This window comes from Dama dama, chromosome 8 (assembly GCF_033118175.1).
Source record: "Dama dama isolate Ldn47 chromosome 8, ASM3311817v1, whole genome shotgun sequence".
NCBI lineage: Eukaryota > Metazoa > Chordata > Mammalia > Artiodactyla > Cervidae > Dama > Dama dama.
Genome location: NC_083688.1, coordinates 63,591,893 through 63,663,755, shown reverse-complemented (window position 1 = coordinate 63,663,755; position 71,863 = coordinate 63,591,893).

Here is a 71,863-nt window from a genome sequence, read left to right as displayed (position 1 = left end):
AAGGTGTGAAAAATATGAGGAGCATGAAACGGTCTGAAAATTAGGAGGAGCATGAAGCTTTGTTGAAAAACAGGAAGAGCATGAAAAGGTGGGAAATATATGAAGAGCTTCAAAAGGTGTCAAAAGTATGAGGAGCATGAAACGGTCTGAAAAATAGGAGGAGCATGAAGTGGTGTTGAAAAACATGAAGAGCCAGAAAAGGTGTGAAATATATGAAGAGCTTCAAAAGGTGTCAACAATATGAGGAGCATGAAACGGTCTGAAAAATAGGAGGAGCATGAAACGGTGTTCAAAAACATGAAGAGCCTGAAAAGGTGTGAAATATATGAACAGCTTCAAAAGGTATCACAAATAGGAGGAGCATGAAGCGGTGTTGAAAAACATGAAGACCCTGAAAAGGTGTGAAATATATGAAGAGCTTCAAAAGGTGTCAAATATAGAGGGGGCATGAAACTATCTGAAAAATAGGAGGAGCATGAAGCGGTGTTGAAAAACATTAGGAACCTGAAAAGGTTTGAAAAATATGAAGAGCTTCAAAAGGTGTCATAAATAAGAGGAGCATGAAACGGTCTGAAAAAAAGGAGGAGCATGAAGTGGTGTTGAAAAACATAAAGAGCGTGAAGGTTGTGCAAAATATGAAGAGCTTCAAAAGGTGTCAAAAATATGAGGAGCATGGAACGATCTGAAAAAAAGGAAGAGCAGGAAGCGGTGCGGAAAAACATGAAGAGCCTGAAAAGGTGTGAAAAATATGAAGACCTTCAAAAGGTGTTAAAAAGAGGAGGCACATGAAACTGTCTGAAAAATACGAGGAGCATGAAGCGGTGTGGAAAAACATGAAGAGCCTGAAAAAGTGTGTAAAATATGAAGAGCTTCAAAAGGTGTCAAAAATATGAAGAGCTTCAAAAGGTGTCAAAAATATGAGGAGCATGTAACGGTCTGAATAATAGGAGGAGCATCAAGCGGTGTTCAAAATCATGAAGAGCATTAAAAGGTGTGAAAAATATGAAGAGCTTCAAAAGGTGTCAAAAATATGAGGAGCATGAAACGATCTGAAAAATAGGAGCAGCATGAATCGGTGCGCAAAAACATGAAGAGCCTGAAAAGGTGTGAACAATATGAAGAGCTTCAAAATGTTTCAAAAATATGAGGAGCATGAAACGGTCTGAAAAATAGGAGGAGCAAGAAGCGGTGTTGAAAAACATGAAGAGCCTGAAAACGTTTGAAAAATATGAAGAGCTTCAAAAGGTGTGGAAAATATGAAGCGCTTCAAAATGTGTCAAAAATAAGAGGAGCATGAAACGGTCTGAAAAGTAGGAGGAGCATGAAGTGGTGATGAAAAACATGAAGAGCCTGAAAATGTGTGAAATATATGAAGAGCTTCAAAAGGTGTCAGAAATGAGAGGAGCATGAAACGGTCTGAAAAATAGGATGAGCAAGAAGGGGTGTTGAAAAACATGAAGAGCCTGAAAACGTTTGAGAAATATGAAGAGATTCAAAAGGTGTGAAATATATGAAGAGCTTCAAAAGGTGTGAAATGCATGAGGAGCATGAAACGGTCTGAAAATTAGGAGGAGCATGAAGCTTTGTTGAAAAACAGGAAGAGCATGAAAAGGTGGGAAATATATGAAGAGCTTCGAAAGGTGTCAAAAGTATGAGGAGCATGAAACGGTCTGAAAAATAGGAGGAGCATGAAGTGGTGTTGAAAAACATGAAGAGCCAGAAAAGGTGTGAAATATATGAAGAGCTTCAAAAGGTGTCAACAATATGAGGAGCATGAAACGGTCTGAAAAATAGGAGGAGCATGAAGTGCTGTTGAAAAACATGAAGAGCCTGAAAAGGTGTGAAAAATAGGAAGAGCTTCAAAAGGTGTCAAAAAGATGAAGAGCATGAAACGGTCTGGAAAATAGGAGGAGCATGAAACCGTGTTCAAAAACATGAAGAGCCTGAAAATGTGTAAGAAATATTAAGAGCTTCAAAAGATGTGAAATACATGAGGAGCATGAAAAGGTCTGAAAAATAGGAGGAGCATGAAGCGGTGTTGAAAAACATGAAGAGCCTGAAAAGGTGTGAAAAATATGAAGAGCTTCAAAAGGTGTCAAATATATGAGGAGAATGTTAAGATCTGAAAAATAGGAGGAGCATGAAGGGGTGTTGAAAAACATGAAGAGCCTGAAAAGGTGTGAAAAAATATGAAGAGCTTCAAAAGGTGTGAAAAATATGAGGAGCATGAAACGGTCTGAAAAATAGGAGCATGAAGTGGTGTTGAAAACCATGAAGAGCCTGAAAAGCTGTAAAAAATATGAAGAGCATCAAAAACTGTCAAAATATGAGGAGCATGAAACGGTGTTCAAAAACATGAAACGTCTGAAAAGGTGTGAAATATATGAACAGCTTCAAAATGTATCAAAAATAAGAGGAGCATGAAGCGGTGTTGAAAAACATGAAGAGCCTGAAAAGGTGTGAAAAATATGAAGAGCTTCAAAAGGTGTGAAAAATATGAGGAGCATGAAACGGTCTGAAAAATAGGAGAAGCATGAAGCGGTGTTGAAAAACATGAAGAGCCTGAAAAGGTGTGAAAAATATGAAGAGCTTCAAAAGGTGTGAAAAATATGAGGAGCATGAAACGGTCTGAAAATTAGGAGGAGCATGAAGCTTTGTTGAAAAACAGGAAGAGCATGAAAAGGTGGGAAATATATGAAGAGCTTCAAAAGGTGTCAAAAGTATGAGGAGCATGAAACGGTCTGAAAAATAGGAGGAGCATGAAGTGGTGTTGAAAAACATGAAGAGCCAGAAAAGGTGTGAAATATATGAAGAGCTTCAAAAGGTGTCAACAATATGAGGAGCATGAAACGGTCTGAAAAATAGGAGGAGCATGAAACGGTGTTCAAAAACATGAAGAGCCTGAAAAGGTGTGAAATATATGAACAGCTTCAAAAGGTATCACAAATAGGAGGAGCATGAAGCGGTGTTGAAAAACATGAAGACCCTGAAAAGGTGTGAAATATATGAAGAGCTTCAAAAGGTGTCAAATATAGAGCGGGCATGAAACTATCTGAAAAATAGGAGGAGCATGAAGTGGTGTTGAAAAACATGAAGAGCCAGAAAAGGTGTGAAATATATGAAGAGCTTCAAAAGGTGTCAACAATATGAGGAGCATGAAACGGTCTGAAAAATAGGAGGAGCATGAAACGGTGTTCAAAAACATGAAGAGCCTGAAAAGGTGTGCAAAATATGAAGAGCTTCAAAAGGTGTCAAAAATATGAGGAGCATGGAACGATCGGAAAAAAAGGAAGAGCAGGAAGCGGTGCGGAAAAACATGAAGAGCCTGAAAAGGTGTGAAAAATATGAAGACCTTCAAAAGGTGTTAAAAAGAGGAGGCACATGAAACTGTCTGAAAAATACGAGGAGCATGAAGCGGTGTGGAAAAACATGAAGAGCCTGAAAAAGTGTGTAAAATATGAAGAGCTTCAAAAGGTGTCAAAAATATGAAGAGCTTCAAAAGGTGTCAAAAATATGAGGAGCATGTAACGGTCTGAATAATAGGAGGAGCATCAAGCGGTGTTCAAAATCATGAAGAGCATTAAAAGGTGTGAAAAATATGAAGAGCTTCAAAAGGTGTCAAAAATATGAGGAGCATGAAACGATCTGAAAAATAGGAGCAGCATGAAACGGTGCGCAAAAACATGAAGAGCCTGAAAAGGTGTGAACAATATGAAGAGCTTCAAAATGTTTCAAAAATATGAGGAGCATGAAATGTTCTGAAAAATAGGAGGAGCAAGAAGCGGTGTTGAAAAACATGAAGAGCCTGAAAACGTTTGAAAAATATGAAGAGCTTCAAAAGGTGTGGAAAATATGAAGCGCTTCAAAATGTGTCAAAAATAAGAGGAGCATGAAACGGTCTGAAAAGTAGGAGGAGCATGAAGTGGTGATGAAAAACATGAAGAGCCTGAAAATGTGTGAAATATATGAAGAGCTTCAAAAGGTGTCAGAAATGAGAGGAGCATGAAACGGTCTGAAAAATAGGAGGAGCATGAAGTGGTGTTGAAAAACATGAAGAGCCTGAAAAGGTGTGAAAAATATGAAGAGCTTCAAAAGTTGTCAGAAATGATAGAAACATGAAACGGTCTGAAAAATAGGATGAGCAAGAAGGGGTGTTGAAAAACATGAAGAGCCTGAAAACGTTTGAGAAATATGAAGAGATTCAAAAGGTGTGAAATATATGAAGAGCTTCAAAAGGTGTGAAATGCATGAGGAGCAGGAATCAGTCTGAAAAATAGGAGGAGCCTGAAGCGGTGTTGAAAAACATGAAGAGCCTGAAAAGCTGTGAAAAATATTAAGAGCTTCAAAAGGTGTCAAAAATATGAGGAGCATGAAACGGTCTGGAAAATAGGAGGAGCATGAAACCGTGTTCAAAAACATGAAGAGCCTGAAAATGTGTAAGAAATATTAAGAGCTTCAAAAGATGTGAAATACATGAGGAGCATGAAAAGGTGTGAAAAATAGGAGGAGCATGAAGCGGTGTTGAAAAACATGAAGAGCCTGAAAAGGTGTGAAAAATATGAAGAGATTCAAAAGGTGTCAAATATATGAGGAGAATGTTAAGATCTGAAAAATAGGAGGAGCATGAAGGGGTGTTGAAAAACATGAAGAGCCTGAAAAGGTGTGAAAAATATGAAGAGCTTCAAAAGGTGTCAAATATATGAGGAGAATGTTAAGATCTGAAAAATAGGAGGAGCATGAAACCGTGTTCAAAAACATGAAGAGCCTGAAGATGTGTAAGAAATATTAAGAGCTTCAAAAGATGTGAAATACATGAGGAGCATGAAAAGGTCTGAAAAATAGGAGGAGCATGAAGCGGTGTTGAAAAACATGAAGAGCCTGAAAAGGTGTGAAAAATATGAAGAGCTTCAAAAGGTGTCAAATATATGAGGAGAATGTTAAGATCTGAAAAATAGGAGGAGCATGAAGGGGTGTTGAAAAACATAAGAGCCTGAAAAGGTGTGAAAAATATGAAGAGCTTCAAAAGGTGTGAAAAATATGAGGAGCATGAAACGGTCTGAAAAATAGGAGCATGAAGTGGTGTTGAAAACCATGAAGAGCCTGAAAAGCTGTAAAAAATATGAAGAGCATCAAAAACTGTCAAAATATGAGGAGCATGAAACGGTGTTCAAAAACATGAAACGTCTGAAAAGGTGTGAAATATATGAACAGCTTCAAAATGTATCAAAAATAAGAGGAGCATGAAGCGGTGTTGAAAAACATGAGGAGCCTGAAAAGGTGTGAAAAATATGAAGAGCTTCAAAAGGTGTGAAAAATATGAGGAGCATGAAACGGTCTGAAAAATAGGGGAAGCATGAAGCGGTGTTGAAAAACATGAAGAGCCTGAAAAGGTGTGAAAAATATAAAGAGCTTCAAAAGGTGTGAAAAATATGAGGAGCATGAAACGGTCTGAAAATTAGGAGGAGCATGAAGCTTTGTTGAAAAACAGGAAGAGCATGAAAAGGTGGGAAATATATGAAGAGCTTCAAAAGGTGTCAAAAGTATGAGGAGCATGAAACGGTCTGAAAAATAGGAGGAGCATGAAGTGGTGTTGAAAAACATGAAGAGCCAGAAAAGGTGTGAAATATATGAAGAGCTTCAAAAGGTGTCAACAATATGAGGAGCATGAAACGGTCTGAAAAATAGGAGGAGCATGAAACGGTGTTCAAAACATGAAGAGCCTGAAAAGGTGTGAAATATATGAACAGCTTCAAAAGGTATCAAAAATATGAGGAGCATGAAACGCTCTGAAAAAAAGGAGGATCATGAAGCAGTGTTGAAAAACATGAAGAACCTGAAAAGGTGTGAAAAATTTGAAGAGCTTCAAAAGGTGTCAAAATTATGAAGAGCTTCAAAGGTGTCAAAAATATGAGGAGGATGAAACGTTCTGAAAAATAGGAGGAGCATGAAGTGGCATTGAAAAACATGAAGAGACTGAAAAGGTGTGAAATATATGAAGAGCATCAAAAGGTGTCAAAATTTTGAAGAGCTTCAAAATTGTCAAAAATATGAGGAGCATGAAACGGTGTTCAAAAATATGGAAAGCAAGAAAAGGTGTGAAAAATATGAAGAGCTTCAAAAGGTGTCAAAAATATGAGGAGCATGAAACGGTCTGAAAAATAGGAGGAAAATGAAGCGGTGTTGAAAAACATGAAGAGCTTGAAAAGGTTTGAAAAATATGAAGAGCTTCAAAAGGTGTCAAAAATAGGAGGAGCAGGAAGCGGTGTTGAAAAAGATGAAGAGCCTGAAAAGGTGTGTAATATATGAAGAGTTTGAAACTGTGTCAAAAATATGAGGAGCAGGAAACGGTCTGAAAAATAGGAGCATGAAGTGGTGTTGAAAACCATGAAGAGCCTGAAAAGCTGTGAAAAATATGAAGAGCATCAAAAACTGTCAAAATATGAGGAGCATGAAACGGTGTTCAAAACCATGAAACGTCTGAAAAGGTGTGAAATATATGAACAGCTTCAAAATGTATCAAAAATAAGAGGAGCATGAAGCGGTGTTGAAAAACATGAAGACCCTGAAAAGGTGTGAAAAATATGAAGAGCTTCAAATCGTGTCAAAAATATGAGGAGCATGAAACGGTCGGAAAAATTGGAGGAGCATGAAGCAGTGTTGAAAAACATGAAGAGCCTGAAAAGGTGTGAAATATATGAAGAGCTTCAAAAGGTGTCAAAAATATGAGGAGCATGAAACGGTTTGAAAAATAGGAGGCGCATGAAGCGGTGTTGAAAAACATGAAGAGCCTGAAAATGGTGTGAAAAATATGAAGAGCTTCAAAAGGTGTCAAATATATGAGGAGCATGAAACGATCTGAAAAATAGGAAGAGCATGAAGTGGTATTCAAAAACATGAAGAGCCTGAAAAGTTGTGAAAAATATGAAGAGCTTCAAATGGTGTGAAAAATATGAGGAGCATGAAACGGTCTGAAAAATAGGAGGAGCAAGAAGCGGTGTTGAAAAACATAAAGAGCCTGAAAACGTTTGAAAAATATGAAGAGCTTCAAAAGGCGTGGAAAATATGAAGAGCTTCAAAATGTGTCAAAAATAAGAGGAGCATGAAACGATCTGAAAAATAGGAGGAGCATGAAGTGGTGTTGAAAAACATGAAGAGCCTGAAAATGTGTGAAATATATGAAGAGCTTCAAAAGGTGTCAGAAATGAGAGGAGCATGAAACGGTCTGAAATATAGGAGGAGCATGAAGTGATGTTGAAAAACATGAAGAGCCTGAAAAGGTGTGAAAAATATGAAGAGCTTCAAAACGTGTCAAATATATGAGAAGCATGAACCGGTCTGAAAAAAGGAGGAGCATGAAGCGGTGTTCAAAAACATGAAGAGCATGAAAAGGTGTGAAAAATATGAAGAGTTTAAAGTTGTGAGAAATATGAAGAGCTTCAAAAGGTGTCAAAAATGAGACGAGCATGAAACGGTCTGGAAAATAGGACGAGCATGAAGCGGTGTTGAAATCATGAAGAGCCAGAAAAGGTGTGAAAAATATGAAGAGCTTCAAAAGTGTCAAAAATATGAGGAGCATGAAACGGTCTGAAAAACAGTAGGATCATGAAGCCGTGTTGAAAAACATGGGGAGCCTGAAAAGGTGTGAAAATATGAAGAGCTTCAAAATGTATCAAAAATATGAGCAGCATGAAACAGTCTGAAAAATAGGAGGAGAATGAAACGGTTTTCAAAAACATGAAGAGCCTGAAAAGTTGTGAAAAATATGAAGGGCTTTAAACGGTGTGAAATACATGAGGAGCATGAAACGGTCTGAAAAGTAGGAGGAGCATGAAACCGTGTTCAAAAACATGAAGAGCCTGAAAAGTTGTGAAAAATATGAAGAGCTTCAAACGGTTGGAAATACATGAGGAGCATGAAACGGTGTTGAAAAACATGAAGAGCGTGAAAAGGTGGGTAAAATATGAAGAGCTTCAAAAGGTGTCAAAAATATGAGGAGCATGAAACGGTCTGAAAAATAGGAGGAGCATTAAACGGTGTTCAAAAACATGAGAGCCTAAAATGGTGTGAAATATGAAGAGCTTCAAAAGGTGTCAAAAATAGGAGGAGCATGAAACAGTCTGAAAAATAGGAGGAGCATGAAGCGGTGTAAAAAACATGAAGACCCTGAAAAGGTGTGAAAAATATAAAGAGCTTCAAAAGGTGTCAAAAATAGGAGGAGCATGAAACGGTCTGAAAAATAGGAGGAGCATGAAACGGTGTTCAAAAACATGAAAAGTCTGAAAAGGTGTGAAAAATATGAAGAGCTTCAAAAGGTGTCAAAAATAGGAGGAGCATAAAACGGTCTGAAAAATAGGAGCAGCATGAAGCGGTGTAAAAAACATGAAGAGCCTGAAAAGGTGTGAAAGATATGAAGACCTTCAAAAGGTGTCAAAAATATGAGGAGCATGAAACGGTCTGAAAAATAGGAGCAGCATGAAGCGGTGCAATAAACATGAAGAGCCTGAAAAGGTGTGAAAAATATGAAGAGCTTCAAAAGGTGTCAAAAAAATGAAGAGCTTCAGAATGTGTCAAAAATATGAGAAGCATGAAAAGATCTGAAAAATAGGAGCAGCATGAAACGGTGTTCAAAGACATGAAGAGCCTGAAAAGGTGTGAAAAATATGAAGAGCTTCAAAACGTGTCAAAAATATGAGGAGCATGATACGATCTGAAAAATAGGAGGAGCAAGAAGCGGTGTTGAAAAACATGAAGAGCCTGAAAAGGTGTGAAATATATGAAGAGCTTCAAAAGGTGTCAAAAATATGAGGAGCATGAAACGGTTTGAAAAATAGGAGGCGCATGAAGCGTTGTTGAAAAACATGAAGAGCCTGAAAATGGTGTGAAAAATATGAAGAGCTTCAAAAGGTGTCAAATATATGAGGAGCATGAAACGGTCTGAAAAATAGGAAGAGCATGAAGTGGTATTCAAAAACATGAAGAGCCTGAAAAGTTGTGAAAAATATGAAGAGCGTCAAATGGTGTGAAAAATATGAGGAGCATGAAACGGTTTAAAAAATAGGAGGAGCATGAAATGGTGTTGAAAAACATAAAGAGCCTGAAAACGTTTGTAAAATATGAAGAGCTTCAAAAGGTGTGGAAAATATGAAGAGCTTCAAAATGTGTCAAAAATAAGAGGAGCATGAAACGGTCTGAAAAATAGGAGGAGCATGAAGTGGTGTTGAACAACATGAAGAGCCTGAAAATGTGTGAAATATATGAAGAGCTTCAAAAGGTGTCAGAAATGAGAGGAGCATGAAACGGTCTGAAATATAGGAGGAGCATGAAGTGATGTTGAAAAACATGAAGAGCCTGAAAAGGTGTGAAAAATATGAAGGGCTTTAAAAGGTGTGAAATACATGAGGAGCATGAAACGGTCTGAAAAATAGGAGGAGCATGAAGCTATTTTCAAAAACATGAAGAGCGTGAAAGGTGTGAAAAATATGAAGAGCTTTAAAAGGTGTGAAAAATATGAGGAGCAGGAAACGGTCTGAAAATTAGGAGGAGCATGAAGTGGTGTTCAAAAACATGAAGAGCCTGAAAAGGTGTGAAAAATATGAAGAGCTTAAAAAGGTATCAAATATATGAGGAGCATGAAACAGTCTGCAAAATAGGAGGAGCATGAAACGTTGTTCAAAAACATGAATAGCTTGAAAAGGTGTAACAAATATGAAGAGCTTCAAAAGGTGTGAAATACATGAGGAGGATTAAACGGTCTCAAAAATAGGAGGAGCATGAAGCGTTGTTGAAAAACATGAACAGCCTGAAAAGGTGTGAAAAATATGAAGAGCTTCTAAAGGTGTCCAAAATATGAGGAGCATGAAACGGTCTGAAAAATAGGAGGAGCATGAAGCGGTGTTGAAAAACATGAAGAGCCTGAAAAGGTGTGAAAAATATGAAGAGCTTCAAAATTGTCCAAAATATGAGGAGCATGAATCGGTCTGCAAAATAGGAGGAGCAAGAAACGGTGTTCAAAACATGAAGAGCCTGAAAATGTGTGAAAAATATGAAGAGCTTCAAAAGGTGTGAAATACATAAGGAGGATTAAACGGTCTCAAAATAGGAGGAGCATGAAGCGGTGTTGAAAAACATGAAGAGCCTGAAAGGTGTGAAAAATATGAAGAGCTTCTAAGGTGTCAAAAATATCAGGAGCATAAAACGGTCTTAAAAACGCGAGGAGCATGAAGTAGTGTTGAAAAACATTAATAGCCTGAAAAGTTGTGAAATGTATGAAGAGCTTCAAAAGGTGTCAAATATATGAGGAGTATGAAACGGTTGAAAAATAGGAGGATCATGAAATGGTGTTGAAAAATATGAAGAGCCTGAAAAGGTGTGAAAAATATGAAGAGCTTCTAAAGGTGTCAAAAATATGAGGAGCATGAAACGGTCTGAAAAATAGGAGGAGCATGAAGCTATTTTCAAAAACATGAAGAGCGTGAAAGGTGTGAAAAATATGAAGAGCTTCAAAAGGTGTGAAAAATATGAGGAGCATGAAACGGTCTGAAAATTAGGAGGAGCATGAATTGGTGTTCAAAAACATGAAGAGCCTGAAAAGGTGTGAAAAATATGAAGAGCTTAAAAAGGTATCAAATATATGAGGAGCATGAAATGGTCTGAAAAATAGGAGGAGCATGAAACGGTGTTGAAATACATGAAGTGCCGGAAAAGGTGTGAAAAATATGAAGAGCTTCAAAACGTGTCAAAAATATGAGGAGCATGAAACGGTCTCAAAATAGAAGCAGCATGAAGCGGTGTTCAAAAACATGAAGAGCCTGAAGAGGTGTGAAAATATGAAGAGATTCAAAAATATGAAAAATATGAAGAGCTTCAAAAGGTGTGACAAATATGAAGAGCTTCAAAAGGTATCAAAAATGAGATGAGCATGAAACGGTCTGAAAAATAGGAGGAGCATGAAGCGGTGTTGAAAATCATGAAGAGCCTGAAAAGGTGTGAAAAATATGAAGAGCTTCAAAAGGTGTGAAAAATATGAAGAGCTTCAAAAGTTGTCAAAATGAGATGAGCTTGAAACGGTCTGAAAAATAGGAGGAGAATGATGCGGTGTTGAAAAACATGAAGAGCCTGAAAACTTGTGAAAAATATGAAGAGCTTCAAAAGGTGTGAAAAATAAGAAGAGCTTCAAAAGGTGTCAAAATGAGATGAGCATGAAACGGTCTGAAAAATAGGAGGAGAATGATGCGGTGTTGAAAAACATGAAGAGCCTGAAAAGTTGTGAAAAATATGAAGAGCTTCATAAGGTGTGAAAAATATGAGGAGCAAGAAATGGTCTGAAAAATAGGAGGATTATGAAACGGTGTTCAAAAATAAGAAGAGCCCGAAAAGGTGTGAAAAATAGTAAAAGCCTCCAAAAGTGTCAAAAATATGAGGAGCATGAAACGGTCTGAAAAATTGCAGGAGCATGAAGTGGTGTTGAAAAACATGAAGAGTCTGAAAACGTGTGAAAATAAGAAGAGCTTCAAAAATATGAGAAATATGAAGAGCTTCAAAAGGTATCAAAATGAGATGAGCATGAACCGGTCTGAAAAATAGGAGGAGCATGAAGTGGGGTTGAAAAAATGAAAAGCCTGAAAAGGTGTGAAATATATGAAGTGCTTCAAAGGTGTCAAAAATATGAGGAGAATGAAACGGTCTGAAAAATAAGAGGAGCATGAAGTGGTGTTGAAAAACATGAAGAGCCTGAAAACGTGTGAAAAATATGAAGACCTTCAAAAATTGTGAAAAATATGAAGAGTTTCAAAAGGTGTGAAAAAAGAGATGAGCATGATAAGGTGTGAAAAATAGGAGGAGCATGAAGCGGTGTTGTAAAACATGAAGAGCCTGAAAAGGTGTGAAAAATATGAAGAGCTTCAAAAGGTGTCCAAAATAAGAGGAGCATGAAACGGTCTGAAAAATAGGAGGAGAATGAAGCGGTGTTGAAAAACATGAAGAGCCTGAAAAGGTGTGAAAAATATGAAGAGCTTCAAAAGGTGTCAAAAAGGGATGAGCATGAAATGGTCTGAAAAATAGGAGGAGCATGACGCCGTGTTCAAAAACATGAAGAGCCTGAAAAGGTGTGAAATATATGAAGAGCTTCAAACGGTGTGAAATACATGAGGAGCAAGAAACGGTTTGAAAAATAGGAGGAGCATGAAGCGGTGTTGAAAAACATGAAGAGCCTGAAAACTTGTGAAAAATATGAAGAGCTTCAAAAGGTGTGAAAGAGATGAAGAGCTTCAAAAGGTGTCAAAATGAGATGAGAATGAAACGGTCTGAAAAACAGTAGGAGGATGAAGTTGTGTTGAAAAAAATGAAGAGCCAGAAAAGGTGTGAAATATATGAAGAGCTTCAAAAGGTGTGAAATACATGAGGAGGATTAAACGGTCTGAAACATAGGAGGAGCATGAAGCGGTGTTGAAAAACATGAAGAGCCTGAAAACGTGTGAAAAATATGAAGAGCTTCAAAAGGTGTGTAAAATATGAAGAGCTTCAAAAAGTGTCAAAAATTAGATGAGCATGAAACGGTCTGAAAAATAGGAGGAGCATGAAGCGGTGTTGAAAAACATGAAGAGCCTGAAAACGTGTGAAAAATATGAAGTGCTTCAAAAGGTGTCAAAAATATGAGGAGCATGAAACGGTCTGAAAAATAGGAGGAGCATGAAACGGTGATTAAAACATGACGAGCCTGAAAAGGTGTGAAAAATATGAAGAGCTTCAATAGGTGTGAAATACATGAGGAGCATGAAACGGTCTGAAAAATAGGAGGATCATGAACCGGTGTTCAAAAACATGAAGAGCCTGAAAAGGTGTGAAAAATATGAAAAGCTTCAAAATGTGTCAAAAATGAGATGTGCATGAAACGGTCTGAAAAATAGGAGGATCCTAAAACGGTGTTGAAAGACATGAAGAGCCTGAAAAGGCATCAAAAATATGAAGAGTTTCAAAAGGTGTCAAAAATATGAGGAGCATGAAACGGTCTGAAAAATAGGAGGAGCATGAAGCTGTGTTAAAAAACATGAAGAGCCTGAAAAGGTGTGAAAAATATGAAGAGCTTCAAAAGTTGTGAAGAATATGGAGAGCATGAAACTGTGTGAAAAATAGAAGCAGCATGAAACGGTGTTGAAAAACATGAAGAGCCTGAAAAGGTGTGAAAAATATGAAGAGATTCAAAAGGTGTCAAAAATATGAGGAGCATGAAACGTTCTGAAAAATAGGAGGAGCATGAAACGGTGATCAAAAACATGAAGAGCCTGAAAAGATGTGAAAAATATGAAGAGCTTCAAAAGGGGTCAAAAATATGAGGAGCATGAAACGTTCTGAAAATTAGGAGGAGAATGAAACGGTGATCAGAAACATGAAGAGCCTGAAAAGGTGTGAAAAATATGAAGAGCTTCAAAAGGTGTGAAATTCATGAGGAGCATGAAACGGTCTGAAAAATGGGAGAAGCATGAAGTGGTGTGGAAAAACATGAAGAGCCTGAAAAGGTGTGAAAAATATGAAGAGCTTAAAAAGGTGTGAAATACATGAGGAGCATGAAACTCTCTGAAAAATAGGAGGAGCATGAAGTGTTGTTCAAAAACATGAAGAGTCTTAAATGGTGTGAAAAATATGAAGAGCTTCAATAGGTGTGAATAATATGAGGAGCAGGATACGGTCTGAAAAATAGGAGGAGCATGAAGCGGTGTTCAAAAACATGAAGAGCCTGAAAAATTGTGAAAAATATGAAAAGCTTCAAATGGTGTCAAAAATATGAGGAGCATGAAACGGTCTGCAAAAAAGGAGGAGCATGAAGTGGTGTTGAAAAACTTGAACAGCCAGAAAAGGTCTGAAAAATATGAAAAGCTTCAAAAGGTGGCAAAAATATGCGAATCATGAAATGGTCTGAAAAATAGGAGGAGACTGAAGCGGTGTTTAAAAACATGAAGAGTCTGAAAAGGTGTGAAAAATATGAAGAGCTTCAAAAGGTGTCAAAAATATGAGGAGCATGAAATGGTGTTGAAAAACATGAAGAGCTTGAAAAGGTATGAAAAACATGAACAGCTTCAAAAAGTGTCAAAAATATGAGGAGCATGAAACGGTCTGAAAAATAGGAGGAGCATGAAACGGTGTTGAAAAACATGAAGAGCCTGAAAAGGTGTGAAAAATATGAAGAGCTTCAAAAGGTGTCAAAAATGAGATGAGCATGAAACGGTCTGAAAAATAGGAGGAGCATGAATTGGTTTTGAAAAACATGAAGAGATTGAAAAGGTGTGAAAAATATGATGAGCTTCAAAAGGTGTGAAATATATGAGGAGAATGAAACGCTCTGAAAAACAGGAGGATCATGAAGCGGTTTTCAGAAACATGAAGAGCATGAAAAGGTGTGAAAAATATGAAGAGCTTCAAAAGGTGTCATAAATATGAGGAGCATGAAACGGTCTGAAAAATAGGAGGAGCATGAAACGGTGATCAAAAACATGAAGAGCCTGAAAAGGTGTGAAAAATATGAAGAGCTTCAAAAGGTGTGAAATACATGAGGAGCATGAAACGGTCTGAAAAATAGGAGAAGCATGGAGTGATGTGGAAGAACATGAAGGGCTTGAAAAGGTGTGAAAAATATGAAGAGCTTCAAAAGGTGTGAAATACATGAGGAGCATGAAACGGTCTGAAAAATAGCAGGAGCATGAAGCGGTGTTCAAAAACATGAAGAGCCAGAAAAGGTGTGAAAAATATGAAAAGCCTCAAAACTTGTCAAAAATATGAGGAGCATGAAAAGGTCTGAAAAATAGCAGGGGCATGAAGCGGTGTTGAAAAAGATGAAGAGTCTGAAAATGTGTGAAAATATGAAGAGCTTCAAAAATATGAAAAATATGAAGAGCTTCAAAGGTGTGAAAAATATGAAGAGCTTCAAAAGGTGTCAAAAATGAGATGAACATGAAACGGTCCGAAAAATACGAGGAGCATGAAGCGGTGTTGAAAATCATGAAGAACCTGCAAAGGCGTGAAAAATATGAAGAGCTTCAAAGATGTGAAAAATATGAAGAGCTTCAAAAGGTGTCAAAAATATGAGGAGCATGAAACTGTCTGAATAATAGAAGCAGCATGAAAAGGTGTTGAAAAACATGAAGAACCTGAAAAGGCGTGAAAAATATGAAGAGCTTCAAAGATGTGAAAAATATGAAGAGCTTCAAAAAGTGTCAAAAATATGAGGAGCATGAAACTGTCTGAATAAAAGAAGCAGCATGAAACGGTGTTGAAAAACATGAAGAGCCTGAAAAGGTGTGAAAAATATGAAGAGCTTCAAAATGTGTCAAAAATATGAAGAGCATGAAACGGTCTGAAAAATAGCAGGAGCATGAAGCGGTGTTGAAAAACATGAAGAGTCTGAAAACGTGTGAAAAACATGAAGAGCCTAAATAGGTGTGAAAAATATGTAGAGTTTCTAAAGGTGTCTAAAATATGAGGAGCATGAAACGGTCTGAAAAATAGCAGGAGCATGAAGCGTTGTTGAAAAATATGAAGAGTCTGAAAACGTGTGAAAAACATGAAGAGCCTAAAAAGGTGTGAAAAATATGAAGAGTTTCTAAAGGTGTCAAAAATATGAGGAGCATGAAACTGTCTGAATAATAGAAGCAGCATGAAACGGTGTTGAAAAACATGAAGAGCCTGAAAACGTGTGAAAAATATGAAGAGCTTCAAAAGGTGGGAAAAATATGAGGAGCATGATACGGTCTGAAAAATAGGAGGAGCATGAAGCGGTGTTCAAAAACATGAAGAGCCTGAAAAGTTGTGAAAAACATGAAAAGCTTCAAAAGGTGTCAAAAATGAGATGAGCATGAAACGGTCCGAAAAATACGAGGAGCATGAAGCGGTGTTGAAAATCATGAAGAACCTGAAAAGGCGTGAAAAATATGAAGAGCTTCAAAGATGTGAAAAATATGAAGAGCTTCAAAAGGTGTCAAAAATATGAGGAGCATGAAACTGTCTGAATAATAGAAGCAGCATGAAAAGGTGTTGAAAAACATGAAGAGCCTGAAAAGGCGTGAAAAATATGAAGAGCTTCAAAGATGTAAAAAATATGAAGAGCTTCAAAAAGTGTCAAAAATATGAGGAGCATGAAACTGTCTGAATAAAAGAAGCAGCATGAAACGGTGTTGAAAAACATGAAGAGCCTGAAAAGGTGTGAAAAATATGAAGAGCTTCAAAATTTGTCAAAAATATGAAGAGCATGAAACGGTCTGAAAAATAGCAGGAGCATGAAGCGGTGTTGAAAAACATGAAGAGTCTGAAAACGTGTGAAAAACATGAAGAGCCTAAATAGGTGTGAAAAATATGTAGAGTTTCTAAAGGTGTCTAAAATATGAGGAGCATGAAACGGTCTGAAAAATAGCAGGAGCATGAAGCGTTGTTGAAAAATATGAAGAGTCAGAAAACGTGTGAAAAACATGAAGAGCCTAAAAAGGTGTGAAAAATATGAAGAGTTTCTAAAGGTGTCAAAAATATGAGGAGCATGAAACTGTCTGAATAATAGAAGCAGCATGAAACGGTGTTGAAAAACATGAAGAGCCTGAAAACGTGTGAAAAATATGAAGAGCTTCAAAATGTGGGAAAAATATGAGGAGCATGATACGGTCTGAAAAATAGGAGGAGCATGAAGCGGTGTTCAAAAACATGAAGAGCCTGAAAAGTTGTGAAAAACATGAAAAGCTTCAAAAGGTGTCAAAAATGAGATGAGCATGAAACGGTCTGAAAAATAGGAGAATCATGCAGTGGTGTTGAAAAAAAAGAAGAGACAGAAAAGGTGTGAAATATATGAAGAGCTTCAAAAATGTGAAAAATATGAAGAGGTTCAAAAGGTGTGAAATTCATGAGGTGTATGAAACGGTCTGAAAAATAGGAGCATGAAGTGATGTTGAAAAACATGAAGAGCCTGAAAAGGTAGAAAAATACGAAGAGCTTCAAAAGGTGTCAAAAATATGAGGAGCATGAAACGGTCTGAAATATATATTAGGAGCATGAACCGGTCTTCAAAAACATGAAGGCCTGAAAATGTGTGAAAAATATGAGGAGCTTCAAAAGGTGTGAAAAATATGAAGAGCTTCAAAAGGTGTCAAAAATGAGATGAGCATGAAACGGTCTGAAAAATAGGAGGAGCATGAAGTTGTGTTGAAAAACATGAAGAGCCTGAAAAGGTGTGATATATATGAGGAGCTTGAAAAGGTTTCAAAAATATGAGCAGCATGAAACGATCTGAAAAATAGGAGGTGCATGAAGTGGTGTTGAAAAACATGAAGAGTCTGAAAAGGTGTGAAAAATATGAAGAGCTTCAAAAGGTGTCAAAAATATGAGGAGCATGAAACGGTCTGAAAAATAGGAGAATCATGCAGTGGTGTTGAAAAACATGAACAGCCTGAAAAGGTGTGAGAAATATGAAGAGCTTGAAAAGGTGTCAAAAATATGAGGAGCATGAAACGGTCTGAAAAATAGGAGCAGCATGAAACGGTGTTCAAAAACAAGAAGACATTGAAAAGGTGTAAAAATATGAAGAGGTTCAAAAGGTGTGAAATACATGAGGATCATGAAACGGTCTGAAAAATATGAGGAGCATGAACCGGTGTTGAAAAGATGAGGAGCCTGAAAACGTGTGAAAAATATGAAGAGCTTCAAAAGGTGTGAAAAATATGAGGAGCATGAAACGGTCTCAAAAATAGCAGGAACATGAAACGGTGTTCAAAAACATGAAGAGCCGGAAAAGGTGTGAAAAATATGAAGAGCTTCAAAATGTGTGAAATACATGAGGAGCATGAAACGGGCTGAAAAATAAGAGAAGCATGAAGTGCTGTGGAAAAACATGAAGAGCCTGAAAAGGTGTGAAAAATATGAAGAGCTTCAAAAGGTGTGAAATACATGAGGAACATGAAACGGACTGAAAAATAGGAGGAGCATTGTAGCATTGTTCAAAAACTTGAAGAGCCTGAAAAGGTGGGAAAAATATGAAGAGCTTCAAAAGGTGTCAAAAATATGAGGAGCATGAAACGGTCTGAAAAATAGGAGGAGCATGAAACGGTGATCAAAAACATGAAGAGCCTGAAAAGGTGTGAAATATATGAAGAGCTTCAAAAGGTGTCAAAATATGAGGAACATGAAACGGTCTGAAAAATAGGAAGAACATGAAACGGTGTTGAAAAACACGAAGAGCCTGAAGAGGTGTGAAAAATATGAAGAGGTTCAACGGTGTGAAATACATGAGGATCATGAAACGGTTTGAAAAAATGGAGGAGCATGAAGCAGAGTTCAAAAACAAGAAGAGCCTGAAAAGGTTTGAAAAATATGAAGAGGTTCAAAGGTGTGAAATATATGAGGATCATGAAACGGTTTGAAAAATTGGAGGAGCATGAAGCAGAGTTCGAAAACATGAAGAGCCTGAAAAGATGTGAAAGAAGTGAAGAGCTTCAAAACGTGTGAAAAATATGAGGAGCATGAAACGGTCTGAAAAATAGGAGAAGCAAGAAGCGGTGTTCAAAACCATGAGGAGCCTGAAAAGGTGTGAAAAATATGAAGAGCTTCAAAAGGGGTCAAAAATATGAGGAGCATGAAACGTTCTGAAAAATAGGAGGAGCATGAAACGGTGTTCAAAAATATGAATAGCCTGAAAAGGTGTGAAAAATATGAAGAGCTTCAAAAGCTGTGAGAAATAGAGCATCAGGAAGCAGTGTTCAAAACATGAAGAGCCTGAGAAAGTGTGAAAAATATGAAGAGCTTCAAAAGGTGTCAAAAATACGAGGAGCATGAAACGGTCTGAAAAATGGAGGAGCATGAAGCGGTGTTGAATAATATGAAGAGCCTGAAAACGTGTGAAAAATATGAAGAGCTTCAAAAGGTATGAAAAATATGAAGAGCTTCAAAAGGTGTCAAAAAAGATATGAGCATGAAACGGTCTGAAAAATAGGAGGAGCATGAAGCATTGTTGAAAAACATGAAGAGTCTGAAAAGGTGTGAAAAATACGAAGAGCTTGAAAAGGTGTGACATATATGAGGTGCAAGAAACGGTCTGAAAAATAGGAGGAGCATTAAGCGTTGTTGAAAAACATGAATAGCCTGAAAATGTGTGAAAAACATGAAGAGCTTGAAAAGGTGTGACATATATGAGGTGCAAGAAACGGTCTGAAAAATAGGAGGAGCAGGAAGCATTGTTGAAAAACATGAAAAGCCTGAAAATGTGTGAAAAATATGAAGAGCTTGAAAAGGTGTGACATATATGAGGTGCAAGAAACGGTCTGAAAAATAGGAGGAGCATTAAGCGTTGTTGAAAAACATGAATAGCCTGAAAAGCTGTGAAAAATATGAAGAGCATCAAAAGGTGTCAAAAATATGAGGAGCATGAAACGTTCTGAAAAATAGGAGGTGCATGAAGCGGTGTTGAAAAACATGAAGAACCTGAAAAGGTGTGAAAAATATGAAGAGCTTAAAAAGGTGTCAAAAATATGAGGAGCATGAAACGGTCTGAAAAATAGGAGGATTATGAAACGGTGTTCAAAAACATGAAGAGCCTGAAAGGGTGTGAAAAATATGAAAGCCTCAAAACCTGTCAAAAATATGAGGAGCATGAAACCGTCTGAAAAATAGCTGGAGCATGAAGCGGTGTTGAAAAACATGAAGAGTCTGAAAACGCGTTAAAAAATGAAGAGCTTCAAAAATATGAAAAATATGAAGAGCTTAAAAATGTGTGAAAAATATGAAGAGCTTCAAAAGGTGTAAAATGTGAGATGAGCATGAAACGGTCTGAAATATACGAGGAGCATGAATCGGTGTTGAAAATCATGAAGAGCCTGAAAAGGCGGAAAAATATGAACGACTTCAAAAGATGTGAAATATATGAAGAGCTTCAAAAGGTGTCAAAAATATGAGGAGCATGAAACGGTTTGAAAAAGAGGAGGAGCATGAAGCGGTGTTGAAAAACATGAAGAGCCTGAAAAGGTGTGAAAAATATGAAGAGCTTCAAAAGGTGTCAAAAATATGAGGAGCATGAAACGTTCTGTAAAATAGGAGGAGCAGGAAGAGTTGTTAAAAAACATGAAGAACCTGAAAAGGTGTGAAAAATATGAAGAGCTTCAAAAGGTGTCAAAAATATGAGAAGCATGAAACGGTTTGAAAAAGAGGAGGCGCATGAAGCGGTGTTGAAAAACATGAAGAGCCTGAAAAGGTGTGAAAAATATGAAGAGCTTCAAAAGGTGTCAAAAATATGAGGAGCATGAAAGGGTCTGAAAAATAGGAGGAGCATGAAACGGTGATCAAAAACATGAAGAACCTGAAAAGGTGTGAAAAATATGAAGAGCTTCAAAAGGTGTCAAAAATATGAGGAGCATGAACGGGTCTGAAAAATAGGAGGAGCATGAAACGGTGATCAAAAACATGAAGAACCTGAAAAGGTGTGAAAAATATGAAGAACTTCAAAAGGTGTCAAAAATATTAGGAGCATGAAAGGGTCTGAAAAATAGGAGGAGCATGAAACGGTGATCAAAACATGAAGAACCTGAAAAGGTGTGAAAAATATGAAGAGCTTCAAAATGTGTGAAATACATGAGGAGCATGAAACGGTCTGAAAAATAGGAGAAGCATGAAGTGGTGTGGAAAAACATGAAGAGCCTGAAAAGGTGTGAAAAATATGAAGAGCCTCAAAACGTGTCAAAAATATGAGGAGTATGAAACGGTATGATAAATAGCAGGAGCATGAAGTGGTGTGGAAAAACATGAAGAGCCTGAAAAGTTGTGAAATATATTCAAAGCTTCAAAAGGTGTCAAAAATATGAGGAGCAAGAAACGGTCTGAAAAATAGGAGGAGCATGAAGCGCTGTTGAAACTCATAAAGAGCCTGAAAAGTTGTGCAAAATATGAAGAGCTTCAAAAGATGTGAAAAACATGAAGAGCTTCAAAAGGTGTGAAAAATATGAAGAGCTTCAAAAGGTGTCAAAAAAGAGATGAGCATGAAAATGTCTGAAAAATAGGAGGAGCATGAAGCGGTGTTGAAAATCATGAAGAGCCTGAAAAAGTGTGAAAAATATGAAGAACTTCATAATTTTCAAAAATATGAAGAGCTTCAAAAGGTGTCAAAAATATGAGGAGCATGAAACGGTCTGCAAAAAAGGAGGAGCATGAAGTGGTGTTGAAAAACATGAAGAGCCTGAAAAGGTGTGAAAAATATGAAGAGCTTCAAAAGGTGTCAAAAATATGAGAAGCATGAAACGGTTTGAAAAAAAGGAGGAGCATGAAGTGGTGTTGAAAAAATGAAGAGCGTGGAAAGGTGTGAAATATCTGAAGAGCTTCAAAAGGTGTCAAAAATATGAGGAGAATGAAACGGCCTGCAAAATATGAAGAGCATGAAGCGGTGTTGAAAAACATGAAGAGCCTGAAAAGATGTGAAAAATATGAAGAGATTCAAAAGTTGTCAAAAATGAGATGAGCATGAACCCGTCTGAAAAATAGGAGGAGCATGAAGCAGTGTTGAAAGACATGAAGAGCCTGAAAAGATGTGAGAAATATGAAGAGCTTCAAAAGGTGTCAAAAATATGAGGAGCATGAAACGGTCTGCAAAAAAGTAGGAGCATGAAGTGATGTTGAAAAACTTGAAGAGCAGAAAAGGTGTGAAAAATATGAAGAGGTTCAAAGGTGTGAAATACATGAGGATCATGAAACGGTTTGAAAAATTGGAGGAGCATGAAACAGAGTTCGAAAACATGAAGAGCCTGAAAAGGTTTGAAAAATATGAAGAGCTTCAAAAGGTGTCAAAAATATGAGGAGCATGAAACGGTCGGAAAAATAGGAGGAGCATGAGGCGGTGTTGAAAAACATGAAGAGCCTGAAAACGTGTGAAAAATATGAAGAGCTTCAAAGGTGTGATAAATATGAAGAGCTTCAAAAGGTGGCAAAAATGAGTTGAACGTGAAAAGGTCTGAAAAATAGGCGGTGCATGAAGTGGTGTTGAAAAAAAAGAAGAGACTGAAAAGGTGTGAAATATATGAAGAGCTTCAAAAATGTGAAAAATATGAAGAGGTTCAAAAGGTCTGAAATTCATGAGGTGTATGAAACGGTGTGAAAAATAGGAGCATGAAGTGATGTTGAAAAACATGAAGAGCCTGAAAAGGTGGGAAAAATACGAAGAGCTTCAAAAGGTATCAAAAATATAAGGAGCATGAAACGGTCTGAAATATATATTAGGAGCATGAAACGGTCTTCAAAAACATGAAGGCCTGAAAAGGTGTGAAAAATACGAGGAGCTTTGAAAGATGTGAAAAATATGAAGAGCTTCAAAAGGTGTCAAAAATGAGATGAGCGTGAAACGGTCTGAAAAATAGGAGGAGCATGAAGTTGTGTTGAAAAACATGAAGAGCCTGAAAAGGTGTGATATATATGAGGAGCTTGAAAAGGTGTCAAAAATATGAGGAGCATGAAACGATCTGAAAAATAGGAGGTGCATGAAGTGGTGTTGAAAAACATGAAGAGTCTGAAAAGGTGTGAAAAATATGAAAAGCTTCAAAAGGTGTCAAATATATGAGGAGCATGAAACGGTCTGAAAAATAGGAGGAGCATGAAGTGTTGTTTAAAAGCATGAAAAGCCTGAAAAGGTGTGAAATATATGAAGAGCTTCAAAAGGTGTGAAAAAAAGAGAAGAGCTTCAAAAGGTGTCAAAAATATGAGGAGCATGAAACGGTCTGAAAAATAGGAGGAGCATGAAACGGTGTTCAAATACATGAAGAGCATAAAAAGGTGTGAAAAATATGAACAGCTTCAAAATGTGTGAAAATATGAAGACCTGCAAAAGGTGTAAAAATCGATGAGCATCAAATGATCTGAAAATTAGGAGCAGCACGAAGCTGTGTTGAAAAACATGAAGAACCTGAAAACGTGTAAAATATATGAAGAGCTTCAAAAGATATGAGAAATGTGAACAGCTTCAAAATGTGTCAAAAATGAGATGAGCATGAAGCGGTCTGAAAAAAGGAGGAGAATGAAGTTGTGTTGAAAAACATGAAGAGCCTGAAAAGGTGTGAAATATATGAAGAGTTTCAAAATATGTCAAAAATATGAGGAGGATGAAACGGTCTGAAAAATAGGAGGAGCATCAAACTGTGCTGAAAAACATGAAGAGCCTGAAAAGGTGTGAAAAATATGATGAGCTTCAAAACGTGTCAAAAATATGAGGAGCATGAAACGGTCTGAAAAATAGGAGGAGCATGAAACTGTGCTGAAAATCATGAAGAGCATGAAAACATGTGAAAAATATGAAGAGCTTCAAAAGGGAAGAATGATATTAAGAGCTTGAATAGGAGTCAAAAAGAGATGAGCATGAAACGTTCTGAAAAATAGGAGGAGCATGAAGTGGTGGTCAAAAAAATGAAGACGCTGAAAAGGTTTGAAATATATGAAGAGCTACAAAAGGTGTCAAAAATATGAGGAGCATGAAACGGTCTGAAAAATAGGAGGAGCATGACGTGGTGGTGAAAAACATGAAGAGCCTGAAAAGGTGTGAAATATATGAAGAGTTTCAAAAGGTGTGAAAAAAATGAGGAGCTTCAAAAGGTGTCAAAAATATGAGGAGCCTGAAACGGTCTGAAAAATAGGAGGAGCATGATACGGTGTTCAAAAACATGAAGAGCCTGAAAAGGTGTGAAAAATATGAAGAGCTTGAAAAGGTGTGAAATACATGAGGAACCTGAAGCGGTCTGAAAAATAGGAGGAGCATAAAACGGTGTTGAAAAACATGAAGAGCCTGAAAAGGTGTGAAAAATAGGAAGAGCTTCACAAGGTGTCAAATATATGAGGAGCATGAAACGGTCTGAAAAATAGGAGAAGCATGAAGCAGTCGTCAAAAACATGAAGAACCTGAAAAGTTTTGAAAAATATGAAGAGTTTGAAAAGGTGTGAAAAATGTGAGGAACATGAAACGGTCTGAAAAATAGGAGGAGCATGAAACGGTCTGAAAAATAGGGGCAGCATGAAACAATGTTGAAAGACATGAAGAGCTTCAAAAGTGTCAAAAATATGAGGAGCATGAAACGGTCTGAAAAATAAGAGGATCATGAAACGGTCTGAAAAATTGGAGCAGCATGAAACGGTGTTGAAAGACATGAAGAGCTTCAAAAGCGTCAAAAATATGAGGAGAATGAAACGGTTTGAAAAATAAGAGTAGCATGAAACGGTCTGAAAAATAGAGGCAGCATGGAATGGTGTGGAAAAACATGAGGATCTTCAAAAGTTGTGAAAAAATGAGGAGGTTCAAAAGGTGTCAAAATTATGAGGAGCATGAAACGGTCTGAAAAATACGAGGGGCTTGAAAAGGTGTTCCAAAACATGAAGAGCCTGAAAAGATGTGAAAAATATGAACAGCTTCAAAAGCTGCGAAAAATATGAGGAGCATGAAACAGTTTGAAAAATAGGAGAAGCATGAAACAGTGTTGAAAACATGAAGAGCATGACAAGTGTGAAAAATATAAAGAGCATTAAAAGGTGTCAAAAATATGAGGAGCATGAAACGATCTGAAAAAAAGGAGGAGCATGAAGCGGTGTTGAAAAACATTAAGAGTGTGAAAAGGTTTTCAAAAACATGAAGAGCCTGAAAAGGTGTGAAAAATATGAAGAGCTTCAAAACATGTGAAAAATAAGAGGAGCATGAAACAGTTTGAAAAATAGGAGAAGCATAAAGCGGTGTTCAAAAACATGAAGAGCCTGAAAATTTGTGAAAAATATGAAGAGCTTCAAAAGGTGTCAAAAATATGAGGAGCATGAAACGGTCTGAAAAATAGGAGGAGCAAGAAGCGGTGTTGAAAAAGATTAAGAGCCTGAAAACTTTTGAAAAATATGAAGAGCTTCAAAAGTTGTGAAAATATGAAGAGCTTCAAAACGTGTCAAAAATGAAATGAGCATGAAACGGTCTGAAAAATAGGAGGAGCAAGAAGCGTTTTTGAAAAACATGAAGAGACTGAAAAGGTGTGAAAAATATGAAAAGCTTCAAAAGAAGTCAAATTATGAGGAGCATGAAACGGTCTGAAATATAGCAGGAGCATGAAGCGGTGTTCAAAAACATGAAGAGCCTGAAAAGGTGAGAAAAATATGAAGAGCTTCAAAAGGTGTCAAAAATATGAGGAGCCTGAAACGGTCTGAAAAATAGGAAGAGCATGAAGCGGTGTTCAAAAACATGAAAAGGCTGAAAAGATGTGAAAAATATGAAGAGCTTCAAAAGGTGTGAAAAATATGAGGACCATGAAATGGTCTGCAAACATGGAGGAGCTTGAAGTGGTGTTGAAAAACATGAAGAGCCTGAAAAGGTGTGAAAAATCTGAAAAGTCAAAAGGTGTCAAAAATGTGATGAGCATGAAACGATCTGAAAAATAGGAGGAGCATGAAGTGGTGTTCAAAAAATGAAGAGCCTGAAAAGGAGTGATATATATGAAGAGTTTCAAAAGGTGTCAAAAATATGAGGAGCATGAAACGGTCTGGAAAAAAGGAGGATTATGAAACCGTGTTCAAAAACATGAAGAGCCTGAAAAGGTGAGAAAAATAGGAAAAGCCTCAAAATGTGTCAAAAATATAGGGGCATGAAACGGTCGGAAAAATTGCAGGAGCATGAAGCGGTGTTGAAAAACATGAAGAGTCTGAAAACTTGTGAAAATATGAAGAGCTTCAAAAATATTAAAAATATGAAGAGCTTCAAAAGTTGTGAAAAATATGAAGAGATTCCAAAGGTGTCAAAAATGAGATGAGCATGAAACGGTCTGAAAAATAGGAGGAGCATGAAGCGGTGTTGAAAATCATAAAGAGCCTGAAAAGGTATGAACAATATGAAAAGCTTCAAAAGGTGTCAAAAATATGAGGAGAATGAAACGGTCTGAAATATAGGAGGAGCATGAAGCCGTGTTCAAAAACATGAAGAGCCTGAAAAGGTGTGAAAAATATGAAGAGCTTCAAAAGGTGTCAAAAATATGAGGAGCATGAAACGGTCTGAAAAATAGCAGGAGCATGAAGCGGTGTTCAAAAACATGAAAAGCCTGAAAATGTGTGAAAAATATAAAGAGCTTCAAAAGATGTGAAAAATATGAAGAGGTTCAAAAGGTGTCAAAAATGAGATGAGCATGAAACGGTCTGAAAAATAGGAGGAGCATGAAGCGGTGTTGAAAAACATGAAGAACCTGAAAAGGTGTGAGAAATATCAAGAGTTTCAAAAGGTGTCAAAAATGAGATGAGCATGAAACGGTCTGAAAAATAGGCGGAGCATGAAGTGGTGTTGAAAAAAAAGAAGAGACTGAAAAGGTGTGAAATATATGAAGAGCTTCAAATATGTGAAAAATATGAAGAGGTTCAAAAGGTCTGAAATTCATGAGGTGTATGAAACGGTCTGAAAAATAGGAGCATGAAGTGATGTTGAAAAACATGAAGAGCCTGAAAAGGTGGGAAAAATACGAAGAGCTTCAAAAGGTGTCAAAAATATGAGGAGCATGAAACGGTCTGAAAAATAGGAGGAGCAAGAAGCTGTGTTCAAAAACATGAGAGGCTGAAAATGTGTGAAATATATGAAGAGCTTCAAAAGGTGTGAAATACATGAGGATCATGAAACGGTCTGAACAATAGGAGGAGCATGAAGCGGTGTTCAAAAACATGAAGAGCCTGAAAAGGTGTGAAAAATATGAAGAGCTTCAAAAGGTGTCAAAAATATGAGGAGCACTAAACGGTCTGAAAAATAGGAGGACCATGAAGTGGTGTTCAAAAACATGAAGAGCCTGAAAAGGTGTGAAAAATATGAAGAGCTTCAAAAGGTGTCTAAAATATGAGGAGCTTCAAAAGGTGTAAAAAATGAGATGAGCATGAAACGGTCTGTAAAATAGGAGTAGCATGAAGCGGTGTTCAAAATATGAAGAGCCTGAAAAGGTGTGAAATATATGAAGAGCTTTAAAATGTGTCAAAAATATGAAGAGCATGAAACGGTCTCAAAATTAGGAGGAGCATGAAGCGGTATTCAAATATATGGAGATCCTGAAAAGGTACTAAAAATATGAAGAGCTTCAAAAGGTGTCAAAAATATGAGGAGCATGAAACGGTCTGAAATATAGGAGGAGCATGAAACGGTGTTCAAAAACATGAAGAGACTGAAAAGGTGTGAAAAATATTAAGAGCTTCAAAAGGTGTCAAAAATATGAGGAGCATGAAACGGTCTGAAATATAGGAGGAGCATGAAACGGTGTTGAAAAATATGAACAGCCTGAAAAGGTGTAAAAAATATGAAGAGCTTCAACAGGTGTGAAATACATGAGGAGCATGAACCGGTCTGAAAATAGGAGGAGCATGAAGCGTTGTTCAAAAACATGAAGAGCCTAAAAAGGTGTGAAAAATATGAACAGCTTCAAAAGGTGTCAAAAATAGGAGGAGCATGAAGCGGTGTTGAAAAACATGAAGAGCCTGAAAAGGTGTGAAGAATATGAAGAGCTTCAAAAGGTGTCAAAATTACAAGGAGCATGAAACGGTCTGAAAAATAGGAGGAGCATGAAGCGGTGTTCAAAAATATGAAGAGCCTGAAAAGGTGTGAAAAATATGAAGAGCTTCAAAAGGTGTCAAAAATATGAGGTGCATGAAACGGTCTGAAAAAAAAGAGGAGTATGAAGCGGTGTTCAAAAACATGAAGAGCCTTAAAAGGTGTGAAAAATATGAAGAGCTTCAAAAGGTGTCAAAATTATGAGAAGCATGAAACAGTCTGAAAAATAGGAGAAGAATGAAGCGGTGTTGAAAAACATGAGGAGCCTGAGAACTTGTGAAAAATATGAAGAGCTTCAAAAGGTGTCAAAAATGAGATGAGCATGAAACGGTCTGAAATATAGGAGGAGCATGAAGTGGTGTTGAAAAAAATGAAGAGCCTGAAAAGGTGTGATAAATATGAAGAGCTTCAAAAGGTGTCAAAAATATGAGGAGCATGAAACGGTCTGAAAAATAGGAGGAGCATGAAGCGGTGTTGAAAAACATGAAGAGCCTTAAAAAGTGTGAAAAATATGAAGAGCTTCAAAAGGTATGAAATACATGAGGATCATGAAACTTTCTGAAAAATAGGAGGAGCATGAAACGGTGTTCAAAAACAGGAAGAGCCTGAAAATTTGTGAAAAATATGAAGAGCTTCAAAAGGTGTCAAAAATATGAGCGGCATGAAACGGTCTGAAAAATAGGAGGAGCATGAAGCGGTGTTCAAAAACATGAAAAGCCTGAAAAGGTGTAAAAAATATGAAGAGCCCCAAAACGAGTCAAAAATGAGATGAGCATGAAACTGTCTGAAAAATAGGAGTAGCATGAAGTGGTGTTAAAAAAAAAGAAGAGACTGTAAAGGTGTGAAGTATATGAAGAGCTTCTAACAGTGTCAAAAATATGAGGAGAATGAAACGGTCTGAAAAATAGGAGGAGCATGAAGCAGTGTTCAAAAACATGAAGAGCCTGAAAACGTGTGAAAAATATGAAGAGCTTCAAAAGGTGTTAAAAATGAGATGTGCATGAAACGGTCTGAAAAATAGAAGCATCAAGAAGTGGTGTTCAGAAACATGAAGAGCCTGAAAAGTTGTGAAAAATATGAAAAGCTTCAAAAGGTGTTAAAAATGAGATGAGCATGAAACGGTCTGAAAAATAAGAGGAGCATAAAGCGGTGTTCAAAAACATGAAGAGCCTGAAAAGGTGTGAAAATATGAAGAGCTTCAAAAGGTGTCAAAAATATGAGGAGCATGAAACGGTCTGAAAAATAGGAGGAGCATGAAGCGGTGTTCAAAAACATGAAGAGCCTGAAAAGGTGTGAAAAATATGAAGAGCTTCAAAAGGTGTGAAATACATGAGGAGCAAGAAACGGGCTGAAAAATAGGAGAAACATGAAGTGGTGGGGAAAAACATGAAGAGCCTGAAAAGGTGTGAAAAATATGAAGAGCTTCAAAAGGTGTGAAATACATGAGGAGCATGAAACTCTCTGAAAAATAAGAGGAGCATGAAGCGGGGTTCAAAAACATGAAGAGCCTGAAAATTTGTGAAAAATATGAATATCTTCAAAAGGTATCAAAAATGAGATGTGCATGAAAAGTTCTTAAAAATAGGAGGATCATAAAACGGTGTTGAAAAACATAAAGAGCCTGAAAAGGTGTGAAAAATATGAAGAGCTTCAAAAGGTGTCAAAAATGAGATGAGCATGAAACGGTCTGAAAAATAAGAGGAGCATAAAGCGGTGTTCAAAAACATGAAGAGCCTGAAAAGGTGTGAAAATATGAAGAGCTTCAAAAGGTGTCAAAAATATGAGGAGTATGAAACCGTCTGAAAAATAGGAGGAGCATGAAGCGGTGTTCAAAAACATGAAGAGCCTGAAAACGTGTGAAAAATATGAAGAGCTTCAAAAGGTGTAAAAATATGAGGAGAATGAAACGGTCTGAAAAATAGGTGGAGCATGAAGCGGTGTGGAAAAACATGAAGAGCCTGAAAAGGTGTGAAAAATATGAAGAGCTTCAAAAGGTGTCAAAAATATGAGGAGCATGAAACGGTCTCAAAAATAGGAGGAGCATGAAGCGGTGTTGAAAAACATGAAGAGCCTGAAAAGGTGTGAAAAAAATGAAGAGCTTCAAAAGGTGTCAATAATAAGACGTGCATGAAACAGTCTGAAAAACAGGAGGAGCAAGAAACGGTCTGAAATATAGGACGAGCATGAAGCGGTGTTCAAAAACAAGAAGAGCCTGAAAAGGAGTGAAAAATATAAAGAGCTTCAAAACGTGTGAAAAATATGAGGAGCATGTAACGGTCTGAAAAATAGGAAGAGCATGAAACGGTGTGAAAAACATGAAGAGCATGAAAAGGTGTGAAAAATATGAAGAGCTTCAAAAGGTGTCAAAAATATGAGGAGCATGAAACGGTCTCAAAAATAGGAGGAGCATGAAGCGGTGTTGAAAAACATGAAGAGCCTGAAAAGGTGTGAAAAAAATGAAGAGCTTCAAAAGGTGTCAAAAATATGAGGAGCATGAAACGGTCTGAAAAATAGGAGGAGCATGAATCTGTGCTCAAATACATGAAGCGCCTGAGAAGGTGCGAAAAATATGAAGAGCTTCAAAAGGTGTGAAAAATATGAGGAGCATGAAACGATCTCAAAAATAGGAGGAGCATGAAGCGGTGTTAAAAAACATGAAGAGCCTGAAAAGGTGTGACAAATATAAAGAGCTTCAAGATGTGTGAAAAATATGAGGAGCATGAAACGGTCTGAAAAATAGGAGAAGCATGAAGCGGTGTTGAAAAATGCGAGGAGCATGAAGAGGTGTTGAAAAAAATGAAGAGCCTAAAAAGGTGTGAAAAATATGAAGATCTTCTAAACGTGTCAAAAATATGAGGAGCATGAAAAGGTCTGAAAAATAGGAGGAGCATGAAGTGGTGTTGAAAAACATGAAGAGCCTGAAAAGTGTGAAAAATATGGAGAGCTTCATAAGGTGTCAAAAGTATGAGGAGCATGAAACGGTCTGAAAAATAGGAGGAGCATGAAGCGGTGTTCAAAACATGAAGAGCCTGAAAATGTGTGAAAAATATGAAGAGCTTCAAAAGTTGTCAAAAATATGAGGAGCATGAAACGGTCTGAAAAATAGAAGGAGCATGAAATGCTGATCAAAAACATGAAGAGCCTGAAAAGGTATGAAAAGTATGAAGAGCTTCAAAAGGTGTGAAATACATGAGGAGCATGAAACAGTCTGAAAAATAGGAGAAGCATGAAGTGGTGTGGAAAAAGATGAAGAGCCTGAAAAAGTGTGAAAAATATGAAGAGCTTCAAAAGATGTGAAATACATGAGGAGCATGAAACGGTCTGAAAAATAGGAGGAGCATGAAGCGGTGTTCAAAAACATGAAGAGCCTGAAAAGTGTGAAAAATATGAAGAGCTTCAAAAGGTGTGAAAAATATGAAGAGCTTCAAAATGTGTCAAAAATCGATGAGCAGGAAATGGTCTGAAAAATAGGAGAGCATGAAGTGGTTTTAAAAACATGAAGAGCCTGAAAAGGTGTGAAATATATGAAGAGCTTCAAAAGGTATCAAAAATATGAGGAGAATGAAACGGTCTGAAAAATAGGAGGGGCATGAAGACGTGTTGAAAAAACTGAAGAGCCTGAAAAGGTGTGAAAAATATGAAGAGCTTCAAAAGGTGTCAAAAAATGAGGAGCATGAAACGGTATGAAATATAAAGGAGCATGAAACGCTGAACAAATACATGAAGAGCCTGAAAAGGTGTGAAAAATATAAAGAGCTTCAAAAGGTTGAAATACATGAGGAGCATGACACGGTCTGAAAAATAGGAGAAGCATGAAGTGGTGTGGAAAAAGATGAAGAGCCTGAAAAAGTGTGAAAAATATGAAGAGCTTCAAAAGGTGTGAAATACATGAGGAGCATGAAACTCTCTGAAAAATAGGAGGAGCAAGAAGTGGTGTTCAAAAACATGAAGAGCCTGAAAATTTGTGAAAAATATTAAGAGCTTCAAAAGGTGTGAAAAATATGAGGAGCATGAAACGGTCTGAACAATAGGAGGAGAATGAAGCGGTGTTCAGTAACATGAAGAGCCTGAAAAGTTGTGAAAAATATGAAAAGCTTCAAAACGTGTCAAATATATGAGGAGCATGAAACGGTCTGAAAAATATGAGGAGCATGAAGCTGTGTTGAAAAACGTGAAGAGCCTGAAATGGTGTGAAATATATGAAGAGCTTCAAAACGTGTCAAAAATCGATGAGCAGGAAATGGTCTGAATAATAGAGAGCATGAAGTGGTGTTAAAAACATGAAGAGCCTGAAAAGGTGTGAAATATATGAAGAGCTTCAAAAGGTATCAAAAATATGAGGAGAATGAAACGGTCTGAAAAATAGGAGGAGCATGAAGTGTTGTTGAAAAACATGAAGAGCCTGAGAAGGTGTGAAAAATATGAAGAGATTCAAAGGGTGTCAAAAATATGAGGAGCATGAAGCGGTCTCAAAAATAGGAGGAGCATGAAGCTGTGTTCAAAAACATGGAGAGTCTAAAAAGGTGTGAAAAATATGAAGAGCTTCAAAAGCTGTCAAGTATATGAGTAGCATGAAAAGGTATGAAAACAAGCAGGAGCATGAAACGGTGTTGAAAAACTTGAAGAGGCTGAAAAGGTGTGGAAAATAGGAGGAGCTTCAAAAGGTGTCAAAAATATGTGCAGCGTGAAACGGTCTGAAAAATAGGAGGAGAATGAAGCGGTGTTCAAAAACCTGAAGAGCCTGAAAAGGTGTGAAAAATCTGAAGAGCTTCAAAAGGTGTGAAAAATATAAGGAGCATGAAACGGTCTGAAAAATAGGAGGAGCATGAAGCGTTGTTCAAAAACATGAAGAGACTGAAAAGCTGTGAAAAATATGAAGAGCTTCAAAAGGTGTCAAAAATATGAGGAGCATGTACGGTCTGGAAAATAGGAGGAGCATGAAGCGGTCTTGAAAACCATGAAGAGCCTGAAAAGGTGTGAAAAATAAGAAGAGCTTCAAAATGTTTCAAAATTATGAGGAGAATGAACGGTCTGAAAAATAGGAGGAGCATGAAGCGGTGTTGAAAAACAAGAAGAGCCTGAAAAGGTGTGAAAAATATGAATACCTTCAAAAGGTGTGAAGTACATGAGGAGCATTAAACGCTCTGAAAAATAGGAGAAGCATGAAGTTTTTTTCAAAAACATGAAGAGCCTGAAATGGTGTGAAATATATGAAGATCTTCAAAAGTTGTGAAAAATATGAGGGGCATGAAACGATCTGAAAAATAGGAGGTGCATGAAGCGGTGTTGAAAACATGAAGAGCCTGAAAACGTGTGAAAAATATGAAAAGCTTCAAAAGGTGTGAAAAATATGAAGAGCTTCAAACGGTGTGAAAAATATGAAGAGCTTCAAACGGTGTCAAAAATGAGATGAGCATGAAATGGCCTAAAAAATAGGAGGAGCATGAAGTGTTGGTGAAAAACATGAAGAGCCTGAAAAAGTGTGAAGTATATGAAGAGATTCAAAAGGTGTCAAAAATATGAGGAGCATGAAACGGTCTGAAAAATAGAAGGAGAATGAAGTGGTGTTGAAAAACATGAAGAGTCTGAAAAGGTGTGCAAAATATGAAGATCTTCAAAACGTGTGAAAAATATGAGGAGCATGAGACGGTCTGAAAAATAGGAGGAGCATGAAGCGGTGTTGAAAAACATGAAGACCGGAAAAGCTGTGAAAAATATGAAGAGCTTGAAAAGGTGTGAAAAATATGAGGAGCATGAAACCGTTTGAAAAATAGGAGGAGCATGAAGTGGTGTTCAATAATATGAAGAGCCTGAAAAAGTGTGAAAAATATGAAGAACTTCAAAATTTTCTAAAATATGAGGAGCATGAAAAGGTCTGAAAAATAGGAGGAGCATGAAACGGTGTTCAAAAATATGAAGAGCCTGGAATGGTGTGAAAAATATGACAGCCCCAAAACGTGTCAAAAATGTGAGGAGCATGAAACGGTCTGAAACACACGAGGAGCATGAAGTGGTGTTCAAAAACATAAAGAGCCTGAAAAGGTGTGAAATATATGAAGAGCATCAAAAGGTGTGAAAAATATGAGGAGCATGAAACGGTGTGAAAAATATGAGGATCATGAAGCGCTGTGCAAAAACATGATGAGCCTGAAAAGGTGTGAAAAATATGAAGAGCATGAAACGATCTGAAAAATAGGAGGAGCATGAAACGGTGTTCAAAAACATGAAGAGCCTGAAAAGGTGTGAAAAATATGAAGAGCTTCAAAATGTGTGAAATACATGAGGAGCATGAAACGGCCTCAAATATAGGAGGAGCTTGAATCGCTGATGAAAAACATGGAGAGCCTGAAAAGGTGTGAAAAATATGAAGAGCTTAAAAACGTGTCAAAAATATGAGGAGCATGTTACGGTCTCAAAAATAGGAGGAGCATGAAACGGTCTGAAAAATATGAAGGCATGAATCTTGTTGAAAAACATAAAGAGCCTGAAATGGTGTGAAAAATATGAAGAGCTTCAAAAGGTTTCAAAAATATGAGGAGCATGAAACGGCCTCAAATATAGGAGGAGCATGAAGCGGTTTTGAAAAACATGAAGAGCCTGAAAAGGTATGGAAAATATGAAGAGCTTCAAAATGTGTGAAATACATGAGGAGCATGAAACGGTCTGAAAAAATAGGAGAAGCATGAAGTGGTGTTGAAAAACATGAAGAGCCTGAAAAGGTGTGAAAAATATGAAAAGCTTCAAAAGGTGTCAATAATAAGACGTGCATGAAACAGTCTGAAAAACAGGAGGAGCAAGAAACGGTCTGAAATATAGGACGAGCATGAAGCGGTGTTGAAAAACAAGAAGAGCCTGAAAAGGAGTGAAAAATATAAAGAGCTTCAAAACGTGTGAAAAATATGAGGAGCATGTAACGGTCTGAAAAATAGGAAGAGCATGAAACGGTGTGAAAAACATGAAGAGCATGAAAAGGTGTGAAAAATATGAAGAGCTTCAAAAGGTGTCAAAAATATGAGGAGCATGAAACGGTCTCAAAAATAGGAGGAGCATGAAGCGGTGTTGAAAAACATGAAGAGCCTGAAAAGGTGTGAAAAAAATGAAGAGCTTCAAAAGGTGTCAAAAATATGAGGAGCATGAAACGGTCTGAAAAATAGGAGGAGCATGAATCTGTGCTCAAATACATGAAGCGCCTGAGAAGGTGCGAAAAATATGAAGAGCTTCAAAAGGTGTGAAAAATATGAGGAGCATGAAACGATCTCAAAAATAGGAGGAGCATGAAGCGGTGTTAAAAAACATGAAGAGCCTGAAAAGGTGTGACAAATATAAAGAGCTTCAAGATGTGTGAAAAATATGAGGAGCATGAAACGGTCTGAACAATAGGAGGAGAATGAAGCGGTGTTCAGTAACATGAAGAGCCTGAAAAGTTGTGAAAAATATGAAAAGCTTCAAAACGTGTCAAATATATGAGGAGCATGAAACGGTCTGAAAAATATGAGGAGCATGAAGCTGTGTTGAAAAACGTGAAGAGCCTGAAATGGTGTGAAATATATGAAGAGCTTCAAAACGTGTCAAAAATCGATGAGCAGGAAATGGTCTGAATAATAGAGAGCATGAAGTGGTGTTAAAAACATGAAGAGCCTGAAAAGGTGTGAAATATATGAAGAGCTTCAAAAGGTATCAAAAATATGAGGAGAATGAAACGGTCTGAAAAATAGGAGGAGCATGAAGTGTTGTTGAAAAACATGAAGAGCCTGAGAAGGTGTGAAAAATATGAAGAGATTCAAAGGGTGTCAAAAATATGAGGAGCATGAAGCGGTCTCAAAAATAGGAGGAGCATGAAGCTGTGTTCAAAAACATGGAGAGTCTAAAAAGGTGTGAAAAATATGAAGAGCTTCAAAAGCTGTCAAGTATATGAGTAGCATGAAAAGGTATGAAAACAAGCAGGAGCATGAAACGGTGTTGAAAAACTTGAAGAGGCTGAAAAGGTGTGGAAAATAGGAGGAGCTTCAAAAGGTGTCAAAAATATGTGCAGCGTGAAACGGTCTGAAAAATAGGAGGAGAATGAAGCGGTGTTCAAAAACCTGAAGAGCCTGAAAAGGTGTGAAAAATCTGAAGAGCTTCAAAAGGTGTGAAAAATATAAGGAGCATGAAACGGTCTGAAAAATAGGAGGAGCATGAAGCGTTGTTCAAAAACATGAAGAGACTGAAAAGGTGTGAAAAATATGAAGAGCTTCAAAAGGTGTCAAAAATATGAGGAGCATGTACGGTCTGGAAAATAGGAGGAGCATGAAGCGGTCTTGAAAACCATGAAGAGCCTGAAAAGGTGTGAAAAATAAGAAGAGCTTCAAAATGTTTCAAAATTATGAGGAGAATGAACGGTCTGAAAAATAGGAGGAGCATGAAGCGGTGTTGAAAAACAAGAAGAGCCTGAAAAGGTGTGAAAAATATGAATACCTTCAAAAGGTGTGAAGTACATGAGGAGCATTAAACGCTCTGAAAAATAGGAGAAGCATGAAGTTTTTTTCAAAAACATGAAGAGCCTGAAATGGTGTGAAATATATGAAGATCTTCAAAAGTTGTGAAAAATATGAGGGGCATGAAACGATCTGAAAAATAGGAGGTGCATGAAGCGGTGTTGAAAACATGAAGAGCCTGAAAACGTGTGAAAAATATGAAAAGCTTCAAAAGGTGTGAAAAATATGAAGAGCTTCAAACGGTGTGAAAAATATGAAGAGCTTCAAACGGTGTCAAAAATGAGATGAGCATGAAATGGCCTAAAAAATAGGAGGAGCATGAAGTGTTGGTGAAAAACATGAAGAGCCTGAAAAAGTGTGAAGTATATGAAGAGATTCAAAAGGTGTCAAAAATATGAGGAGCATGAAACGGTCTGAAAAATAGAAGGAGAATGAAGTGGTGTTGAAAAACATGAAGAGTCTGAAAAGGTGTGCAAAATATGAAGATCTTCAAAAGGTGTGAAAAATATGAGGAGCATGAGACGGTCTGAAAAATAGGAGGAGCATGAAGCGGTGTTGAAAAACATGAAGACCGGAAAAGCTGTGAAAAATATGAAGAGCTTGAAAAGGTGTGAAAAATATGAGGAGCATGAAACCGTTTGAAAAAGAGGAGGAGCATGAAGTGGTGTTCAATAATATGAAGAGCCTGAAAAAGTGTGAAAAATATGAAGAACTTCAAAATTTTCTAAAATATGAGGAGCATGAAAAGGTCTGAAAAATAGGAGGAGCATGAAACGGTGTTCAAAAATATGAAGAGCCTAGAATGGTGTGAAAAATATGACAGCCCCAAAACGTGTCAAAAATGTGAGGAGCATGAAACGGTCTGAAACACACGAGGAGCATGAAGTGGTGTTCAAAAACATAAAGAGCCTGAAAAGGTGTGAAATATATGAAGAGCATCAAAAGGTGTGAAAAATATGAGGAGCATGAAACGGTGTGAAAAATATGAGGATCATGAAGCGCTGTGCAAAAACATGATGAGCCTGAAAAGGTGTGAAAAATATGAAGAGCATGAAACGATCTGAAAAATAGGAGGAGCATGAAACGGTGTTCAAAAACATGAAGAGCCTGAAAAGGTGTGAAAAATATGAAGAGCTTCAAAATGTGTGAAATACATGAGGAGCATGAAACGGCCTCAAATATAGGAGGAGCTTGAATCGCTGATGAAAAACATGGAGAGCCTGAAAAGGTGTGAAAAATATGAAGAGCTTAAAAACGTGTCAAAAATATGAGGAGCATGTTACGGTCTCAAAAATAGGAGGAGCATGAAACGGTCTGAAAAATATGAAGGCATGAATCTTGTTGAAAAACATAAAGAGCCTGAAATGGTGTGAAAAATATGAAGAGCTTCAAAAGGTTTCAAAAATATGAGGAGCATGAAACGGCCTCAAATATAGGAGGAGCATGAAGCGGTTTTGAAAAACATGAAGAGCCTGAAAAGGTATGGAAAATATGAAGAGCTTCAAAATGTGTGAAATACATGAGGAGCATGAAACGGTCTGAAAAAATAGGAGAAGCATGAAGTGGTGTTGAAAAACATGAAGAGCCTGAAAAGGTGTGAAAAATATGAAAAGCTTCAAAAGGTGTCAATAATAAGACGTGCATGAAACAGTCTGAAAAACAGGAGGAGCAAGAAACGGTCTGAAATATAGGACGAGCATGAAGCGGTGTTGAAAAACAAGAAGAGCCTGAAAAGGAGTGAAAAATATAAAGAGCTTCAAAACGTGTGAAAAATATGAGGAGCATGTAACGGTCTGAAAAATAGGAAGAGCATGAAACGGTGTGAAAAACATGAAGAGCATGAAAAGGTGTGAAAAATATGAAGAGCTTCAAAAGGTGTCAAAAATATGAGGAGCATGAAACGGTCTCAAAAATAGGAGGAGCATGAAGCGGTGTTGAAAAACATGAAGAGCCTGAAAAGGTGTGAAAAAAATGAAGAGCTTCAAAAGGTGTCAAAAATATGAGGAGCATGAAACGGTCTGAAAAATAGGAGGAGCATGAATCTGTGCTCAAATACATGAAGCGCCTGAGAAGGTGCGAAAAATATGAAGAGCTTCAAAAGGTGTGAAAAATATGAGGAGCATGAAACGATTTCAAAAATAGGAGGAGCATGAAGCGGTGTTAAAAAACATGAAGAGCCTGAAAAGGTGTGACAAATATAAAGAGCTTCAAGATGTGTGAAAAATATGAGGAGCATGAAACGGTCTGAAAAATAGGAGAAGCATGAAGCGGTGTTGAAAAATGCGAGGAGCATGAAGAGGTGTTGAAAAAAATGAAGAGCCTAAAAAGGTGTGAAAAATATGAAGATCTTCTAAACGTGTCAAAAATATGAGGAGCATGAAATGGTCTGAAAAATAGGAGGAGCATGAAGTGGTGTTGAAAAACATGAAGAGCCTGAAAAGTGTGAAAAATATGGAGAGCTTCATAAGGTGTCAAAAGTATGAGGAGCATGAAACGGTCTGAAAAATAGGAGGAGCATGAAGCGGTGTTCAAAACATGAAGAGCCTGAAAATGTGTGAAAAATATGAAGAGCTTCAAAAGTTGTCAAAAATATGAGGAGCATGAAACGGTCTGAAAAATAGAAGGAGCATGAAATGCTGATCAAAAACATGAAGAGCCTGAAAAGGTATGAAAAGTATGAAGAGCTTCAAAAGGTGTGAAATACATGAGGAGCATGAAACAGTCTGAAAAATAGGAGAAGCATGAAGTGGTGTGGAAAAAGATGAAGAGCCTGAAAAAGTGTGAAAAATATGAAGAGCTTCAAAAGATGTGAAATACATGAGGAGCATGAAACGGTCTGAAAAATAGGAGGAGCATGAAGCGGTGTTCAAAAACATGAAGAGCCTGAAAAGTGTGAAAAATATGAAGAGCTTCAAAAGGTGTGAAAAATATGAAGAGCTTCAAAATGTGTCAAAAATCGATGAGCAGGAAATGGTCTGAAAAATAGGAGAGCATGAAGTGGTTTTAAAAACATGAAGAGCCTGAAAACGTGTGAAATATATGAAGAGCTTCAAAAGGTATCAAAAATATGAGGAGAATGAAACGGTCTGAAAAATAGGAGGGGCATGAAGACGTGTTGAAAAAACTGAAGAGCCTGAAAAGGTGTGAAAAATATGAAGAGCTTCAAAAGGTGTCAAAAAATGAGGAGCATGAAACGGTATGAAATATAAAGGAGCATGAAACGCTGAACAAATACATGAAGAGCCTGAAAAGGTGTGAAAAATATAAAGAGCTTCAAAAGGTTGAAATACATGAGGAGCATGACACGGTCTGAAAAATAGGAGAAGCATGAAGTGGTGTGGAAAAAGATGAAGAGCCTGAAAAAGTGTGAAAAATATGAAGAGCTTCAAAAGGTGTGAAATACATGAGGAGCATGAAACTCTCTGAAAAATAGGAGGAGCAAGAAGTGGTGTTCAAAAACATGAAGAGCCTGAAAATTTGTGAAAAATATTAAGAGCTTCAAAAGGTGTGAAAAATATGAGGAGCATGAAACGGTCTGAACAACAGGAGGAGAATGAAGCGGTGTTCAGTAACATGAAGAGCCTGAAAAGTTGTGAAAAATATGAAAAGCTTCAAAACGTGTCAAATATATGAGGAGCATGAAACGGTCTGAAAAATATGAGGAGCATGAAGCTGTGTTGAAAAACGTGAAGAGCCTGAAATGGTGTGAAATATATGAAGAGCTTCAAAACGTGTCAAAAATCGATGAGCAGGAAATGGTCTGAATAATAGAGAGCATGAAGTGGTGTTAAAAACATGAAGAGCCTGAAAAGGTGTGAAATATATGAAGAGCTTCAAAAGGTATCAAAAATATGAGGAGAATGAAATGGTCTGAAAAATAGGAGGAGCATGAAGTGTTGTTGAAAAACATGAAGAGCCTGAGAAGGTGTGAAAAATATGAAGAGATTCAAAGGGTGTCAAAAATATGAGGAGCATGAAGCGGTCTCAAAAATAGGAGGAGCATGAAGCTGTGTTCAAAAACATGGAGAGTCTAAAAAGGTGTGAAAAATATGAAGAGCTTCAAAAGCTGTCAAGTATATGAGTAGCATGAAAAGGTATGAAAACAAGCAGGAGCATGAAACGGTGTTGAAAAATTTGAAGAGCCTGAAAAGGTGTGGAAAATAGGAGGAGCTTCAAAAGGTGTCAAAAATATGTGCAGCGTGAAACGGTCTGAAAAATAGGAGGAGAATGAAGCGGTTTTCAAAAACCTGAAGAGCCTGAAAAGGTGTGAAAAATCTGAAGAGCTTCAAAAGGTGTGAAAAATATAAGGAGCATGAAACGGTCTGAAAAATAGGAGGAGCATGAAGCGTTGTTCAAAAACATGAAGAGACTGAAAAGGTGTGAAAAATATGAAGAGCTTCAAAAGGTGTCAAAAATATGAGGAGCATGTACGGTCTGGAAAATAGGAGGAGCATGAAGCGGTCTTGAAAACCATGAAGAGCCTGAAAAGGTGTGAAAAATAAGAAGAGCTTCAAAATGTTTCAAAATTATGGGGAGAATGAACGGTCTGAAAAATAGGAGGAGCATGAAGCGGTGTTGAAAAACAAGAAGAGCCTGAAAAGGTGTGAAAAATATGAATACCTTCAAAAGGTGTGAAGTACATGAGGAGCATTAAACGCTCTGAAAAATAGGAGAAGCATGAAGTTTTTTTCAAAAACATGAAGAGCCTGAAATGGTGTGAAATATATGAAGATCTTCAAAAGTTGTGAAAAATATGAGGGGCATGAAACGATCTGAAAAATAGGAGGTGCATGAAGCGGTGTTGAAAACATGAAGAGCCTGAAAACGTGTGAAAAATATGAAAAGCTTCAAAAGGTGTGAAAAATATGAAGAGCTTCAAACGGTGTGAGAAATATGAAGAGCTTCAAACGGTGTCAAAAATGAGATGAGCATGAAATGGCCTAAAAAATAGGAGGAGCATGAAGTGTTGGTGAAAAACATGAAGAGCCTGAAAAAGTGTGAAGTATATGAAGAGATTCAAAAGGTGTCAAAAATATGAGGAGCATGAAACGGTCTGAAAAATAGAAGGAGAATGAAGTGGTGTTGAAAAACATGAAGAGTCTGAAAAGGTGTGCAAAATATGAAGATCTTCAAAAGGTGTGAAAAATATGAGGAGCATGAGACGGTCTGAAAAATAGGAGGAGCATGAAGCGGTGTTGAAAAACATGAAGACCGGAAAAGCTGTGAAAAATATGAAGAGCTTGAAAAGGTGTGAAAAATATGAGGAGCATGAAACCGTTTGAAAAAGAGGAGGAGCATGAAGTGGTGTTCAATAATATGAAGAGCCTGAAAAAGTGTGAAAAATATGAAGAACTTCAAAATTTTCTAAAATATGAGGAGCATGAAAAGGTCTGAAAAATAGGAGGAGCATGAAACGGTGTTCAAAAATATGAAGAGCCTGGAATGGTGTGAAAAATATGACAGCCCCAAAACGTGTCAAAAATGTGAGGAGCATGAAACGGTCTGAAACACACGAGGAGCATGAAGTGGTGTTCAAAAACATAAAGAGCCTGAAAAGGTGTGAAATATATGAAGAGCATCAAAAGGTGTGAAAAATATGAGGAGCATGAAACGGTGTGAAAAATATGAGGATCATGAAGCGCTGTGCAAAAACATGATGAGCCTGAAAAGGTGTGAAAAATATGAAGAGCATGAAACGATCTGAAAAATAGGAGGAGCATGAAACGGTGTTCAAAAACATGAAGAGCCTGAAAAGGTGTGAAAAATATGAAGAGCTTCAAAATGTGTGAAATACATGAGGAGCATGAAACGGCCTCAAATATAGGAGGAGCTTGAATCGCTGATGAAAAACATGGAGAGCCTGAAAAGGTGTGAAAAATATGAAGAGCTTAAAAACGTGTCAAAAATATGAGGAGCATGTTACGGTCTCAAAAATAGGAGGAGCATGAAACGGTCTGAAAAATATGAAGGCATGAATCTTGTTGAAAAACATAAAGAGCCTGAAATGGTGTGAAAAATATGAAGAGCTTCAAAAGGTTTCAAAAATATGAGGAGCATGAAACGGCCTCAAATATAGGAGGAGCATGAAGCGGTTTTGAAAAACATGAAGAGCCTGAAAAGGTATGGAAAATATGAAGAGCTTCAAAATGTGTGAAATACATGAGGAGCATGAAACGGTCTGAAAAATAGGAGGAGCATGAAGTGGTGTTGAAAAACATGAAGAGCCTGAAAAGGTGTGAAAAATATGAAAAGCTTCAAAAGGTGTCAATAATAAGACGTGCATGAAACAGTCTGAAAAACAGGAGGAGCAAGAAACGGTCTGAAATATAGGACGAGCATGAAGCGGTGTTCAAAAACAAGAAGAGCCTGAAAAGGAGTGAAAAATATAAAGAGCTTCAAAACGTGTGAAAAATATGAGGAGCATGTAACGGTCTGAAAAATAGGAAGAGCATGAAACGGTGTGAAAAACATGAAGAGCATGAAAAGGTGTGAAAAATATGAAGAGCTTCAAAAGGTGTCAAAAATATGAGGAGCATGAAACGGTCTGAAAAATAGGAGGAGCATGAATCTGTGCTCAAATACATGAAGCGCCTGAGAAGGTGCGAAAAATATGAAGAGCTTCAAAAGGTGTGAAAAATATGAGGAGCACGAAACGATCTCAAAAATAGGAGGAGCATGAAGCGGTGTTAAAAAACATGAAGAGCCTGAAAAGGTGTGACAAATATAAAGAGCTTCAAGATGTGTGAAAAATATGAGGAGCATGAAACGGTCTGAAATATAGGAGGAGACATGAAGTGGTGTTGAAAAAAATGAAGAGCCTAAAAAGGTGTGAAAAATATGAAGATCTTCTAAACGTGTCAAAAATATGAGGAGCATGAAATGGTCTCAAAAATAGGAGGAGCAAGAAGCGGTGTTGAAAAACATGAAGAGCCTGAAAACGTGTGAAAAATATGAAGAGCTTCAAAAGGTGTGAAAAATATGAAAAACTTCAAAAGGTGTCAAAAATGACATGAGCATGTAACCGTCTGAAAAATAGGACGAGCATGAAGTGGTGTTCCGAAACATGAAGAGCCTGAAAAGGAGTGAAATATATGAAGAGCTTCAAAGGTGTCAAAAATATGAGGAGCATGAAACGGTCTGAAAAATAGGAGGAGCATGAAGGGTGTTGAACAACATGAATAGGCTGTAAAGGTGTGAAAAATAAGAAGAGCTTCAAAAGGTGTCAAAAATATGAAGCGCTTCAAACGGTGTCAAAAATGAGAGTAGCATGAAATGGTCTGAAAAATAGGAAGAGCATGAAACGTTGTTCAAAAACATGAAGACCCTGAAAAGGTGTGAAAAATATGAAGAGCTTCAACAGGTGTGAAATACATGAGGAGCATGAAACGGTCTGAAAAATAGGAGGAGCATGAAGTGGTGTTGAAAAACATGTAGAGCCTGTAATGGCGTCAAAATTAGGAATAGCTTCAAAAGGTGTCAAAAATATGAGGAGCATGAAACGGTCTGAAAATAGGAGGAGCATGAAGCTGTGTTCAAAAACATAAAGAGACTGAAAATGTGTGAAATATATGAAGAGCTTCAAAAGGTGTGTAATATATGAGGAGCATGAAACGGTCTGAAAAATAGGAGGAGCAAGAAGCTGTGTTCAAAAACATGAGAGCCTGAAAATGTGTGAAATATATGAAGAGCTTCAAAAGGTGTGAAATACATGAGGAGCATGAAACGTTCTGAAAAATAGGAGGAGCATGAAGCGGTGTTCAAAAACATGAAGAGCCTGAAAAAGTCTGAAAAGTATGAAGACTTCAAAAGCTGTCAAAAGTATGAGGAGCATGAAGCGGCGTTGAAAAATATGAAGAGCATGAAAAGGTGTGAAAAATATGAAGAGACTCAAAAGGTGTGAAAAATATGAAAATCTTCCAAAGTTGTCAAATATGAGATGTGCATGAAACGGTCTGGAAAATAGGACGAGCATGAAGCGGTGTGGAAAAACATGAAGAGCATGAAAACGTGTGAAAAATATGAAGAGCTTCAAAAGGTGTGAAATACATGAGGAGCATGAAACGGTCTGAAAAATATGAGGAGCATTAAGCGGTATTCAAAAATATGAAGAGCCTGAAAATGTGTGAAGAATATGATGAGCTTCAAAAAGTGTCAACAATATGAGGAGCATGAAACGGTCTGAAAAATAGGAGGAGCATGAAGTGCTGTTGAAAAATATGAAGTGCCTGAAAAGCTGTGAAAAATATAAAGAGCTTCAAAAGGTGTGAAAAATATGAAGAGCTTCAAAAGGTGTGAAAATTATGAAGAGCTTCAAAGGTGTCAAAAATGAGATGATAATGAAGAGGTCTGAAAAATAGGAGGAGCATGAAGTGGTGTTGAAAAGCATGAAGAGCCTGAAAAGGTGTGAAAAATATAAAGAGCTTTAAAAGTTGTCAAAAATATGAGGAGCTTGAAAGGGTCTGAAAAATAGAAGGAGCATTGAAGCATTGTTCAAAAACTTGAAGAGCCTGAAAAGGTGTGAAAAATATGAAGAGCTTCAAAAATTGTCAAAAATATGAGGAGCATGAAACGGTCTGAAAAATAAGAGGAGCATGAAGTAGTTTTGAAAAACATGAACAGCCTGAAAAGTGTGAAAAATATGAAGAGCTTCTAAATGTTTAAAAAACATGAGGAGCATGAAACGGTCTGAAAAATAGGAGCAGCATGAAATGGTGTTCAAAAACTTGAAGAGCCTGAAAAGGTGTGAAACATATGAAGAGCTTCAAAAGTTGTGAAATAAATGAGGAGCATGAAACGGTCTGAAAAAGAGAAGGAGCATTAAACGGTATTCAAAAATATAAAGAGCCTGAAAAGGTGTGAAAAATGTGAAGAGCTTCAAAGGTGTGAAATACAGGAGGAGCATGAAACGATCTGAAAAATAGGACGAGCATGAAGCGGTATGGAAAAACATGAGGAACCTGAAAATGTGTGAAAAATATGTAGAGCTTCAAAAGGTGCCAAATATATGAGGAGCATGAAACGGTCTGAAAAAGAGGAGGAGCATTAAACGGTGTTCAAAAACATGAAGTGCCTGAAAAGGTGTGAAAAATATGAAGAGCTTCAAAAGGTGTGAAATACATGAGGAGCATGAAACGGTCTGAAAAATAGGAGGAGCATGAAGCGGTGTTCAAACACATGAAAAGCCTGAAAAGGTGTGAAAAATATGAAGAGCTTCAAAAGGTGTCAAAAATATGAGGAGCAAGAAACGGTCTGAAAAATAGGAGGAGCATGAAACGGTGTTCAAAAACATGAAGAGCCTGAAAAGCTGTGAAATATATGAAGAGCTTCAAAAGGTGTGAAAAATATGAAGAGCTTCAAAAGGGGTCAAAAATGAGATGATCCTGAATGGTTTGAAAAATAGGAGGAGCATGAAGTGGTGTTGTAAAACATGAAGAGCCTGAGGAGTGTGAAATATATGATGAGGTTCAAAAGGTGTGAAAAATATGAAGAGCTTCAAAAGCTGTCAAAAATGAGATGAACATGAAACTGTCTGAAAATAGGAGGGGCATGAAGTGGTGTTGAAAAATATTAAGAGCCTGAAAAGGTGTGAAATATATGAAGAGCTTCAAAAAGTGTCAAAAATATGACGAGCATGAAACGATCTGAAAAATAGGAGGAGCATGAAGCGGTGTTGAAAAAGTGAAGAGCCTGAAAACGTGTGAAAAATATGAAGAGCTTCAAAAGGTGTGAAAATAGGAAGAGCTTCAAAAGGTGTGAAATATATGAGGAGCATGAAACGGTCTGAAAAATAGGAGGAGCATGAAGCGGTGTTCAAAAACATGAAGAGCCTGAAAAGGTGTGAAAAATATGAAGAGCTTCAAAAGGTGTCAAAAATATGAGGAGCATGAAACAGACTGAAAAATAGGAGGAGCGTGAAGCGCTGTTCAAAAACATGAAGAGTCTGAAAATGTGTGAAAAACATGAAGTGTTTCAAAAGGTGTCAAAAATATGAGGAGCATGAAACGGTCTGAAAAATAGGAGGAGCATGAAACGGTGTTGAAAAACATGAGGAGCCTGAAAATGTGTGAAAAATATGAAGAGCCTCAAAACCTGTCAAAAATATGAGGAGCATGAAACGCTCTGAAAAATAGGAGGAGCATGAAGTGGTGTTGAAAAATATGAAGAGCATGAAAACGTGTGAAAAATACGACGAGCTTCAAAATGTGTCAAAAATATGAGGAACATGAAACGGTCTGAAAAATAGGAAGATCATGAAGCGGTGTTGAAACACCTGAAGAGCCTAAAAAGTGTGAAAAATATGAAGAGCTTCAAAAGGTGTCAACAATGTGAGGAGCATGAAACTGTCTGAAAAATGAGAGGAGCATGAAGCGGTGTTAAAAAACATGAAGAGCCTGAAAATGTGTGAAAAATATGAAGAGCTTCAAAGGTGTGAAATACATGAGGAGCATGAAACGGTCTGAAAAATAGGAGGAGCATGAAAGGGTATTCAAAAACATGAAGAGCCTGAAAATCTGTGAAAAATATGAAGAGCTTCAAAAGGTGTGAAAAATATGAAGAGCCTGAAAATCTGTGAAAAATATGAAGAGCTTCAAAAGGTGTGAAAAATATGAAGAGCTTCAAAAGGTGTGAAGAATATGAAGAGCCTGAAATTGTGTGAAAAATATGAAGAGTTTCAAAAGGTTTCAAAATTATGAGGAGCATGAAACGGTCTGAAAAATAGGAGCAGCATAAAACGTTGTCCAAAATCTTGAAGAGCCTGAAAATGTATGAAACATATGAAGAGCTTCAAAAGGTGTGAAATACAAGAGGAGCATGAATCTGTCTGAAAAATAGGAGGAGCATGAAGCGGTGTTGAAAAACATGAAAAGCCTGAAAAGGTGTGAAACATATGAAGAGCCTCAAAACGTGTCAAAATTATGAGGAGCATGAAACGGTCTGAAAAATAAGAGGAGCATGAAACGGTCTGAAAAATAGGAGAAGCATGAAACGGTGTTCAAAAACATGAAAAGCCTGAAAAGGTGTGAAATATATGAAGAGCCTCAAAACGTGTCAAAATTATGAGGAGCATGAAACGGTCTGTAAAATAAGAGGAGCATGAAACGATCTGAAAAATAAGAAGAGAATGACGCGGTGTTGAAAAACATGAAGAGCCTCAAAAGGAGTGACAAATATAGTTTCAAAAGGTGTCAATAATAAGCGTTGCATGAAACAGTCTGAAAAATAGGAGGAGCGTGAAGCGGTGTTGAAAAACATGAAGAGCCTGAAAAGGTGTGAAAAATATGAAGAGCTTCAAAAGGTGTCAAAAATATGAGTAGCATGAAACGGTCTGAAAAAGAGGAGGAGAATGAAACGGTCTGAAAATAGGAGGAGCATGAAGCGGTGTTGAAAAACATGAAGAGCCTGAAACGGTGTGAAATATATGAAGAGCCTCAAAACGTGTCAAAATTATGAGGAGCATGAAACGGTCTGAAAAATAAGAGGAGCATGAAACGGTGTTGAAAAACATGAAGAGCCTGAAAAGGTATGAAAAATATGAAGAGCTTCAAAAGGTGTGAAAAATATGAAGAGTTCAAAAGGTGTCATAAATGAGATGAGCATGAAACGGTCTAAAAAACAGGAGGAGCATGAAGTGGTGTTGAAAAACATGAAGAGCCTGAAAAAGTGTGAAATATATGAAGAGATTCAAAAGGTGTCAAAAATATGAGGAGTATGAAACGGTCTGAAAAATAGGAAGAGCATGAAAAGGTCTGAAAAATAGGAGGAGCATGAAGCATTGTTCAAAAACATGAAGAAAATGAAAAAGTATGAAATATATGAAGAGCTTCAAAAGGTGTGAAAAATATGAGGAGCATGAAACGGTCTGAAAAATAGGAGGAACATGAAGTGGTGTTGAAAAACATGAAGAGCCTGAAAAGGTGTGAAAAAGATGAAGAGCTTCAAAAATTGTCAAAAATATGAGGAGCATGAAACGGTCTGAAATATAAGAGGAGCATGAAGTAGTTTTGAAAAACATGAACAGCTTGAAAAGTGTGAAAAATATGAAGAGCTTCTAAAGGTGTCAAAATATGAGGAGCATGAAACGGTCTGAAAAATAGGAGTAGCATGAAATGGTGTTCAAAAACTTGAAGAGCCTGAAAAGGTGTGAAACATATGAAGAGCTTCAAAAGGTGTGAAATAAATGAGGAGCATGAAACGTTCTGAAAAATAGGAGGAGCATGAAGCGGTATTCAAAAATATAAAGAGCCTGAAAAGGTGTGAAAAATATGAAGAGCTTCGAAGGTGTGAAATACAGGAGGAGCATGAAACGATCTGAAAAATAGGACGAGCATGAAGCGGTGTGGAAAAATATGAGGAACCTGAAAAGGTGTGAAAAATATGTAGAGCTTCAAAAGGTGCCAAATATATGAGGAGCATGAAACGGTCTGAAAAAGAGGAGGAGCATTAAACGGTGTTCAAAAACATGAAGTGCCTGAAAAGGTGTGAAAAATATGAAGAGCTTCAAAAGGTGTGAAATATATGAGGAGCATGAAACGGTCTGAAAAATAGGAGGAGCATGAAGCGGTGTTCAAACACATGAAAAGCCTGAAAATGTGTGAAAAATATGAAGAGCTTCAAAAGGTGTGAAAAATATGAGGAGCATGAAACGGTCTGAAAAATAGGAGGAACATGAAGTGGTGTTGAAAAACATGAAGAGCCTGAAAAGGTGTGAAAAAGATGAAGAGCTTCAAAAATTGTCAAAAATATGAGGAGCATGAAACGGTCTGAAATATAAGAGGAGCATAAAGTAGTTTTGAAAAACATGAACAGCCTGAAAAGTGTGAAAAATATTAAGAGCTTCTAAAGTTGTCAAAATATGAGGAGCATGAAACGGTCTGAAAAATAGGAGCAGCATGAAATGGTGTTCAAAAACTTGAAGAGCCTGAAAAGGTGTGAAACATATGAAGAGCTTCAAAAGGTGTGAAATAAATGAGGAGCATGAAACGTTCTGAAAAATAGGAGGAGCATGAAGCGGTATTCAAAAATATAAAGAGCCTGAAAAGGTGTGAAAAATGTGTAGAGCTTCAAAAGGTGCCAAATATATGAGGAGCATGAAACGGTCTGAAAAAGAGGAGGAGCATTAAACGGTGTTCAAAAACATGAAGTGCCTGAAAAGGTGTGAAAAATATGAAGAGCTTCAAAAGGTGTGAAATATATGAGGAGCATGAAACGGTCTGAAAAATAGGAGGAGCATGAAGCGGTGTTCAAACACATGAAAAGCCTGAAAATGTGTGAAAAATATGAAGAGCTTCAAAAGGTGTCAAAAATATGAGGAGCATGAAACGGTCTGAAAAATAGGAGGAACATGAAGTGGTGTTGAAAAACATGAAGAGCCTGAAAAGGTGTGAAAAAGATGAAGAGCTTCAAAAATTGTCAAAAATATGAGGAGCATGAAACGGTCTGAAATATAAGAGGAGCATAAAGTAGTTTTGAAAAACATGAACAGCCTGAAAAGTGTGAAAAATATTAAGAGCTTCTAAAGGTGTCAAAATATGAGGAGCATGAAACGGTCTGAAAAATAGGAGCAGCATGAAATGGTGTTCAAAAACTTGAAGAGCCTGAAAAGGTGTGAAACATATGAAGAGCTTCAAAAGGTGTGAAATAAATGAGGAGCATGAAACGTTCTGAAAAATAGGAGGAGCATGAAGCGGTATTCAAAAATATAAAGAGCCTGAAAAGGTGTGAAAAATGTGTAGAGCTTCAAAAGGTGCCAAATATATGAGGAGCATGAAACGGTCTGAAAAAGAGGAGGAGCATTAAACGGTGTTCAAAAACATGAAGTGCCTGAAAAGGTGTGAAAAATATGAAGAGCTTCAAAAGGTGTGAAATATATGAGGAGCATGAAACGGTCTGAAAAATAGGAGGAGCATGAAGCGGTGTTCAAACACATGAAAAGCCTGAAAATGTGTGAAAAATATGAAGAGCTTCCAAAGGTGTCAAAAATATGAGGAGCATGAAACGGTCTGAAAAATAGGAGGAGCATGAAACGGTGTTCAAAAACATGAAGAGCCTGAAAAGCTGTGAAATATATGAAGAGCTTCAAAAGGTGTGAAAAATATGAAGAGCTTGAAAAGGGGTCAAAAATGAGATGATCCTGAAACGGTTTGAAAAATAGGAGGAGCATGAAGTGGTGTTGTAAAACATGAAGTGCCTGAGGAGTGTGCAATATGATGATGAGGTTCAAAAGGTGTGAAAAGTATGAAGAGCTTCAAAAGCTGTCAAAAATGAGATGAACATGAAACTGTCTGAAAATAGGAGGGGCATGAAGTGGTGTTGAAAAATATGAAGAGCCTGAAAAGGTGTGAAATATATGAAGAGCTTCAAAAAGTGTCAAAAATATGAGGAGCATGAAACGATCTGAAAAATAGGAGGAGCATGAAGCGGTGTTGAAAAACTGAAGAGCCTGAAAACGTGTGAAAAATATGAAGAGCTTCAAAAGGTGTGAAAATATGAAGAGCTTCAAAAGGTGTGAAATATATGAGGAGCATGAAACGGTCTGAAAAATAGGAGGAGCATGAAGCGGTGTTCAAACACATGAAAAGCCTGAAAATGTGTGAAAAATATGAAGAGCTTCAAAAGGTGTGAAAAATATGAGGAGCATGAAACGGTCTGAAAAATAGGAGGAACATGAAGTGGTGTTGAAAAACATGAAGAGCCTGAAAAGGTGTGAAAAAGAGGAAGAGCTTCAAAAATTGTCAAAAATATGAGGAGCATGAAACGGTCTGAAATATAAGAGGAGCATGAAGTAGTTTTGAAAAACATGAACAGCCTGAAAAGTGTCAAAAATATGAAGAGCTTCTAAAGGTGTCAAAATATGAGGAGCATGAAACGGTCTGAAAAATAGGAGTAGCATGAAATGGTGTTCAAAAACTTGAAGAGCCTGAAAAGGTGTGAAACATATGAAGAGCTTCAAACGGTGTGAAATAAATGAGGAGCATGAAACGTTCTGAAAAATAGGAGGAGCATGAAGCGGTATTCAAAAATATAAAGAGCCTGAAAAGGTGTGAAAAATGTGAAGAGCTTCGAAGGTGTGAAATACAGGAGGAGCATGAAACGATCTGAAAAATAGGACGAGCATGAAGCGGTGTGGAAAAATATGAGGAACCTGAAAAGGTGTGAAAAATATGTAGAGCTTCAAAAGGTGCCAAATATATGAGGAGCATGAAACGGTTTGAAAAAGAGGAGGAGCATTAAACGGTGTTCAAAAACATGAAGTGACTGAAAAGGTGTGAAAAATATGAAGAGCTTCAAAAGGTGTGAAATACATGAGGAGCATGAAACGGTCTGAAAAATAGGAGGAGCATGAAGCGGTGTTCAAACACATGAAAAGCCTGAAAATGTGTGAAAAATATGAAGAGCTTCAAAAGGTGTCAAAAATATGAGGAGTATGAAACGGTCTGAAAAACAGGAGGAGCATGAAACGGTGTTCAAAAACATGAAGAGCCTGAAAAGCTGTGAAATATATGAAGAGCTTCAAAAGGTGTGAAAAATATGAAGAGCTTGAAAAGGGGTCAAAAATGAGATGATCCTGAAACGGTTTGAAAAATAGGAGGAGCATGAAGTGGTGTTGTAAAACATGAAGTGCCTGAGGAGTGTGAAATATATGATGAGGTTCAAAAGGTGTGAAAAGTATGAAGAGCTTCAAAAGCTGTCAAAAATGAGATGAACATGAAACTGTCTGAAAATAGGAGGGGCATGAAGTGATGTTGAAAAATATGAAGAGCCTGAAAAGGTGTGAAATATATGAAGAGCTTCAAAAAGTGTCAAATATATGAGGAGCATGAAACGATCTGAAAAATAGGAGGAGCATGAAGCGGTGTTGAAAAAGTGAAGAGCCTGAAAACGTGTGAAAAATATGAAGAGCTTCAAAAGGTGTGAAAATATGAAGAGCTTCAAAAGGTGTGAAATATATGAGGAGCATGAAACGGTCTGAAAAATAGGAGGAGCATGAAGCGGTGTTCAAAAACATGAAGAGCCTGAAAAGGTGTGAAAAAGATGAACAGCTTCAAAAGGTGTCAAAAATAGGAGGAGCATGAAGCGGTGTTCAAAAACATGAAGTGCCTGAAAAGGTGTGAAAAATATGAAGAGCTTCAAAAGGTGTGAAATATATGAGGAGCATGAAACGGTCTGAAAAATAGGAGGAGCATGAAGCGGTGTTCAAACACATGAAAAGCCTGAAAATGTGTGAAAAATATGAAGAGCTTCAAAAGGTGTGAAAAATATGAGGAGCATGAAACGGTCTGAAAAATAGGAGGAACATGAAGTGGTGTTGAAAAACATGAAGAGCCTGAAAAGGTGTGAAAAAGATGAAGAGCTTCAAAAATTGTCAAAAATATGAGGAGCATGAAACGGTCTGAAATATAAGAGGAGCATAAAGTAGTTTTGAAAAACATGAACAGCCTGAAAAGTGTGAAAAATATTAAGAGCTTCTAAAGTTGTCAAAATATGAGGAGCATGAAACGGTCTGAAAAATAGGAGCAGCATGAAATGGTGTTCAAAAACTTGAAGAGCCTGAAAAGGTGTGAAACATATGAAGAGCTTCAAAAGGTGTGAAATAAATGAGGAGCATGAAACGTTCTGAAAAATAGGAGGAGCATGAAGCGGTATTCAAAAATATAAAGAGCCTGAAAAGGTGTGAAAAATGTGTAGAGCTTCAAAAGGTGCCAAATATATGAGGAGCATGAAACGGTCTGAAAAAGAGGAGGAGCATTAAACGGTGTTCAAAAACATGAAGTGCCTGAAAAGGTGTGAAAAATATGAAGAGCTTCAAAAGGTGTGAAATATATGAGGAGCATGAAACGGTCTGAAAAATAGGAGGAGCATGAAGCGGTGTTCAAACACATGAAAAGCCTGAAAATGTGTGAAAAATATGAAGAGCTTCAAAAGGTGTCAAAAATATGAGGAGCATGAAACGGTCTGAAAAATAGGAGGAACATGAAGTGGTGTTGAAAAACATGAAGAGCCTGAAAAGGTGTGAAAAAGATGAAGAGCTTCAAAAATTGTCAAAAATATGAGGAGCATGAAACGGTCTGAAATATAAGAGGAGCATAAAGTAGTTTTGAAAAACATGAACAGCCTGAAAAGTGTGAAAAATATTAAGAGCTTCTAAAGGTGTCAAAATATGAGGAGCATGAAACGGTCTGAAAAATAGGAGCAGCATGAAATGGTGTTCAAAAACTTGAAGAGCCTGAAAAGGTGTGAAACATATGAAGAGCTTCAAAAGGTGTGAAATAAATGAGGAGCATGAAACGTTCTGAAAAATAGGAGGAGCATGAAGCGGTATTCAAAAATATAAAGAGCCTGAAAAGGTGTGAAAAATGTGTAGAGCTTCAAAAGGTGCCAAATATATGAGGAGCATGAAACGGTCTGAAAAAGAGGAGGAGCATTAAACGGTGTTCAAAAACATGAAGTGCCTGAAAAGGTGTGAAAAATATGAAGAGCTTCAAAAGGTGTGAAATATATGAGGAGCATGAAACGGTCTGAAAAATAGGAGGAGCATGAAGCGGTGTTCAAACACATGAAAAGCCTGAAAATGTGTGAAAAATATGAAGAGCTTCAAAAGGTGTCAAAAATATGAGGAGCATGAAACGGTCTGAAAAATAGGAGGAGCATGAAACGGTGTTCAAAACCATGAAGAGCCTGAAAAGCTGTGAAATATATGAAGAGCTTCAAAAGGTGTGAAAAATATGAAGAGCTTGAAAAGGGGTCAAAAATGAGATGATCCTGAAACGGTTTGAAAAATAGGAGGAGCCTGAAGTGGTGTTGTAAAACATGAAGTGCCTGAGGAGTGTGAAATATATGATGAGGTTCAAAAGGTGTGAAAAATATGAAGAGCTTCAAAATCTGTCAAAAATGAGATGAACATGAAACTGTCTGAAAATAGGAGGGGCATGAAGTGGTGTTGAAAAATATGAAGAGCCTGAAAAGGTGTGAAATATATGAAGAGCTTCAAAAAGTGTCAAAAATATGAGGAGCATGAAACGATCTGAAAAATAGGAGGAGCATGAAGCGGTGTTGAAAAACTGAAGAGCCTGAAAACGTGTGAAAAATATGAAGAGCTTCAAAAGGTGTGAAAATATGAAGAGCTTCAAAAGGTGTGAAATATATGAGGAGCATGAAACGGTCTGAAACATAGGAGGAGCATGAAGCGGTGTTCAAAAACATGAAGAGCCTGAAAAGGTGTGAAAAATATGAAGAGCTTCAAAAGGTGTCAAAAATAGGAGGAGCATGAAGCAGTGTTCAAAAACATGAAGAGCCTGAAAAGGTATGAAAAATATGAAGAGCTTCAAAAGGTGTCAAAAATATGAGGAGCAGGAAACGGTCTGAACAATAGGAAGAGTATGAAACGGTGTTTAAAAACATGAAGAGCCTCATAAGGTGTGAAAAATATGAAGAGCTTCAAAAGGTGTCAAAAATATGAGGAGCATGAAACTATCTGAAAAATAGGAGGAACATGAAGCGGTGATCAATAACATGTAGAGCCTGAAAAGGTGTGAAAAATATGAAGAGCTTCAAAAGGTGTGAAAAATATGAAGAGCTTAAAAAGGTGTAAAAAATGAGATGAGTATGAAACGGTCTGAAAAATAGGAGGAGTATGAAGTGGTGTTGAAAAACCTGAAGAGCCTGAAACGTGTGAAATATGTGAAGAGCTTCAAAAGGTGTCAAAATTATGAGGAGCATGAAACGGTCTGAAAATAGGAGGAGCATGAAGCTGTGTTCAAAAACATGAAGAGCCTGAAAAGGTGTGAAAAATATGAAGAGCTTCAAAAGGTGTCAAAAATATGAGGAGCATGAAACGGTCTGAAATATAGGAGGAGCATGAAGCTGTGTTCAAAAACATGAAGAGCCTGAAAAGGTGTGAAAAATATGAAGAGCTTCAAAAGGTGTCAAAATTATGAGGAGCATGAAACGGTCTGAAAATAGGAGGAGCATGAAGCTGTGTTCAAAAACATAAAGAGACTGAAAATGTGTGAAATATATGAAGAGCTTCAAAAGGTGTGTAATATATGAGGAGCATGAAACGGTCTGAAAAATAGGAGGAGCAAGAAGCTGTGTTCAAAAACATGAGAGCCTGAAAATGTGTGAAATATATGAAGAGCTTCAAAAGGTGTGAAATACATGAGGAGCATGAAACGTTCTGAAAAATAGGAGGAGCATGAAGCGGTGTTCAAAAACATGAAGAGCCTGAAAAAGTCTGAAAAGTATGAAGACTTCAAAAGCTGTCAAAAGTATGAGGAGCATGAAGTGGCGTTGAAAAATATGAAGAGCATGAAAAGGTGTGAAAAATGTGAAGAGACTCAAAAGGTGTGAAAAATATGAAAAGCTTCCAAAGTTGTCAAATATGAGATGTGCATGAAACGGTCTGGAAAATAGGACGAGCATGAAGCGGTGTGGAAAAACATGAAGAGCATGAAAACGTGTGAAAAATATGAAGAGCTTCAAAAGGTGTGAAAAATATGAGGAGCATGAAACGGTCTAAAAAATTGGAGCAGCATGAAACGGTGTTCAAAAACTTGAAGAGTCTGAAAAGGTGTGAAACATATAAAGAGCTTCAAAAGGTGTGAAATACATGAGGAGCATGAAACGGTCTGAAAACTAAGAGGAGCATTAAGCGGTATTCAAAAATATGAAGAGCCTGAAAAGGTGTGAAAAATATGAAGAGCTTCAAAAGGTGTGAAAAATATGAAGAGCTTCAAAAGGTGTGAAAAATATGAAGAGCTTCAAAAGGTGTGAAAATTATGAAGAGCTTCAAAGGTGTCAAAAATGAGATGATCATGAAGAGGTCTGAAAAATAGGAGGAGCATGAAATGGTGTTGAAAAGCATGAAGAGCCTGAAAAGGTGTGAAAAATATAAAGAGCTTTAAAAGTTGTCAAAAATATGAGGAGCTTGAAACGGTCTGAAAAATAGAAGGAGCATTGAAGCGTTGTGCAAAAACTTGAAGAGCCTGAAAAGGTGTGAAAAATATGAAGAGCTTCAAAAATTGTCAAAAATATGAGGAGCATGAAACGGTCTGAAAAATAAGAGGAGCATGAAGTAGTTTTGAAAAACATGAACAGCCTGAAAACTGTGAAAAATATGAAGAGCTTCTAAAGGTGTCAATAATATGAGGAGCATGAAACGGTATTCAAAAATATAAAGAGCCTGAAAAGGTGTGAAAAATGTGAAGAGCTTCAAAGGTGTGTAATACAGGAGGAGCATGAAACGATCTGAAAAATAGGAGGAGCATGAAGCGGTGTGGAAAATCATGAGGAACCTGAAAAGGTGTGAAAAATATGTAGAGCTTCAAAAGGTGCCAAATATATGAGGAGCATGAAACGGTCTGAAAAAGAGGAGGAGCATTAAACGGTGTTCAAAAACATGAAGTGCCTGAAAAGGGGTGAAAAATATGAAGAGCTTCAAAAGGTGTGAAAATAGGAAGAGCTTCAAAAGGTGTGAAATATATGAGGAGCATGAAACAGTCTGAAAAATAGGAGGAGCATGAAGCGGTGGTCAAAAACATGAAGAGCCTGAAAAGGTGTGAAAAATATGAAGAACTTCAAAAGGTGTCAAAATATGAGGAGCATGAAACAGACTGAAAAATAGGAGGAGCATGAAGCGCTGTTCAAAAACATGAAGAGTCTGAAAATGTGTGAAAAACATGAAGTGTTTCAAAAGGTGTCAAAAATATGAGGAGCATGAAACGGTCTGAAAAATAGGAGGAGAATGAAACGGTGTTGAAAAACATGAGGAGCCTGAAAATGTGTGAAAAATATGAAGAGCCTCAAAACCTGTCAAAAATATGAGGAGCATGAAACGGTCTGAAAAATAGGAGGAGCATGAAGTGGTGTTGAAAAATATGAAGAGCATGAAAACGTGTGAAAAATACAACGAGCTTCAAAAGGTGTGAAAAATATGAGGAACATGAAACGGTCTGAAAAATAGGAAGATCATGAAGCGGTGTTGAAACACCTGAAGAGCCTAAAAAGTGTGAAAAATATGAAGAGCTTCAAAAGGTGTCAACAATGTGAGGAGCATGAAACGGTCTGAAAAATGAGAGGAGCATGAAGCGGTGTTAAAAAACATGAAGAGCCTGAAAATGTGTGAAAAATATGAAGAGCTTCAAAAGGTGTGAAATACATGAGGAGCATGAAACGGTCTGAAAAAGAGGAGGAGCATGAAGCGGTGTTCAAAAACATGAAGAGCCTGAAATTGTGTGAAAAATATGAAGAGTTTCAAAAGGTTTCAAAAATATGAGGAGCATGAAACGGTCTGAAAAATAGGAGGAGCATGAAACGGTATTCAAAAACATGAAGAGCCTGAAAATCTGTGAAAAATATGAAGAGCTTCAAAAGGTGTGAAAAATATGAAGAGCCTGAAAATCTGTGAAAAATATGAAGAGCTTCAAAAGGTGTGAAAAATATGAAGAGCTTCAAAAAGTGTCAAAAACATGAGGAGCTTCAAAAGCTGTCAAAATTATGAGGAGCATGAAACGGTTTGAAAAATAGGAGCAGCATGAAACGTTGTCCAAAATCTTGAAGAGACTGAAAATGTGTGAAACATATGAAGAGCTTCAAAAGGTGTGAAATACAAGAGGAGCATGAATCTGTCTGAAAAATAGGAGGAGCATGAAGCGGTGTTGAAAAACATGAAGAACCAGAAAAGGTGTGAAAAATATGAAGAGCTTCCAAAGATGTCAAAAATATGAGGAGCTTGAAACTGTCTGAAAAATAGGAGCAGCATGAAGTGGTGTTCAAAAACATGAAGAGCCTGAAAAGGTGTGAAAATATGAAGAGCTTCACAAGGTGTGAAATACATGAGGAGCATGAAGCGGTCTGAAAAATAGGAGGAGCATGATGCAGTTTTGAAAAACAGAAAGGGCCTGAAAATGTGTGAAAAATATGAAGAGCTTCAAAAGGTGTGAAAAATATGAAGAGCTTCAAATGTATCAAAAATGAGATGAGCATGAAACGGTCTGAAAAATAGGAGAAGCATGAAACGGTGTTGAAAAACATGAAGAGCCTGAAAAGGTGTGAAACATATGAAGAGCCTCAAAACCTGTCAAAAATATGAGGAGCGTGAAACGCTCTGAAAAATAGGAGGAGCATGAAACGGTCTGAAAAATAAGAAGAGAATGACGCGGTGTTGAAAAACATGAAGAGCCTGAAAAGGTGTGACAAATATAAAGAGTTTCAAAAGGTGTCAATAATAAGCGTTGCATGAAACAGTCTGAAAAATAGGAGGAGCGTGAAGCGGTGTTGAAAAACATGAAGAGCCTGAAAAGGTGTGAAAAATATGAAGAGCTTCAAAAGGTGTCAAAAATATGAGTAGCATGAAACGGTCTGAAAAAGAGGAGGAGAATGAAACGGTCTGAAAATAGGAGGAGCATGAAGCGGTGTTGAAAAACATGAAGAGCCTGAAACGGTGTGAAATATATGAAGAGCCTCAAAACGTGTCAAAATTATGAGGAGCATGAAACGGTCTGAAAAATAAGAGGAGCATGAAACGGTCTGAAAAATAAGGAGAGAATGACGCGTTGTTGAAAAACATGAAGAGCCTGAAAAGGTGTGACAAATATAAAGAGTTTCAAAAGGTGTCAATAATAAGCGTTGCATGAAACAGTCTGAAAAATAGGAGGAGCATGAAGCGGTGTTGAAATACATGAAGAGCGTGAAAAGGTGTGAAAAATATGAAGAGCTTCAAAAGTGTCAAAAATATGAGTAGCATGAAACGGTCTGAAAAAGAGGAGGAGAATGAAACGGTCTGAAAATAGGAGGAGCATGAAGCGGTATTGAAAAACATGAAGAGCCTGAAAAGGTATGAAAAATATGAAGAGCTTCAAAAGGTGTGAAAAATATGAAGAGGTTCAAAAGGTGTCATAAATGAGATGAGCATGAAACGGTCTAAAAAACAGGAGGAGCATGAAGTGGTGTTGAAAAACATGAAGAGCCTGAAAAAGTGTGAAATATATGAAGAGATTCAAAAGGTGTCAAATATATGAGGAGTATGAAACGGTCTGAAAAATAGGAAGAGCATGAAAAGATCTGAAAAATAGGAGGAGCATGAAGCATTGTTCAAAAACATGAAGAAAATGAAAAAGTGTGAAATATATGAAGAGCTTCAAAAGGTGTGAAAAATATGAGGAGCATGAAACGGTCTGAAAAATAGGAGGAACATGAAGTGGTGTTGAAAAACATGAAGAGCCTGAAAAGGTGTGAAAAAGAGGAAGAGCTTCAAAAATTGTCAAAAATATGAGGAGCATGAAACGGTCTGAAATATAAGAGGAGCATGAAGTAGTTTTGAAAAACATGAACAGCCTGAAAAGTGTCAAAAATATGAAGAGCTTCTAAAGGTGTCAAAATATGAGGAGCATGAAACGGTCTGAAAAATAGGAGCAGCATGAAATGGTGTTCAAAAACTTGAAGAGCCTGAAAAGGTGTGAAACATATGAAGAGCTTCAAACGGTGTGAAATAAATGAGGAGCATGAAACGTTCTGAAAAATAGGAGGAGCATGAAGCGGTATTCAAAAATATAAAGAGCCTGAAAAGGTGTGAAAAATGTGAAGAGCTTCGAAGGTGTGAAATACAGGAGGAGCATGAAACGATCTGAAAAATAGGACGAGCATGAAGCGGTGTGGAAAAATATGAGGAACCTGAAAAGGTGTGAAAAATATGTAGAGCTTCAAAAGGTGCCAAATATATGAGGAGCATGAAACGGTTTGAAAAAGAGGAGGAGCATTAAACGGTGTTCAAAAACATGAAGTGACTGAAAAGGTGTGAAAAATATGAAGAGCTTCAAAAGGTGTGAAATACATGAGGAGCATGAAACGGTCTGAAAAATAGGAGGAGCATGAAGCGGTGTTCAAACACATGTAAAGCCTGAAAAGGTGTGAAAAATATGAAGAGCTTCAAAAGGTGTGAAAAATATGAGGAGCAAGAAACGGTCTGAAAAATAGGAGGAGCATGAAACGGTGTTCAAAAACATGAAGAGCCTGAAAAGCTGTGAAATATATGAAGAGCTTCAAAAGGTGTGAAAAATATGAAGAGCTTAAAAAGGGGTCAAAAATGAGATGATCCTGAATGGTTTGAAAAATAGGAGGAGCATGAAGTGGTGTTGTAAAACATGAAGAGCCTGAGGAGTGTGAAATATATGATGAGGTTCAAAAGGTGTGAAAAATATGAAGAGCTTCAAAAGCTGTCAAAAATGAGATGAACATGAAACTGTCTGAAAATAGGAGGGGCATGAAGTGGTGTTGAAAAATATGAAGAGCCTGAAAGGTGTGAAATATATGAAGAGCTTCAAAAAGTGTCAAAAATATGAGGAGCATGAAACGATCTGAAAAATAGGAGGAGCATGAAGCGATGTTGAAAAAGTGAAGAGCCTGAAAACGTGTGAAAAATATGAAGAGCTTCAAAAGGTGTGAAAATAGGAAGAGCTTCAAAAGGTGTGAAATATATGAGGAGCATGAAACGGTCTGAAATATAGGAGGAGCATGAAGCGGTGTTCAAAAATATGAAGAGCCTGAAAAGGTGTGAAAAATATGAAGAGCTTCAAAAGGTGTCAAAAATATGAGGAGCATGAAACAGACTGAAAAATAGGAGGAGCATGAAGCGCTGTTCAAAAACATGAAGAGTCTGAAAATGTGTGAAAAACATGAAGTGTTTCAAAAGGTGTCAAAAATATGAGGAGCATGAAACGGTCTGAAAAATAGGAGGAGCATGAAACGGTGTTGAAAAACATGAGGAGCCTGAAAATGTGTGAAAAATATGAAGAGCCTCAAAACCTGTCAAAAATATGAGGAGCGTGAAACGCTCTGAAAAATAGGAGGAGCATGAAGTGGTGTTGAAAAATATGAAGAGCATGAAAACGTGTGAAAAATACGACGAGCTTCAAAAGGTGTCAAAAATATGAGGAACATGAAACGGTCTGAAAAATAGGAAGATCATGAAGCGGTGTTGAAACACCTGAAGAGCCTAAAAAGTGTGAAAAATATGAAGAGCTTCAAAAGGTGTCAACAATGTGAGGAGCATGAAACGGTCTGAAAAATGAGAGGAGCATGAAGCGGTGTTAAAAAACATGAAGAGCCTGAAAATGTGTGAAAAATATGAAGAGCTTCAAAAGGTGTGAAATACATGAGGAGCATGAAACGGTCTGAAAAAGAGGAGGAGCATGAAGCGGTGTTCAAAAACATGAAGAGCCTGAAATTGTGTGAAAAATTTGAAGAGTTTCAAAAGGTTTCAAAAATATGAGGAGCATGAAACGGTCTGAAAAATAGGAGGAGCATGAAACGTATTCAAAAACATGAAGAGCCTGAAAATCTGTGAAAAATATGAAGAGCTTCAAAAGGTGTGAAAAATATGAAGAGCCTGAAAATCTGTGAAAAATATGAAGAGCTTCAAAAGGTGTGAAAAATATGAAGAGCTTCAAAAGGTGTGAAAAATATGAAGAGCTTCAAAAAGTGTCAAAAACATGAGGAGCTTCAAAAGCTGTCAAAATTATGAGGAGCATGAAACGGTCTGAAAAATAGGAGCAGCATGAAACGTTGTCCAAAATCTTGAAGAGACTGAAAATGTGTGAAACATATGAAGAGCTTCAAAAGGTGTGAAATACAAGAGGAGCATGAATCTGTCTGAAAAATAGGAGGAGCATGAAGCGGTGTTGAAAAATATGAAGAGCCTGAAAACGTGTGAAAAATACGACGAGCTTCAAAATGTGTCAAAAATATGAGGAACATGAAACGGTCTGAAAAATAGGAGGATCATGAAGCGGTGTTGAAACACCTGAAGAGCCTAAAAAGTGTGAAAAATATGAAGAGCTTCAAAAGGTGTCAACAATGTGAGGAGCATGAAACGGTCTGAAAAATGAGAGGAGCATGAAGCGGTGTTAAAAAACATGAAGAGCCTGAAAATGTGTGAAAAATATGAAGAGCTTCAAAAGGTGTGAAATACATGAGGAGCATGAAACGGTCTGAAAAAGAGGAGGAGCATGAAGCGGTGTTCAAAAACATGAAGAGCCTGAAATTGTGTGAAAAATATGAAGAGTTTCAAAAGGTTTCAAAAATATGAGGAGCATGAAACGGTCTGAAAAATAGGAGGAGCATGAAACGGTATTCAAAAACATGAAGAGCCTGAAAATCTGTGAAAAATATGAAGAGCTTCAAAAGTTGTGAAAAATATGAAGAGCCTGAAAATCTGTGAAAAATATGAAGAGCTTCAAAAGTTGTGAAAAATATGAAGAGCTTCAAAAGTGTCAAAAACATGAGGAGCTTCAAAAGCTGTCAAAATTATGAGGAGCATGAAACGGTCTGAAAAATAGGAGCAGCATGAAACGTTGTCCAAAATCTTGAAGAGCCTGAAAATGTGTGAAACATATGAAGAGCTTCAAAAGATGTGAAATACAAGACGAGCATGAATCGGTCTGAAAAATAGGAGCAGCATGAAACGGTGTTCAAAAACATGAAGAGCCTGAAAAGGTGTGAAAAATATGAAGAGCTTCACAAGGTGTGAAATACATGAGGAGCATGAAGCGGTCTGAAAAATAGGAGGAGCATGATGCAGTTTTGAAAAACATGAAGGGCCTGAAAACGTGTGAAAAATATGAAGAGCTTCAAAAGGTGTGAAAAATATGAAGAGCTTCAAAAGGTGTCAAAAATATGAAGAGCTTCAAAAGGTGTCAAAAATGAGATGAGCATGAAACGGTCTGAAAAATAGGAGAAGCATGAAATGGTGTTCAAAAACATTAAGAGCCTGAAAAGGTGTGAAACATATGAAGAGCCTCAAAACGTGTCAAAATTATGAGGAGCATGAAACGGTCTGAAAAATAAGAGGAGCATGAAACGGTCTGAAAAATAAGAAGAGAATGACGCGGTGTTGAAAAACATGAAGAGCCTGAAAAGGTGTGACAAATATAAAGAATTTCAAAAGGTGTCAATAATAAGCGTTGCATGAAACAGTCTGAAAAATAGGAGGAGCGTGAAGCGGTGTTGAAAAACATGAAGAGCCTGAAAAGGTGTGAAAAATATGAAGAGCTTCAAAATGTGTCAAAAATATGAGTAGCATGAAACGGTCTGAAAAAGAGGAGGAGAATGAAACGGTCTGAAAATAGGAGGAGCATGAAGCGGTGTTGAAAAACATGAAGAGCCTGAAAAGGTATGAAAAATATGAAGAGCTTCAAAAGGTGTGAAAATTATGAGGAGCTTCAAAAGGTGTCAAAATTATGAGGAGCATGAAACGGTGTTCAAAACATGAAAAGCCTGAAAAGGTGTGAAAAAAATGATTAGCTTCAAAAGGTGTGAAGAATATGTGGAGCATGAAATGATCTGAAAAATAGGAGGAGAATGAATGGGTGTTGAAAAACATGAAGAGCCTGAAAAGATGTGAAAAATATGAAGACCTTCAAAATGTGTCAAAAATATGAGGAGCATGAAATGGTCTGAAATAGGAGGAGCATCAAACGTTGTTGAAAAACATGAAGAGCCTGAAAAGCTGTGAAAAATATGAAGAGCTACAAAAGGTGTAAAATATATGAGGAGCATGAAACGGTCTGAAAAATTGGAGAAGGATGAAGTGGTGTTCAAAATCAAGAAGAGCCTGAAAATGTGTGAAAAATATGAAGGGCTTCCAAACATGTCAAATATATGAGGAGCATGAAACTATCTGATATATAGAAGGAGCATGAAGCGGTGTTGAAAAACATGAAGAGCCTGAAAAGGTGTGAAAAATATGAAGAGCTTCAAAAGGTGTGAAAAATATGAGGAGCCTGAAACAGTTTGAAATATAGGAGGAGCATGAAACGGGGATGAAGAACATGAAGAGCCGGGAAGGGTGTCAAAAATATGAAGAGCTTCAAAGGTGTCAAAAATATGAGGAGCATGAAACAATCTGAAAAATAGGAGGAGCATTAAGCGGTGTTCAAAAACATGAAGAGCCTGAAAAGGTGTGAAAAATATGAAGAGCTTCAAAACGTGTCAAAAATATGAGGAGCATGAATCGGTCTGAAAAATAGGAGGAGCATGAAGCAGTGTTCAAAAACATGAAGAGACTGAAAAGGTGTGAAAAATATGAAGAGCTTCAAAATGCGACAAAATATGAGGAGCATGAAACCGTCTGAAATATAGGAGGAGCATGAAGAGGTGTTGAAAAATATGAAGAGCCTGAAAAGTTGTGAAAAAGATGAAGAGCATGAAAATGTGTGAAAAATATGCGGAGCATGAAACTGTGTTCAAAAACATGAAGAGCCTGAAAAGGTGTGAAAAATATGAAGAGCTTCAAAAGGTGTCAAAAATATGAGGAGCATGAAACGGTCTGAAAAATAGGAGGAGCATGAAACGGTGTTCAAAAACATGAAGAGCCTGAAAAGGTGTGAAAAATATGAAGAGCATGAAAATGTGTGAAAAATATGAGGAGAATGAAACTGTGTTCAAAAACATGAAAATCCTGAAAAGGTGTGAAAAATATGAAGAGCTTCAAAACGTCTCAAAAACATGAGGAGCATGAAACAGTCTGAAAATAGAAGGAGCCTGAAGCGGTGTTAAAAAACATGAAGAGCCTGAAAAGGTGTGAAACATATGAAGAGCCTCAAAACGTGTCAAAATTATGAGGAGCATGAAACGGTCTGAAAAAAAGGAGGAGCATGAAACGGTCTGAAAAATAAGAAGAGAATGACGCGGTGTTGAAAAACATTAAGAGCCTGAAAAGGTGTGACAAATATAAAGAGTTTCAAAAGGTGTCAATAATAAGCGTTGCATGAAACAGTCTGAAAAATAGGAGGAGCGTGAAGCGGTGTTGAAAAACATGAAGAGCCTGAAAAGGTGTGAAAAATATGAAGAGCTTCAAAAGGTGTCAAAAATATGAGTAGCATGAAACGGTCTGAAAAAGAGGAGGAGAATGAAACGGTCTGAAAATAGGAGGAGCATGAAGCGGTGTTGAAAAACATGAAGAGCCTGAAAAGGTATGAAAAATATGAAGAGCTTCAAAAGGTGTGAAAAATATGAGGAGCTTCAAAAGGTGTCAAAATTATGAGGAGCATGAAACGGTGTTCAAAACATGAAAAGCCTGAAAAGGTGTGAAAAAAATGATTAGCTTCAAAAGGTGTGAAGAATATGTGGAGCATGAAATGATCTGAAAAATAGGAGGAGAATGAATGGGTGTTGAAAAACATGAAGAGCCTGAAAAGATGTGAAAAATATGAAGACCTTCAAAATGTGTCAAAAATATGAGGAGCATGAAATGGTCTGAAATAGGAGGAGCATCAAACGTCGTTGAAAAACATGAAGAGCCTGAAAAGCTGTGAAAAATATGAAGAGCTACAAAAGGTGTAAAATATATGAGGAGCATGAAACGGTCTGAAAAATTGGAGAAGGATGAAGTGGTGCTCAAAATCAAGAAGAGCCTGAAAATGTGTGAAAAATATGAAGGGCTTCCAAACATGTCAAATATATGAGGAGCATGAAACTATCTGATATATAGGAGGAGCATGAAGCGGTGTTGAAAAACATGAAGAGCCTGAAAAGGTGTGAAAAATATGAAGAGCTTCAAAAGGTGTGAAAAATATGAGGAGCCTGAAACAGTTTGAAATATAGGAGGAGCATGAAACGGTGATGAAGAACATGAAGAGCCGGGAAGGGTGTCAAAAATATGAAGAGCTTCAAAAGGTGTGAAAAATATGAGGAGCCTGAAAGTTTGCAAAATAGGAGGAGCATGAAACGGTGATGAAGAACATGAAGAGCCGGGAAGGGTGTCAAAAATATGAAGAGCTTCAAAGGTGTCAAAAATATGAGGAGTATGAAACAATCTGAAAAATAGGAGGAGCATTAAGCGGTGTTCAAAAACATGAAGAGCCTGAAAAGGTGTGAAAAATATGAAGAGCTTCAAAACGCGTCAAAATATGAGGAGCATGAAACCGTCTGAAATATAGGAGGAGCATGAAGAGGTGTTGAAAAATATGAAGAGCATGAAAATGTGTGAAAAATATGCGGAGCATGAAACTGTGTTCAAAAACATGAAGAGCCTGAAAAGGTATGAAAAATATGAAGAGCTTCAAAAGGTGTCAAAAATATGAGGAGCATGATACGGTCTAAAAATAGGAGGAGCATGAAACGGTGTTGAAAACATGAAGAGCCTGAAAAGGTGTGAAAAATATGAAGAGCTTCAAAAGGTGTCAAAAATATGAGGAACATGAAACGGTGTTCAAAAACATGAAGAGCCTGAAAAGGTATGAAAAATATGAAGAGCTTCAAAATGTGTCAAAAATATGAGGAGCATGAAACGGTCTGAAAAATAGGAGGAGCATGAAATGGTGTTCAAAACCATGAAGAGCCTGAAAAGGTGTGAAATATATAAAGAGATTCAAAGGGTGTCAAAAATATGAGGACCATGAAACGGTTTGAAAAATACGAGGAGCAAGAGACCGTGTTCAAAAACATGAAGAGCCAGAAAAAGTTTGAAAAATATGAAAAGCTTGAAAAGGTGGCAAAAATATGAGGAGCATTAAACGGTCTGAAATATAGGAGGAGCATGAAGTGGTGTTCAAAAACGTGAAGAGCCTGAAAAGGTGTGAAAAATATGAAGAGCTTCAAAAGGTGTCAAAAATATGAGGAGCATGAAACGGTCTGAAAAATAGGAAGAGCATGAAATGTTGTTCAAAAACATGAAGAATTGGAAAGGTGTGAAAAATATGAAGATCTTCAGAAGGTGTCAATAATATGAGGAGCATGAAACGGTCTGAAAAATAGTAGGAGCATGAAGTGGTGTTGAAAAACATGAAGAGCCTGAAAAGGTGTGAAAAATATGAAGAGCTTCAAAAGCTGTCAAAAATATGAAGAGCATGAAACGGTCTGAAAAATAGGAGGAGCATGAAATGGTGTTCAAAGACATGAAGAATTGGAAAGGTGTGAAAAATATGAAGATCTTCAGAAGGTGTCAATAATATGAGGAGCATGAAACGGTCTGAAAAATAGTAGGAGCATGAAGTGGTGTTGAAAAACATGAAGAGCCTGAAAAGGTGTGAAAAATATGAAGAGCTTCAAAAGGTGTCAAAAATATGAGGAGCATGGAACGGTATGAAAAATAGGAGGAGCATGAAGCTTTGTTGAAAAACATGAAGAGCCAGAAAAGGTGTGAAAAATATTAAGAGCATGAAAAGGTGTGAAAAATATGCGGAGCATGAAACTGTGTTCAAAAACATGAAGAGCCTGAAAAGTTGTGAAAAATATGAAGAGCTTCAAAAGGGGTCAAAAATATGAGGAGCATGAAACTGTCTGAAAAATAGGAGGAACATGAAACGGTGTTCCAAAACATGAAGAGCCTGAAAAGGTGTGAAAAATATGAAGAGCTTCAAAAGGTGTCAAAAATATGAGGAGCAAGAAACGGTTTGAAAATTAGGAGGAGCATGAAGCCGTGTTCAACAACTTGAAGAGCCTGAAATGGTGTGAAAAATATAAAGAGCTTCAAAAGGTGTCAAAGATATGAGGAGCATGAAACGGTCTGAAAAATAGGAGGAGCATTAAGCTGTGTTGAAATTCAGGAAGAGCATGAAAAGGTGTGAAATATATGAAGAGCTTCAAAAGGTGTCAAAAATATGAGGAGCATTAAACGGTCTGAAATATAGGAGGAGCATGAAGTGGTGTTCAAAAACGTGAAGAGCCTGAAAAGGTGTGAAAAATATGAAGAGCTTCAAAAGGTGTCAAAAATATGAGGAGCATGAAACGGTCTGAAAAATAGGAAGAGCATGAAATGGTGTTCAAAAACATGAAGAGCCTCAAAAAGTGTGTAATATATGAAGAGCTTCAAAAGCTGTCAAAAATATGAAGATCATGAAACGGTCTGAAAAATAGGAGGAGCATGAAATGGTGGTCAAAAACATGAAGACTTGGAAAAGTGTGAAATATATGAAGATCTTCAGAAGGTGTCAAAAATATGAGGAGCATGGAACGGTCTGAAAAATAGGAGGAGCATGAAGCGTTGTTGAAAAACATGAAGAGCCTGAAAAGGTGTGAAAAATATTAAGAGCATGAAAAGGTGTGAAAAATATGCGGAGCATGAAACTGTGTTCCAAAACATGAAGAGCCTGAAAAGGTGTGAAAAATATGAAGAGCTTCAAAAGGTGTCAAAAATATGAGGAGCAAGAAACGATCTGAAATTTAGGAGGAGCATGAAGCCGTGTTCAACAACTTGAAGAGCCTGAAATGGTGTGAAAAATATAAAGAGCTTCAAAAGGTGTCAAAGATATGAGGAGCATGAAACGGTCTGAAAAATAGGAGGAGCATGATACGGCATTGAAAAACATAAAGAGCCTGAAAAGGTGTGAAAAATATGAAGAGCTTCAAAAGGTGTCAAAAATATGACGAGTATTAAATGGTATGAAAAATAGGAGGAGCATGTAACGGTGTTCAAAAACATGAAGAGCCTGAAAGGTATGAAAAATATGCAGAGCTTCCTGACACAGGCGGGCGGAGGTGGACTCTTATTCAGGCAGCCCAGCAATCCCACTTCTGGGCATACACACTGAGGAAACCAGATCTGAAAGAGACACGTGCACCCCAATGTTCACCGCAGCCCTGTTTATAATAGCCAGGACATGGAAGCAACCTAGATGCCCATCAGCAGATGAATGGATAAGGAAGCTGTGGTACATATACACCATGGAATATTACTCAGTCATTAAAAAGAATTCATTTGAACCAGTCCTAATGAGATGGATGAAGCTGGAGCCCATTATACAGAGTGAAGTAAGCCAGAAAGATAAAGAACATTACAGCATACTGACACATGTATATGGAATTTAGAAAGGTGATAACGATAACCCTATATGCAGAACAGAAAAAGAGACACAGAAATACAGAACAGACTTTTGAACTTTGTGGGAGAATGTGAGGGTGGGATATTTCAAAAGAACAGCATGTATACTATCTATGGTGAAACAGATCACCAGCCCAGGAGGGATGCACGAGACAAGTGCTCCGGCCTGGTGCACTGGGAAGACCCGGAGGAATCGGGTGGAGAGGGAGGTGGGAGGGGGGATCGGGATTGGGAATACATGTAAATCCATGGCTGATTGATATCAATGTATGACAAAACCCACTGGAAAAAAATAATAATAATAATAATTAAAAAAAAAACTAAAAAAAAAAAAAAGAAAAATATGCAGAGCTTCAAAACGTCTCAAAAACATGAGGAGCCTGAAACGGTCTGAAAAATAGGAGGAGCTTGAAACGGTGTTCAAAACCATGAAGAGCCTGAAAAGGTTTGAAAAATATGAAGAGCATGAAAATGTGTGAAAAATATGAGGAGAATGAAACTGTGTTCAAAAACATGAAAATCCTGAAAAGGTGTGAAAAATATGAAGAGCTTCAAAACGTCTCAAAAATATGAGCAGCATGAAACAGTCAGAAAATAGAAGGAACCTGAAGCGGTGTTCAAAAACATGAAGAGCCTGAAAAGGTGTGAATAATATGAAGAGCTTCAAAAGGTGTCAAAATATGAGGAGCATGATACAGTCTAAAAATAGGAGGAGCATGAAACGGTGTTGAAAACATGAAGAGCCTGAAAAGGTGTGAAAAATATGAAGAGCTTCAAAAGGTGTCAAAAAGATGAGGAACATGAAACGGTGTTCAAAAACATGAAGAGCCTGAAAAGGTGTGAAAAATACGAAGAGCTTCAAAAGGTGTCAAAAATAAGAGGAGCATGAAACGGTCTGAAAAATAGGAGGAGCATGAAGCCGTGTTGAAAAATATGACGAGCCTGAAAAGGTGTGAAAAAATATGAAGAGCTTCAAATGGTGTCAAAAATTTGAGGAGCATGAAACGGTCTGAAAAAGAGGAGGAGCAAGAAGCGGTTTTGAAAAACATGAAGAGCCTGAAAAGGTGTGACAACTATGAAGCGCTTCAAAAGGTGTCAAAATTATGGGAAGCATTAAACGGTCTGAAAAACAGGAGGAGCATCAAATGGTGTTCAAAGACGTGAAGAGCATGAAAAGGTGTGCAATATAATAAGAGCTTCAAAAGGTGTCAAAAATATGAGGAGCATGAAACGGTGTTAAAAAACATGAAAAGCCTGAAAAGTTGTGAAAAATATGAAGAGCTTCAAAGGTGTGAAAAATATGAGGAGCATGAAACGGTCTGAAAAATAGGAGGAGAATCAAATGGTGTTCAAAGACGTGAAGAGCATGAAAAGGTGTGCAATATAAGAAGAGCTTCAAAAGGTGTCAAAAATATGAGGAGCATGAAACTGTCTGAAAAATAGGAGGAGCATGAAGTGGTTTTGACAAACATGAAGAGCCTGAAAAGGTGTGAAAAATATGAAGAGCTTCAAAAGATGTCAAAAATATGAGGAGCATGAAACGGTCTGAAAAATAGGAGGAGCATGGTTTGGTATTGAAAAACAGAAAGAGCCTGAAAAGGTGTGAAAAATATGAAGAGCTTCAAAATGTGTCAAAAATATGTGGAGCATGAAACGGTTTAAAAAATAGGAGGAGCATGAAACGGACTTCAAAAACATGAAGAGCCTGAAAAGGTGTGAAAAATATGAAGAGCTTCAAAAGGTGTGAAAAATAGGAAGAGCTTCAAAAGGTGACAAAAATATGAGGAGCATGAAAAGCTCTGAAAAATAGGAGGAGCAAGAAGCGGTGTAGAAAAACATGAAGAGCCTGAAAAGGTGTGAAATCTATGGAGAGCTTCAAAAGGTGTCAAAAATATGAGGAGCATGAAACGGTATCAAATAAAGGAGGAGCATGAAGTTGTGTTGAAAAATATGAAGAGCCTGAAAAGGTGTGAAAAATATGAAGAGCTTCAAAAGGTGTCAAAAATATGAGGAGCAAGAAACGGTCTGAAAAATAGGAGGAGCATTAATCGGTGTTCAAAAATATGAAGAGCATGGCAAGCTGTGAAAAATATGAAGAGCTTCAAAAGGTGTCAAAAATATGAGGAGCATGAAACGATCTGAAAAATAGGAGGAGAATGACGTGGTGTTGAAATACATGAAGAGCCTGAAAAAGGTGTGAAACATATGAGGAGCCTGAAACGGTCTGAAAGAGAGGAGGAGCATGAAACGGTGTTGAAAAACATGAGGAGCATGGAAAGGTGTGAAAAATATGAAGAGCTTCAAAAGGTGTCAAAAATATGAGGAGCATGAAACGGTCTGAAAAATAGGAGGAGCATGAAACCTTGTTGAAAAATATGAAGAGCCTGAAAAGGTGTGAAATATATGAAGAGCTTCAAAATGTGTCAAAAATATGACGAGCATGAAACCCTCTTAAAAATAGGAGGAGGATGAAGCGGTGTTCAAAAACATGAAGAGCCTGAAAAGGTGTGAAAAATATGAAGAGCTTCAAAAAGTGTCAAAAATTAGATTAGCATGAAAGGGTCTGAACAATAGGAGGAGCCTGAAGAGGTGTTGAAAAACATGAAGAGCTGAAAAAGTGTGAAAAATATGAAGAGCTTCAAAAATATGAAAATTAAGAAGAGCTTCAAAAGGTGTGAAATATATGCAGAGCTTCAAAAGTTGTCAAAAATATGAGGAGAATGAAACCATCTGAAAAATACGAGGAGCATGAAGTGTTGTTGAAAAACATGAAGAGCCTGAAAAGGTGTGACAAATATGAAGAGCTTCAAAAGATGTCAAAAATATGAGGAGCATGAAACGGTCTGGAAAATAGGAGGAGCATGAAGCGGTGTTGAAAAACATGAAGAGCCTGAAAAGGTGTGAAAAATATATAGAGCTTCAAAAGATGTCAAAAATATGAGGAGCATGAAACGGTCTGAAAAATAGGAGGAGCATGAAGTGGTGTTGAAAATCATGAAGAGCCTGAAAAGGTGTGAAAAATATGAAGAGCTTCAAAATGTGTCAAAA